General features: G+C 48.3%; 1 long non-coding RNA gene across 1 annotated transcript; it reads right to left on the bottom strand.

The window, feature by feature from the left end:
- Window positions 1–40435: 40435 nt before the first annotated feature.
- On the bottom strand, window positions 40436–41673 carry LOC149912336 (uncharacterized). The gene is made up of 3 exons (XR_016461751.1): window positions 41621–41673; window positions 41200–41277; window positions 40436–40554 (listed from the first exon to the last, which is right to left on the bottom strand). It is a non-coding gene; the product is annotated as an uncharacterized LOC149912336 (long non-coding RNA).
- Between the last annotated feature and the right edge of the window lie 20768 nt (window positions 41674–62441).

Here is a 62441-nt window from a genome sequence, read left to right as displayed (position 1 = left end):
TCCACACTAGAGTGGGTTTTGTTACATTCAAGGGCATGTTGCAGCACCCATCTATTTCACCTGGAAGGAAATAAAGAGGAGATGGGAGAAACACAGAACTACTGCCAGACTGCTTTATCCCTTTCTCAGCCCAACTTCCCTTGCCTCATCCCCTATCCCAACTCCTGGATGATGCCCACGGGCTGATAGTTGGATCTCAAGTCCATAGGACCCCTTTCACAGGGCTCCATCAAAAAGGCTGTCACACTTGTTCCGTACACTCACACTGACCCAGCAGTGGTATCACAGTCACTTAACACACACACAACAACCAAACCCCGAGCATGCACATCCCTTCCTGCATGACTGCAGCCCACAGCTCCCCTTCACACCTCCGTGGATCTCTGGTGTTTTACACTGATGCAGCCTCGCTGCAGCTCCGTGGCTGTCACACAAGGCCTGCAGGACCTCTTTCTCTGCAAACCCCGTCTGCAGGCATTGGTTCATGAGGTTCACCTCCTGCCCTCCTGAGCAAAAACAAGCACTAAGAACAAGAGCAAAGCACACTGGACTCGACCTGGCTGGATCCCCAACCCTCAGTCCTGTCAGACGGACCCTGGTGTGGAGACTCATCCCCAAAGCCTGGCTGGACATCAGCACAGGCATCATTCTTCAAACGCCCCATCCAAGCAGCAAGGGATCAAAGCGTTGGCACAGCTGAAACAGAAATGCTGTGTGAGTTTCCTGTTAGCACTGAGCAGGAACAAATCTACCGCTGAGCAGCAGGATGTGAGACAAGCAGCAGAAGACACCCAACCTGCAGAACCAGCTCGTTTGGGGTCGGTCCAGATGTTTGTCTGCTCCCTTCCCTGGCCCAGGCCAAGCTTGTGAGCTGCTCCTCCTTTGTGCAGGGGGAAATGGTGCAGATGCCATGTGGTGGCTATGCACAGCATGCCTTGCACTTGCTTTTCCTCTCTCCATCTGCCATTAGCAAACAGCATCTCCAGCCTCCAGAGATCACTGAGTCCAACCCCTGCACAACAGTGAAAAAAAAGATATAAGGGGTACTTAAAGCACAGCATCTGTAATCAGATCAGACTCCTGCACTGTGAAGACTTCCATGAGTATTCCTGCAGAGTGCATCACTTAGTCTCTCTTTAGCCTTGTGTTCATGGTTTTCCTGTAAGAGCTTGTCTAAACACTGCCTGTAATCGTGGTTATGCTAGAAGCATTTGGATTTCTTGATCCTTAGTGTGATTTCAATAACAAATGCAGATGTTTTTTCTTAGGGAAAGCTTTCAATTTCTCAACTGAAATTTCAATATTGCATTAGGTGTTGACAACCACGGGGCTGCAGTACAGAGAATTACAGGAAGATTAATTTCTCCATCTCCATGCTCCTAGACATTTATGATTACAGTGATGTAGTTATATGCAAAGTTGCAAGATACCAAAGCTAGAATAACCTCTGGGTGCAGCAGGATGTCTGGAGCCCAAGTGCAGAGTCTCAGTGTTGCAAAGCCTTGAAGAGGTGCACCGTATGTGCTGGGGCTGATGACACAGACACTGGAGCAAGGCCAGTGTGATGTTAGAAACTTGACCAGCAGCTGATCTGTTGTCAGCCATTTCTGGACACAAACGGGATCTGGTCGACTTAGGACATGACCTTTGGGCTGGAGAGCAACTCCCCGAGGAATCACACAGCCACTGCAGACCGTTGGCAAGAACCCCATACCAAAACAGCTCATCTGCAATCAGTTTTTAATCTGTGCAGCAGTGATTGGAACAGGCGCACGCTCTCTGGAATTGCAGGAATGTTCACAAGTGGAATGTACATCACCTGTGTGCTCCAGCTCTTCTGTGTGCATGCTAGGAGCAGTGATCCCCCTGCACCCAGGGCTGCAATAAAGTCATGCTGGGTTTCTAACCTGCCAACCAGCAGCCCAGGCTGCCCAGAGCCACATCCAGCCTGGCCTTGCATGCCTGCAGGGATGGGGCATCCACAGCCTCCCTGGGCAACCTGTTCCAGTGCCTCACCACCCTCTGGCTGAAAAACTTCCTCCTCACATCCAACCTAAACCTCAACACCCCTCGTCTCAGTTTAAAGCCATTCCCCACGTGTCCCATCACCATCCACCCTCCAAAACAAAACACCTCGGCTGTTCAACACTGAAAGAGCAAAATAACCCACAGCTCTTACTTCCACTGTATGCAGTTAATTCCAAACTTAAGGTCACAGGTTAATTACTCATGTGATCCTTCCTGACAGAAGAACTACTCGTAGTGATGTGTAGGAGTAAGGAACAGTTTGAAAAGGTCATGGACATATTAGAACTTGCAGCATTTATCTTAATAGATGCCTACATTGCAAAGCATTTTGTAAAACACATGTTACAAGTACTGTGCATTGGATTACACTATATCAAACTCTAAGTAACAATACAGGTTGCTTTTAAATCTACACTTACATGCTAACTCCTTGATAAAATTCCTGACTGCCTTCAGTTTTATAGCCAAAGCAGTGTTTGAGCTGGTAATGTACTCTTGAACAGCACTGCTGCCTTTAGCATTTGTATGTTTAGATCTGAAAAGAGAACTTGGTCATTATTTCACGATGAGAGAATCCTATATGACAAAACAGAATTACAAAAATCTGACAATACTGTAAAATGCCAGCGTAAGAATGTGGCTTTGATTTTTTTTTTTTCTTTTTTTTTTTTTAAATGGTGAGTGTACCATTAATTCAAGACAAGAATTTTGTTTGTAAGTCGATCTCTATAACTGTTCTTGGCATCATTCTGTAGGATGAACTAGATACATGGAATTTGGCACTGGCTCCCCAGGGCAGTGGTTTGGCACTGAGCTGACAAAGGCCAAAGAGCATTTGCACAATGCTCTCAGACACAGGGCTTGACCCATAGGAGGTCCGGTGTGGAACCAGGAGGTGGAATACATGATCCTCGAGGTCCCTTCCAAATACAGATATTCCATGATCCTCTAATACTTATATTCCCAAGTCCTGTACACAGTGCTCAGGTGCTTAATTGAAAGGTTCCATGAAACAGTGAGGTATCTATGTCCCTTTACCACTCAGTTATTCAATTTGCCACATGGATCTTTTATCCAGTCACATTAAAAAACCCCTCAAAGTATTTCCTTCAGTCTTCCATTCTGATAGAGCTTTCTGGAGCAAATAAAGAGTTGCAACTCAGAATGTCCACACCTCCCTTCCTGCACCCTGCATACTTTTTTCATTGCACTGTGATTACGTACCATTCTATTGTCACCCTCATTCTGTCATTATCTAGGCAGTTTACTGACATTAAATTTTCCAGCAACAGATGCCCACAAGTACAGCCAGCCTGGACTTATTTCCAATACTTACCTTTGTCCTGATGTCCTTGTAGGAGGTGGGACGTTTCTCCATCTCAGCAGCAGAGGGAAGGAGGGGTCCAAGGTGAGGGCACGCTCTCCTCTATTTTTCTGGCACTCAAAGACAAAGGGAACAAGAAAACCAGATGTGTTTCCCTGCCCATGGCAAACACCAGCCTTTCCATCCTTACAGTCCTTCCTGCCATCAGCAGAGATATTTTGCTTTCTTGTGCCACTTCATCCCTTTAGCATCTGGCATTCTAACAAAAAAGTACTTACAAGGAGTTTTAATATTTTCATATTAAATGTCAGAATTAGAACCATTATGTTTACCAAATATTTAAAACGTTCAACCCAGTGAGAAGTGAATTGATGTTGTATTTAGCATTCAGATAAGAACTTGTAAAGTAAGTAAACACAGCTGCTTTAATAAACTATAGTCTCATTGTCAAGCCTTGCACTGTCTCAGCAGATTATTACAGAATGTTCATTCAAGCAGGAATTAAGAGATGCGTCTGAATTGATAACAACAACGAATACTTAAGAAAGCTTGACTGCAGTCTGCTTGAGGATTCCAGTCTGAAGTGTGTTCCACCTGATGACAACTGGGAATGTCTTTCTCTCACCATTAGAACCATTGCACCTCTGACTAAACACATAGCTAATCACCACTGAAAACTAACTACATGTTGATTAACATTCAGAGAGATTGTGCAGGTGTCCTTTTAGGAACTGGCCTACAGTATGCTAAGAGGGATGGATGTGGGGACATTAGGATAACGTGCCCTCTGCCTTTTAAGACAGCCCCAGCAGACCAGGTCAGCAGGCTGAAGAGCTGAGTGGGTCACCAGGGCTCAGAGACTTCACTCGGCCATCTGAAAGTTGAGGGACTTCAGCCCAAGCTGCCCTTTTCCATGCAGGCAAGGAGGCCAAGAGAAGGTGGATCGGCACGGTTCTGGTGCAGACAGGGGCTGCAGTGTGAGCAGGCCTACACAGACAAGGCTGTGCCCACACAGAGTGACAGCAGCTTTCGCTGTGAGCAGATTCCCAGGGGGCCTGAGCCATGGCAGTTCTTGATGGCAGCATGTTCCAATCAGCCCTGGAAGTCTTCTCTGGACGTCTGTCGCATTCTGGAATCCACACTGAGGACGCAGTCGCTGTGTCAGAGCAGCTGGCAGAGTCACGGGGAACCGTGACGTAGTTGGCCCAGGGAGCAACAACAAGGCCTGCACTGCTCAGCCAGCCCAGGCCAAAGGGGAGCACGAGAGAGAGCAGAGGAGAGAGGGGGGGAAAGAGGGCCAGGAAGGAAAGGCCTGTGCCTGAATGGACGTGTAGCAGCAGCTGCTGACAGCAAACTCGGTGATGGCAGGGGCACAGCAGAGCAGTGCAATGCTGGCAGCTTCCTGTGTCTTTCACACAGGCACTGCAGACATGGCCAGCACTGGGAGATCAGCAGAACTGCTGCACACCTCTGCCAGCCCAGGCCAGAGGAGTGCAGAACAGTGAGCTGCTGCTGAGGGGAGAGAGGATGGCCTGAGAGCTGACCTGAGAGGCAGGGCTGGCTGTGTTACAGCAGCCTCTGTGTCCTCCTCCTGTGTCTGTGAGGGCCAGAGGGCCAGAAGAGAACATGCCCAGACAACGAAGCCCTGCTGTCCTCTGCTGCTCAGCTGGAGAGATGTTCCGCCTTCCTGAAGGACGCTGATCCAAAGGGAAGGAATCAAAGGAAGTCCAGGCTGGCTGTCCTTGTGGGCATCAGCTGCTGGCAGCTGCCTCTGTGCTGCCATGGGCAGGGCACAGCACACACAGTGTTTGCAGTTCCCTGTGTGACACTGGCCCTGGTGACCTGACAGCCATAGGGAGACAAGAGAAAGAGCTGCCTCCCTCTGCCAGATGAGGCAAAGGTGAGAATCCCAGAATCACAGCATGGCCCGGGTTGGAAAGGAGCTCAAGGTTCATGAATCTCCAACCCTTGGCTCTCCAAGGGTGCACAGGGGGCTTTGTTCTCCCTGTGGTGCAGCTTCAGTGCCAACTCACAGCTGAGCTGGTTGGCACACTGTGACAGCCTGCCGCTCTGAAGCTCTTGGGGCAGTGCTCAGTTCTTTCTGAAGTACTCTGGAAAATGCTGCTTCTCCTTCAAGTCAATGTCTGTTTCCAGACAGACGTCTTTTTCTCCTCTGTACACACAAACAGTATCTTGTAACTCCCTGGCACAGTGCTCAGAAGTGATACTTCTGGAAGCACGTCAGAGAAAAGTGGCCTTGTCCCAGTGGACTTTCAGAGCAGATGAGAACAAGTCTTGGTTGCCGGCTTTCTTCTGCTTCTGGAACTGCACAGCCAGCTTGTGTGTTGTCATACTTTATGCCAAAGTGCCAAACTGAAGCAGTTTCTGCAACTTCTTTTTTTCATACTTGTCACTCTTTGCTATTTCTGAGACCTTAACTTAGTCATTTTTAATGCGCTCTCATCTAAACTACTGTGTCCTCCAGTGTCAGTGTTGTATGAATCAGGACTGTGGGATTTCATCAGTGAAAGGATTCTGCTCTAATGACTGTCATTCTAAAGCTGATATTGTTTCTACCGCATCAGGCTTGCATGAAGCATCTTTGATCAACAGAGAAATCAGAAAAATTGCTTTTCCTATTGCAGTTTCCTTTTAACTAGTGATGAAAGCTGTCAGTTTATTTTTGGCACCAGAAATCCTGGGATGCAACCAGGTTAGATAAGAAGTGAAACTGAGTGCACAGTAAAGGAACATAGATGAGATAGCATCACACAGCTCTGGAAAAGATGTTCCAGCTCTGTGTCTACCTACACCTTCAGGAGATGAAAAGTACTGGCTTACTGAGGTGTCCTGGGTTGCAGGTTCTGTTAATCTCCATTTTTGGAAGAGCTGCTTGCAATAAATACCTTGTAAGGTGAATGAGCTTGATAGAAGTAGGGTGTGAAAGAGATGGATTTGCTGTTTCCCTGAAGGTGCAGGAGTATTGCTGTGCCTACAGTCAGTAAACAAGGCAGAAATCACTGTGTTCCTCAGAATGAAAAGCAAAAGAATAAAAATCTTTTTGGGAGTGACAGCACGCCTGAATGAAGCACAAATCTAAACATTTAAAATAAGGGCTAGTGTCAAAGGGACTTGCAGTATTTCTCGTGAAGAAATATTTGATGCTTCTTTAGGAAAGTCATCATAACAAAAGTGTACTGATGTCTTTGCTGAGGATTTCCTTGGTTCCAGCCTGAAGGTGTGCGCAGGCATGAGCAGGCAGTGCTGAGCTGCAGGTGAGTGCCTGTGTCCCACAGCAGGAAACCCGTGGATGTCTTCAGGGGTTTGAAATGGGCAGAGCTGTAAAACCTGCAGGCTTTCACTGAAATTGTCCTCTGCTTTATTTTGTAATCTTAGTTTCACCAATGCTTTCCAATATGATTTTCATATGAATGCAGATACATGGGATAGGATTTAAAGTTTTTATGGTGCTGCTGTATAATTTTCTGTAGTCATCATAAGCCAATAAAAAAAATAAATGGTAATCAGGCAATCTATTAACAACCTGTGGCACGTGTCAAAACAATGAAATTCCTTGCAGGAAGACAATATTGCTATACAATAATGTGGCTATCCAAAACTGTTAATTATACTTGATGAGCTGGAGATAATCCTGAAATGCGGGACTTTGATCTTAGCCAAGAAAAATAAACCGTATTATCATTCTTAAATTGGCAGCTGCTATCAAAAGCCTGTGTCTTATTTCCCTTTTAGTAACACTGGCTAAATCAGAGAAAGTGATAAAAGAATTTCATGATTGCAGCTTAGGGATTCTTTCCCACTTGACCAGAAGTAATCAATGTCCAAAAATGTCTGTAAATACTTTTTCTATCTTATTTGGCCAGATGTATTGATATTTGAGATGAATGGCAAAAACATTTTGCGTACATAGATAAGCAATGCAAATTTGCTGGATTGTTTTAGAGAAAAAAGCTCTGGTTATCAGATCGTTTCCATGCAGAAATAAGATTTACAGAAAAATTCTCATTATTATTATTCATGCATGAATAAGTTCAAAAAAGAGATGTGGGGGATGTTGTTTCAATTCCAGGTGATTGTAGGAAGGACTGTCAGGATGGAAAGGCTAGTGTCTGCATGGGCAAAGAAACACTTCTGGTTTTCATGTTCCCTTTGTCTTTGAGAGCAAGAGGCCATGAGGAGAGTGTGCCCTAAACTTGGACCCTTTTTGACCATTGCAGCAGAGATGGAGAAGTGTTCAACCTTCTAGAAGGACTTCAGGACAAAGATATGTAATGAAAATAAGTCCAGGTTGGCAGTCCTTGTGGGCATCAGCTGCTCGCATCTGCATAGTTGTTGCTATGGGAATGGCAGAACAGGTGGAATCTTGCATATCCTTGTGTGACACAAACACTGGTGAATTCAAAGCCAGAGGGGTATACTAGAAAGAGCATCACCTCCCTGCCAGATTAGGCAAAGGTGAGTGGGATGTTGTTTCAATTAGTGCTGCTGATGTCAGGAAGGACTGTAAGGATGGAAAGGCTGGTGTTTGCCATGGGCAGGGAAACACATCTGGTTTTCATTTTCTCTTTCTCTTTGAGTGCCGGATAAACAGGGGAGAGTGTGCCCTCACCTTGCAACTCTCCTGCCCTCTGCTGCTGAGAGGGAGAAATGTCCCAGCTTCTGGAAGGACATCAGGACAAAGGTATGTAATGAAAATAAGTCCAGGCTGGCTGTCCTTGTGGGCATCAGCTGCTGGCATCTGCATTGCTGCTGACATGAGCATGGCACAGCAGGTATCAGATTGCTTTTCCTTGTGTGACACAGGAGCTCTTGAGTTGAAAGCTCTAGGGATGCAATAGACAGAGCTGCAACCTCTGCCAGACATGGCAAAGGTGAGTGGGATGTTGTTTCAATTAGTGCTGATGGCACGAAGGACTGTAAGGATGGAAAGGCTGGTGTTTGCCATGGGCAGGGAAACACATCTGGTTTTCATTTTCTCTTTCTCTTTGAGTGCCAGATAAACAGGGGAGAGTGTGCCCTCACCTTGCAACTCCCCTGCCCCCTTCTGCTGAGATGGTGAAATGTCCCAGCTTCTAGAAGGACATCAGGACAAAGATATGTAATGAAAATAAGTCCAGGCTGGCTGTCCTTGTGGGCATCAGCTGCTGGCATCTGCATTACTGCTGACATGAGCATGGCACAGCAGGTATCAGATTGCTTTTCCTTGTGTGACACAGGAGCTCTTGAGTTGAAAGCTCTAGGGATGCAATAGACAGAGCTGCAACCTCTGCCAGACATGGCAAAGGTGAGTGGGATGTTGTTTCAATTAGTGCTGATGTCAGGAAGGACTGTAAGGATGGAAAGGCTGGTGTTTGCCATGGGCAGGGAAACACATCTGGTTTTCATTTTCTCTTTCTCTTTGAGTGCCAGATAAACAGGGGAGAGTGTGCCCTCACCTTGTAACTCCCCTGCCCTCTTCTGCTGAGATGGTGAAATGTCCCAGCATCTAGAAGGACATCAGGACAAAGGTATGTAATGAAAATAAGTCCAGGCTGGCAGTCCTTGTGGGCATCTGCTGCTGGCATCTGCATTGCTGCTGCCATGAGCATGGCACAGCAGGTAAAAGATTGCTTTTCCTTGTGTGATACAGGAGCTCTTGACTTGACAGCTAGAGGGATGCAATAGACAGAGCTGCAACCTCTGCCAGACATGGCAAAGGTGAGTGGGATGTTGTTTCAATTAGTGCTGATGTCAGGAAGGACTGTAAGGATGGAAAGGCTGGTGTTTGCCATGGGCAGGGTAAGACATCTGGTTTTCATTTTCTCTTTCTCTTTGAGTGCCAGATAAACAGGGGAGAGTGTGCCCTCACCTTGCAACTCTCCTGCCCTCTGCTGCTGAGAGGGAGAAATGTCCCAGCTTCTGGAAGGACATGAGGACAAAGGTATGTAATGAAAATAAGTCCAGGCTGGCAGTCCTTGTGGGCATCAGCTGCTGGCATCTGCATTACTGCTGACATGAGCATGGCACAGCAGGTATCAGATTGCTTTTCCTTGTGTGACACAGGAGCTCTTGAGTTGAAAGCTCTAGGGATGCAATAGACAGAGCTGCAACCTCTGCCAGACATGGCAAAGGTGAGTGGGATGTTGTTTCAATTAGTGCTGATGTCAGGAAGGACTGTAAGGATGGAAAGGCTGGTGTTTGCCATGGGCAGGGAAACACATCTGGTTTTCATTTTCTCTTTCTCTTTGAGTGCCAGATAAACAGGGGAGAGTGTGCCCTCACCTTTTAACTCACCTGCCCTCTTCTGCTGAGATGGTGAAATGTCCCAGCTTCTAGAAGGACATCAGGACAAAGATATGTAATGAAAATAAGTCCAGGCTGGCTGTCCTTGTGGGCATCAGCTGCTGGCATCTGCATTGCTGCTGCCATGAGCATGGCAAAGCAGGTAACAGATTTCTTTTCCTTGTGTGACACAGGAGCTCTTGACTTGACAGCTAGAGGGATGCAATAGACAGAGCTGCAACCTCTGCCAGACATGGCAAAGGTGAGTGGGATGTTGTTTCAATTAGTGCTGATGTCAGGAAGGACTGTAAGGATGGAAAGGCTGGTGTTTGCCATGGGCAGGGAAACACATCTGGTTTTCATTTTCTCTTTCTCTTTGAGTGCCAGATAAACAGGGGAGAGTGTGCCCTCACCTTGCAACTCTCCTGCCCTCTGCTGCTGAGAGGGAGAAATATCCCAGCTTCTAGAAGGACATCAGGACAAAGGTATGTAATGAAAATAAGTCCAGGCTGGCTGTCCTTGTGGGCATCAGCTGCTGGCATCTGCATTGCTGCTGCCATGAGCATGGCAAAGCAGGTAAAAGGTTGCTTTTCCTTGTGTGACACAGGAGCTCTTGACTTGACAGCTAGAGGGATGCAATAGCAAGAGCTGCAACCTCTGCCAGACATGGCAAAGGTGAGTGGGATGTTGTTTCAATTAGTGCTGATGTCAGGAAGGACTGTAAGGATGGAAAGGCTGGTGTTTGCCATGGGCAGGGAAACACATCTGGTTTTCATTTTCTCTTTCTCTTTGAGTGCCAGATAAACAGGGGAGAGTGTGCCCTCACCTTGTAACTCCCCTGCCCTCTTCTGCTGAGATGGTGAAATGGCCAAGCTTGTAGAAGGACATCAGGACAAAGATATGTAATGAAAATAAGTCCAGGCTGGCAGTCCTTGTGGGCATCAGCTGCTGGCATCTGCATTGCTGCTGCCATGAGCATGGCAAAGCAGGTAACAGATTTCTTTTCCTTGTGTGACACAGGAGCTCTTGACTTGACAGCTAGAGGGATGCAATAGACAGAGCTGCAACCTCTGCCAGACATGGCAAAGGTGAGTGGGATGTTGTTTCAATTAGTGCTGATGTCAGGAAGGACTGTAAGGATGGAAAGGCTGGTGTTTGCCATGGGCAGGGAAACACATCTGGTTTTCATTTTCTCTTTCTCTTTGAGTGCCAGATAAACAGGGGAGAGTGTGCCCTCACCTTTTAACTCCCCTGCCCCCTTCTGCTGAGATGGTGAAATGTCCCAGCTTCTAGAAGGACATCAGGACAAAGATATGTAATGAAAATAAGTCCAGGCTGGCTGTCCTTGTGGGCATCAGCTGCTGGCATCTGCATTGCTGCTGCCATGAGCATGGCAAAGCAGGTAACAGATTGCTTTTCCTTGTGTGACACAGGAGCTCTTGACTTGACAGCTAGAGGGATGCAATAGACGGAGCTGCAACCTCTGCCAGACATAGCAAAGGTGAGTGGGATGTTGTTTCAATTAGTGCTGATGTCAGGAAGGACTGTAAGGATGGAAAGGCTGGTGTTTGCCATGGGCAGGGTAAGACATCTGGTTTTCATTTTCTCTTTCTCTTTGAGTGCCAGATAAACAGGGGAGAGTGTGCCCTCACCTTGCAACTCTCCTGCCCTCTGCTGCTGAGAGGGAGAAATGTCCCAGCTTCTGGAAGGACATCAGGACAAAGGTATGTAATGAAAATAAGTCCAGGCTGGCTGTCCTTGTGGGCATCAGCTGCTGGCATCTGCATTGCTGCTGACATGAGCATGGCACAGCAGGTATCAGATTGCTTTTCCTTGTGTGACACAGGAGCTCATGAGTTGAAAGCTCTAGGGATGCAATAGACAGAGCTGCAACCTCTGCCAGACATGGCAAAGGTGAGTGGGATGTTGTTTCAATTAGTGCTGATGTCAGGAAGGACTGTAAGGATGGAAAGGCTGGTGTTTGCCATGGGCAGGGAAACACATCTGGTTTTCATTTTCTCTTTCTCTTTGAGTGCCAGATAAACAGGGGAGAGTGTGCCCTCACCTTTTAACTCCCCTGCCCCCTTCTGCTGAGATGGTGAAATGTCCCAGCTTCTAGAAGGACATCAGGATAATGATATGTAATGAAAATAAGTCCAGGCTGGCTGTCCTTGTGGGCATCAGCTGCTGGCATCTGCATTGCTGCTGCCATGAGCATGGCAAAGCAGGTAACAGATTGCTTTTCCTTGTGTGACACAGGAGCTCTTGACTTGACAGCTAGAGGGATGCAATAGAAAGAGCTGCAACCTCTGCCAGACATAGCAAAGGTGAGTGGGATGTTGTTTCAATTAGTGCTGATGTCAGGAAGGACTGTAAGGATGGAAAGGCTGGTGTTTGCCATGGGCAGGGAAACACATCTGGTTTTCATTTTCTCTTTCTCTTTGAGTGCCAGATAAACAGGGGAGAGTGTGCCCTCACCTTGCAACTCTCCTGCCCTCTGCTGCTGAGAGGGAGAAATGTCCCAGCTTCTGGAAGGACATCAGGACAAAGGTATGTAATGAAAATAAGTCCAGGCTGGCAGTCCTTGTGGGCATCTGCTGCTGGCATCTGCATTGCTGCTGCCATTAGCATGGCAAAGCAGGTAAAAGGTTGTTTTTCCTTGTGTGACACAGGAGCTCTTGACTTGACAGCTAGAGGGATGCAATAGAGAGAGCTGCAACCTCTGCCAGACATGGCAAAGGTGAGTGGGATGTTGTTTCAATTAGTGCTGATGTCAGGAAGGACTGTAAGGATGGAAAGGCTGGTGTTTGCCATGGGCAGGGAAACACATCTGGTTTTCATTTTCTCTTTCTCTTTGAGTGCCAGATAAACAGGGGAGAGTGTGCCCTCAACTTGCAACTCTCCTGCCCTCTGCTGCTGAGAGGGAGAAATGTCCCAGCTTCTGGAAGGACATCAGGACAAAGGTATGTAATGAAAATAAGTCCAGGCTGGCTGTCCTTGTGGGCATCAGCTGCAGGCATCTGCATTGCTGCTGCCATGAGCAAGGCAAAGCAGGTAAATGATTGCTTTTCCTTGTTTGACACAGGTTCTGTTGACTTGAAAGCAAGAGGGATGCAATAGAAAGAGCTGCAAGCTGTGCCAGATATGGCAAAGGTGAGTGGGATGTTGTTTCAGTTGCTGATGATTGCAGGAAGGACTGTAAGGATGGAAAGGCTGGTGTTTGCCATGGGCTGGGAAACACATCAGGTTTTCATTTTCTCTTTCTCTTTGAGTGCCAGTTAAAGAGCAGAGTGTGCCCTCACCTTGGACCCCTCCTGCCCTCTTCTGCTGAGATGGAGAAATGTTATAGCTTCTAGAAGGACATCAGGACAAGGATATGTAATGAAAATAAGTCCAGGCTGGCTGTCCTTGTGGGCATCAGCTGCTGGCATCTGCATTGCTACTGCCATGAGCATGGCACAGCAGGTAAAAGATTGCTTTTCCTTGAGTGACACAGGAGCTCTTGACTTGACAGCTAGAGGGATGCAATAGAAAGAGCTGCAACCTCTGCCAGACATGGCAAAGGTGAGTGGGATGTTGTTTCCATTGCTGATGATTGCAGGAAGGACTGTAAGGATGGAAAGGCTGGTGTTTGCCATGGGCTGGGAAACACATCAGGTTTTCATTTTCTCTTTCTCTTTGAGTGCCAGATAAAGAGCAGAGTGTGCCCTCACCTTGGACCCATCCTGCCCTCTGCTGCTCAGAGGGAGAAATATCCAAGCTTCTAGAAGGAAATCAGGACAAAGATATGTAATGAAAATAAGTCCAGGCTGGCTGTCCTTGTGGGCATCAGCTACTGGCATCTGCATTGCTGCTGCCATGAGCATGGCACAGGAGGTAAAAGATTGCTTTTCCTTGTGTGACACAGGAACTCTTGACTTGACAGCTAGAGGGATGCAATAGAAAGAGCTGCAACCTCTGCCAGACATGGCAAAGGTGAGTGGGATGTTGTTTCAGTTGCTGATGATTGCAGGAAGGACTGTAAGGATGGAAAGGCTGGTGTTTGCCATGGGCAGGGAAACACATCTGGTTTTCATTTTCTCTTTGTGTTCCAGAAAAAGAGGAGAGTGTGCCCTCACCTTGGACCCATCCTGCCCTCTTCTGCTGAGATGGAAAAATGTTCCAGCTTCTAGAAAGACATCAGGACAAAGATATGTAATGAAAATAAGTCCAGGCTGGCTGTCCTTGTGGGCATCAGCTGCTGGCATCTGCATTGCTGCTGCCATGAGCATGGCACAGCAGGTAAAAGATTGCTTTTCCTTGTGTGACACAGGAGCTCTTGACTTGAAAGCTAGAGGGATGCAATAGAAAGAGCTGCAACCTCTGCCAGACATGGCAAAGGTGAGTGGGATGTTGTTTCCATTGCTGATGATTGCAGGAAGGACTGTAAGGATGGAAAGGCTGGTGTTTGCCATGGGCAGGGAAACACATCTGGTTTTCATTTTCTCTTTCTCTTTGAGTGCCAGATAAACAGGGGACAGTGTGCCCTCACCTTCGAACTCTCCTGCCCCCTGCTGCTCAGAGGGAGAATGGCCAAGCTTGTAGAAGGACATCAGGACAAAGATATGTAATGAAAATAAGTCCAGGCTGGCTGTCCTTGTGGGCATCAGCTGCTGGCATCTGCATTGCTGCTGCCATGAGCAAGGCAAAGCAGGTAAATGATTGCTTTTCCTTGTTTGACACAGGTTCTGTTGACTTGAAAGCAAGAGGGATGCAATAGAAAGAGCTGCAAGCTGTGCCAGATATGGCAAAGGTGAGTGGGATGTTGTTTCAGTTGCTGATGATTGCAGGAAGGACTGTAAGGATGGAAAGGCTGGTGTTTGCCATGGGCTGGGAAACACATCAGGTTTTCATTTTCTCTTTCTCTTTGAGTGCCAGTTAAAGAGCAGAGTGTGCCCTCACCTTGGACCCCTCCTGCCCTCTTCTGCTGAGATGGAGAAATGTTATAGCTTCTAGAAGGACATCAGGACAAGGATATGTAATGAAAATAAGTCCAGGCTGGCTGTCCTTGTGGGCATCAGCTGCTGGCATCTGCATTGCTACTGCCATGAGCATGGCACAGCAGGTAAAAGATTGCTTTTCCTTGAGTGACACAGGAGCTCTTGACTTGACAGCTAGAGGGATGCAATAGAAAGAGCTGCAACCTCTGCCAGACATGGCAAAGGTGAGTGGGATGTTGTTTCCATTGCTGATGATTGCAGGAAGGACTGTAAGGATGGAAAGGCTGGTGTTTGCCATGGGCTGGGAAACACATCAGGTTTTCATTTTCTCTTTCTCTTTGAGTGCCAGATAAAGAGCAGAGTGTGCCCTCACCTTGGACCCATCCTGCCCTCTTCTGCTGAGATGGAAAAATGTTCCAGCTTCTAGAAAGACATCAGGACAAAGATATGTAATGAAAATAAGTCCAGGCTGGCTGTCCCTGTGGGCATCAGCTACTGGCATCTGCATTGCTGCTGCCATGAGCATGGCAAAGCAGGTAAAAGATTGCTTTTCCTTGTGTGACACAGGAGCTCTTGACTTGAAAGCTAGAGGGATGCAATAGAAAGAGCTGCAACCTCTGCCAGACATGGCAAAGGTGAGTGGGATGTTGTTTCAATTAGTGCTGATGTCAGGAAGGACTGTAAGGATGGAAAGGCTGGTGTTTGCCATGGGCAGGGAAACACATCTTGTTTTCATTTTCTCTTTGTGTTCCAGAAAAAGAGGAGAGTGTGCCCTCACCTTGGACCCATCCTGCCCTCTTCTGCTGAGATGGAAAAATGTTCCAGCTTCTAGAAAGACATCAGGAAAAAGATATGTAATGAAAATAATTCCAGGCTGGCTGTCCTTGTGGGCATCAGCTACTGGCATCTGCATTGCTGCTGCCATGAGCATGGCACAGGAGGTAAAAGATTGCTTTTCCTTCTGTGACACAGGAGCTCTTGACTTGACAGCTAGAGGGATGCAATAGAAAGAGCTGCAACCTCTGCCAGACATGGCAAAGGTGAGTGGGATGTTGTTTCAGTTGCTGATGATTGCAGGAAGGACTGTAAGGATGGAAAGGCTGGTGTTTGCCATGGGCTGGGAAACACATCTTGTTTTCATTTTCTCTTTCTCTTTGAGTGCCAGATAAAGAGCAGAGTGTGCCCTCACCTTGGACCCATCCTGCCCTCTGCTGCTCAGAGGGAGAAATGTCCAAGCTTCTAGAAGGAAATCAGGACAAAGATATGTAATGAAAATAAGTCCAGGCTGGCTGTCCTTGTGGGCATCAGCTGCTGGCATCTGCATTGCTGCTGCCATGAGCAAGGCAAAGCAGGTAAATGATTGCTTTTCCTTGTTTGACACAGGTTCTGTTGACTTGAAAGCAAGAGGGATGCAATAGAAAGAGCTGCAAGCTGTGCCAGATATGGCAAAGGTGAGTGGGATGTTGTTTCAGTTGCTGATGATTGCAGGAAGGACTGTAAGGATGGAAAGGCTGGTGTTTGCCATGGGCTGGGAAACACATCAGGTTTTCATTTTCTCTTTCTCTTTGAGTGCCAGTTAAAGAGCAGAGTGTGCCCTCACCTTGGACCCCTCCTGCCCTCTTCTGCTGAGATGGAGAAATGTTATAGCTTCTAGAAGGACATCAGGACAAGGATATGTAATGAAAATAAGTCCAGGCTGGCTGTCCTTGTGGGCATCAGCTGCTGGCATCTGCATTGCTACTGCCATGAGCATGGCACAGCAGGTAAAAGATTGCTTTTCCTTGAGTGACACAGGAGCTCTTGACTTGACAGCTAGAGGGATGCAATAGAAAGAGCTGCAACCTCTGCCAGACATGGCAAAGGTGAGTGGGATGTTGTTTCCATTGCTGATGATTGCAGGAAGGACTGTAAGGATGGAAAGGCTGGTGTTTGCCATGGGCTGGGAAACACATCAGGTTTTCATTTTCTCTTTCTCTTTGAGTGCCAGATAAAGAGCAGAGTGTGCCCTCACCTTGGACCCATCCTGCCCTCTTCTGCTGAGATGGAAAAATGTTCCAGCTTCTAGAAAGACATCAGGACAAAGATATGTAATGAAAATAAGTCCAGGCTGGCTGTCCCTGTGGGCATCAGCTACTGGCATCTGCATTGCTGCTGCCATGAGCATGGCAAAGCAGGTAAAAGATTGCTTTTCCTTGTGTGACACAGGAGCTCTTGACTTGAAAGCTAGAGGGATGCAATAGAAAGAGCTGCAACCTCTGCCAGACATGGCAAAGGTGAGTGGGATGTTGTTTCAATTAGTGCTGATGTCAGGAAGGACTGTAAGGATGGAAAGGCTGGTGTTTGCCATGGGCAGGGAAACACATCTTGTTTTCATTTTCTCTTTGTGTTCCAGAAAAAGAGGAGAGTGTGCCCTCACCTTGGACCCATCCTGCCCTCTTCTGCTGAGATGGAAAAATGTTCCAGCTTCTAGAAAGACATCAGGAAAAAGATATGTAATGAAAATAATTCCAGGCTGGCTGTCCTTGTGGGCATCAGCTACTGGCATCTGCATTGCTGCTGCCATGAGCATGGCACAGGAGGTAAAAGATTGCTTTTCCTTCTGTGACACAGGAGCTCTTGACTTGACAGCTAGAGGGATGCAATAGAAAGAGCTGCAACCTCTGCCAGACATGGCAAAGGTGAGTGGGATGTTGTTTCAGTTGCTGATGATTGCAGGAAGGACTGTAAGGATGGAAAGGCTGGTGTTTGCCATGGGCTGGGAAACACATCTTGTTTTCATTTTCTCTTTCTCTTTGAGTGCCAGATAAAGAGCAGAGTGTGCCCTCACCTTGGACCCATCCTGCCCTCTGCTGCTCAGAGGGAGAAATGTCCAAGCTTCTAGAAGGAAATCAGGACAAAGATATGTAATGAAAATAAGTCCAGGCTGGCTGTCCTTGTGGGCATCAGCTGCTGGCATCTGCATTGCTGCTGCCATGAGCATGGCACAGCAGGTAAAAGATTGCTTTTCCTTGTGTGACACAGGAGCTCTTGACTTGAAAGCTAGAGGGATGCAATAGAAAGAGCTGCAACCTCTGCCAGACATGGCAAAGGTGAGTGGGATGTTGTTTCCATTGCTGATGATTGCAGGAAGGACTGTAAGGATGGAAAGGCTGGTGTTTGCCATGGGCAGGGAAACACATCTGGTTTTCATTTCCTCTTTCTCTTTGAGTGCCAGATAAAGAGCAGAGTGTGCCCTCACCTTGGACCCCTCCTGCCCTCTCCTGCTGAGATGGAGAAATGTTCCAGCTTGTAGAAGGACATCAGGACAAGAATATGTGATGGAAATAAGTCCAGGCTGGCTGTCCTTGTGGGCATCAGCTGCTGGCATCTGCATTGCTGCTGCCATGAGCATGGCAAAGCAGGTAAAAGATTGCTTTTCCTTGTGTGACACAGGAGCTCTTGACTTGACAGCTAGAGGGATGCAATAGAAAGAGCTGCAACCTCTGCCAGACATGGCAAAGGTGAGTGGGATGTTGTTTCAATTAGTGCTGATGTCAGGAAGGACTGTAAGGATGGAAAGGCTGGTGTTTGCCATCGCAGGGAAACACATCTGGTTTTCATTTTCTCTTTGTGTTCCAGAAAAAGAGGAGAGTGTGCCCTCACCTTGGACCCATCCTGCCCTCTTCTGCTGAGATGGAAAAATGTTCCAGCTTCTAGAAAGACATCAGGAAAAAGATATGTAATGAAAATAAGTCCAGGCTGGCTGTCCTTGTGGGCATCAGCTACTGGCATCTGCATTGCTGCTGCCATGAGCATGGCACAGGAGGTAAAAGATTGCTTTTCCTTGTGTGACACAGGAGCTCTTGACTTGAAAGCTAGAGGGATGCAATAGAAAGAGCTGCAACCTCTGCCAGACATGGCAAAGGTGAGTGGGATGTTGTTTCAGTTGCTGATGATTGCAGGAAGGACTGTAAGGATGGAAAGGCTGGTGTTTGCCATGGGCTGGGAAACACATCTTGTTTTCATTTTCTCTTTCTCTTTGAGTGCCAGATAAAGAGCAGAGTGTGCCCTCACCTTGGACCCATCCTGCCCTCTGCTGCTCAGAGGGAGAAATATCCAAGCTTCTAGAAGGAAATCAGGACAAAGATATGTAATGAAAATAAGTCCAGGCTGGCTGTCCTTGTGGGCATCAGCTACTGGCATCTGCATTGCTGCTGCCATGAGCATGGCACAGGAGGTAAAAGATTGCTTTTCCTTGTGTGACACAGGAGCTCTTGACTTGACAGCTAGAGGGATGCAATAGAAAGAGCTGCAACCTCTGCCAGACATGGCAAAGGTGAGTGGGATGTTGTTTCAGTTGCTGATGATTGCAGGAAGGACTGTAAGGATGGAAAGGCTGGTGTTTGCCATGGGCAGGGAAACACATCTTGTTTTCATTTTCTCTTTGTGTTCCAGAAAAAGAGGAGAGTGTGCCCTCACCTTGGACCCATCCTGCCCTCTTCTGCTGAGATGGAAAAATGTTCCAGCTTCTAGAAAGACATCAGGACATAGATATGTAATGAAAATAAGTCCAGGCTGGCTGTCCCTGTGGGCATCAGTTACTGGCATCTGCATTGCTGCTGCCATGAGCATGGCAAAGAAGGTAAAAGATTGCTTTTCCTTGTGTGACACAGGAGCTCTTGACTTGAAAGCTAGAGGGATGCAATAGAAAGAGCTGCAACCTCTGCCAGACATGGCAAAGGTGAGTGGGATGTTGTTTCAGTTGCTGATGATTGCAGGAAGGACTGTAAGGATGGAAAGGCTGGTGTTTGCCATGGGCTGGGAAACACATCTTGTTTTCATTTTCTCTTTCTCTTTGAGTGCCAGATAAAGAGCAGAGTGTGCCCTCACCTTGGACCCATCCTGCCCTCTGCTGCTCAGAGGGAGAAATGTCCAAGCGTCTAGAAGGAAATCAGGACAAAGATATGTAATGAAAATAAGTCCAGGCTGGCTGTCCTTGTGGGCATCAGCTGCTGGCATCTGCATTGCTGCTGCCATGAGCATGGCACAGCAGGTAAAAGATTGCTTTTCCTTGTGTGACACAGGAGCTCTTGACTTGAAAGCTAGAGGGATGCAATAGAAAGAGCTGCAACCTCTGCCAGACATGGCAAAGGTGAGTGGGATGTTGTTTCAGTTGCTGATGATTGCAGGAAGGACTGTAAGGATGGAAAGGCTGGTGTTTGCCATGGGCTGGGAAACACATCTTGTTTTCATTTTCTCTTTCTCTTTGAGTGCCAGATAAAGAGCAGAGTGTGCCCTCACCTTGGACCCATCCTGCCCTCTGCTGCTCAGAGGGAGAAATATCCAAGCTTCTAGAAGGAAATCAGGACAAAGATATGTAATGAAAATAAGTCCAGGCTGGCTGTCCTTGTGGGCATCAGCTACTGGCATCTGCATTGCTGCTGCCATGAGCATGGCACAGGAGGTAAAAGATTGCTTTTCCTTGTGTGACACAGGAGCTCTTGACTTGACAGCTAGAGGGATGCAATAGAAAGAGCTGCAACCTCTGCCAGACATGGCAAAGGTGAGTGGGATGTTGTTTCAGTTGCTGATGATTGCAGGAAGGACTGTAAGGATGGAAAGGCTGGTGTTTGCCATGGGCAGGGAAACACATCTTGTTTTCATTTTCTCTTTGTGTTCCAGAAAAAGAGGAGAGTGTGCCCTCACCTTGGACCCATCCTGCCCTCTTCTGCTGAGATGGAAAAATGTTCCAGCTTCTAGAAAGACATCAGGACAAAGATATGTAATGAAAATAAGTCCAGGCTGGCTGTCCCTGTGGGCATCAGCTACTGGCATCTGCATTGCTGCTGCCATGAGCATGGCAAAGCAGGTAAAAGATTGCTTTTCCTTGTGTGACACAGGAGCTCTTGACTTGACAGCTAGAGGGATGCAATAGAAAGAGCTGCAACCTCTGCCAGACATGGCAAAGGTGAGTGGGATGTTGTTTCAATTAGTGCTGATGTCAGGAAGGACTGTAAGGATGGAAAGGCTGGTGTTTGCCATGGGCAGGGAAACACATCTTGTTTTCATTTTCTCTTTGTGTTCCAGAAAAAGAGGAGAGTGTGCCCTCACCTTGGACCCATCCTGCCCTCTGCTGCTGAGATGGAGAAATGTTCCAGCTTGTAGAAGGACATCAGGACAAGAATATGTGATGGAAATAAGTCCAGGCTGGCTGTCCTTGTGGGCATCAGCTGCTGGCATCTGCATTGCTGCTGCCATGAGCATGGCAAAGCAGGTAAAAGATTGCTTTTCCTTGTGTGACACAGGAGCTCTTGACTTGACAGCTAGAGGGATGCAATAGAAAGAGCTGCAACCTCTGCCAGACATGGCAAAGGTGAGTGGGATGTTGTTTCCATTGCTGATGATTGCAGGAAGGACTGTAAGGATGGAAAGGCTGGTGTTTGCCATGGGCAGGGAAACACATCTGGTTTTCATTTCCTCTTTCTCTTTGAGTGCCAGATAAAGAGCAGAGTGTGCCCTCACCTTGGACCCATCCTGCCCTCTGCTGCTCAGAGGGAGAAATATCCAAGCTTCTAGAAGGACATCAGGACAAAGATATGTAATGAAAATAAGTCCAGGCTGGCTGTCCTTGTGGGCATCAGCTACTGGCATCTGCATTGCTGCTGCCATGAGCATGGCACAGGAGGTAAAAGATTGCTTTTCCTTGTGTGACACAGGAGCTCTTGACTTGACAGCTAGAGGGATGCAATAGAAAGAGCTGCAACCTCTGCCAGACATGGCAAAGGTGAGTGGGATGTTGTTTCAGTTGCTGATGATTGCAGGAAGGACTGTAAGGATGGTAAGGCTGGTGTTTGCCATGGGCAGGGAAACACATCTTGTTTTCATTTTCTCTTTGTGTTCCAGAAAAAGAGGAGAGTGTGCCCTCACCTTGGACCCATCCTGCCATCTTCTGCTGAGATGGAAAAATGTTCCAGCTTCTAGAAAGACATCAGGACATAGATATGTAATGAAAATAAGTCCAGGCTGGCTGTCCCTGTGGGCATCAGCTACTGGCATCTGCATTGCTGCTGCCATGAGCATGGCAAAGAAGGTAAAAGATTGCTTTTCCTTGTGTGACACAGGAGCTCTTGACTTGAAAGCTAGAGGGATGCAATAGACAGAGCTGCAACCTCTGCCAGACATGGCAAAGTTGAGTGGGATGTTGTTTCAATTAGTGCTGATGTCAGGAAGGACTGTAAGGATGGAAAGGCTGGTGTTTGCCATGGGCTGGGAAACACATCTTGTTTTCATTTTCTCTTTCTCTTTGAGTGCCAGATAAACAGGGGAGAGTGTGCCCTCACCTTGGACCCATCCTGCCCTCTGCTGCTCAGAGGGAGAAATGTCCCAGCTTCTAGAAAGGCATCAGGACAAAGATATGTAATGAAAATAAGTCCAGGCTGGCTGTCCCTGTGGGCATCAGCTACTGGCATCTGCATTGCTGCTGCCATGAGCATGGCACAGGAGGTAAAAGATTGCTTTTCCTTGTGTGACACAGGAGCTCTTGACTTGACAGCTAGAGGGATGCAATAGAAAGAGCTGCAACCTCTGCCAGACATGGCAAAGGTGAGTGGGATGTTGTTTCAGTTGCTGATGATTGCAGGAAGGACTGTAAGGATGGAAAGGCTGGTGTTTGCCATGGGCAGGGAAACACATCTTGTTTTCATTTTCTCTTTGTGTTCCAGAAAAAGAGGAGAGTGTGCCCTCACCTTGGACCCATCCTGCCCTCTTCTGCTGAGATGGAAAAATGTTCCAGCTTCTAGAAAGACATCAGGACAAAGATATGTAATGAAAATAAGTCCAGGCTGGCTGTCCCTGTGGGCATCAGCTACTGGCATCTGCATTGCTGCTGCCATGAGCATGGCAAAGCAGGTAAAAGATTGCTTTTCCTTGTGTGACACAGGAGCTCTTGACTTGACAGCTAGAGGGATGCAATAGAAAGAGCTGCAACCTCTGCCAGACATGGCAAAGGTGAGTGGGATGTTGTTTCAATTAGTGCTGATGTCAGGAAGGACTGTAAGGATGGAAAGGCTGGTGTTTGCCATGGGCAGGGAAACACATCTTGTTTTCATTTTCTCTTTGTGTTCCAGAAAAAGAGGAGAGTGTGCCCTCACCTTGGACCCATCCTGCCCTCTGCTGCTGAGATGGAGAAATGTTCCAGCTTGTAGAAGGACATCAGGACAAGAATATGTGATGGAAATAAGTCCAGGCTGGCTGTCCTTGTGGGCATCAGCTGCTGGCATCTGCATTGCTGCTGCCATGAGCATGGCAAAGCAGGTAAAAGATTGCTTTTCCTTGTGTGACACAGGAGCTCTTGACTTGACAGCTAGAGGGATGCAATAGAAAGAGCTGCAACCTCTGCCAGACATGGCAAAGGTGAGTGGGATGTTGTTTCCATTGCTGATGATTGCAGGAAGGACTGTAAGGATGGAAAGGCTGGTGTTTGCCATGGGCAGGGAAACACATCTGGTTTTCATTTCCTCTTTCTCTTTGAGTGCCAGATAAAGAGCAGAGTGTGCCCTCACCTTGGACCCATCCTGCCCTCTGCTGCTCAGAGGGAGAAATATCCAAGCTTCTAGAAGGACATCAGGACAAAGATATGTAATGAAAATAAGTCCAGGCTGGCTGTCCTTGTGGGCATCAGCTACTGGCATCTGCATTGCTGCTGCCATGAGCATGGCACAGGAGGTAAAAGATTGCTTTTCCTTGTGTGACACAGGAGCTCTTGACTTGACAGCTAGAGGGATGCAATAGAAAGAGCTGCAACCTCTGCCAGACATGGCAAAGGTGAGTGGGATGTTGTTTCAGTTGCTGATGATTGCAGGAAGGACTGTAAGGATGGTAAGGCTGGTGTTTGCCATGGGCAGGGAAACACATCTTGTTTTCATTTTCTCTTTGTGTTCCAGAAAAAGAGGAGAGTGTGCCCTCACCTTGGACCCATCCTGCCATCTTCTGCTGAGATGGAAAAATGTTCCAGCTTCTAGAAAGACATCAGGACATAGATATGTAATGAAAATAAGTCCAGGCTGGCTGTCCCTGTGGGCATCAGCTACTGGCATCTGCATTGCTGCTGCCATGAGCATGGCAAAGAAGGTAAAAGATTGCTTTTCCTTGTGTGACACAGGAGCTCTTGACTTGAAAGCTAGAGGGATGCAATAGACAGAGCTGCAACCTCTGCCAGACATGGCAAAGTTGAGTGGGATGTTGTTTCAATTAGTGCTGATGTCAGGAAGGACTGTAAGGATGGAAAGGCTGGTGTTTGCCATGGGCTGGGAAACACATCTTGTTTTCATTTTCTCTTTCTCTTTGAGTGCCAGATAAACAGGGGAGAGTGTGCCCTCACCTTGGACCCATCCTGCCCTCTGCTGCTCAGAGGGAGAAATGTCCCAGCTTCTAGAAAGGCATCAGGACAAAGATATGTAATGAAAATAAGTCCAGGCTGGCTGTCCCTGTGGGCATCAGCTACTGGCATCTGCATTGCTGCTGCCATGAGCATGGCAAAGCAGGTAAAAGATTGCTTTTCCTTGTGTGACACAGGAGCTCTTGACTTGACAGCTAGAGGGATGCAATAGAAAGAGCTGCAACCTCTGCCAGACATGGCAAAGGTGAGTGGGATGTTTTTTCAGTTGCTGATGATGTCAGGAAGGACTGTAAGGATGGAAAGGCTGGTGTTTGCCATGGGCAGGGAAACACATCAGGTTTTCATTTTCTCTTTCTCTTTGAGTGCCAGTTAAAGAGCAGAGTGTGCCCTCACCTTGGACCCCTCCTGCCCTCTGCTGCTGAGATGGAGAAATGTTCCAGCTTGTAGAAGGACATCAGGACAAGGATATGTAATGAAAATAAGTCCCGGCTGGCTGTCCTTGTGGGCATCAGCTACTGGCATCTGCATTGCTGCTGCCATGAGCATGGCAAAGAAGGTAAAAGATTGCTTTTCCTTGTGTGACACAGGAGCTCTTGACTTGACAGCTAGAGGGATGCAATAGAAAGAGCTGCAACCTCTGCCAGACATGGCAAAGGTGAGTGGGATGTTTTTTCAGTTGCTGATGATGTCAGGAAGGACTGTAAGGATGGAAAGGCTGGTGTTTGCCATGGGCTGGGAAACACATCAGGTTTTCATTTTCTCTTTCTCTTTGAGTGCCAGTTAAAGAGCAGAGTGTGCCCTCACCTTGGACCCCTCCTGCCCTCTGCTGCTGAGATGGAGAAATGTTCCAGCTTGTAGAAGGACATCAGGAGAAGGATATGTGATGAAAATAAGTCCAGGCTGGCTGTCCTTGTGGGCATCAGCTGCTGGCATCTGCATTGCTGCTGCCATGAGCATGGCAAAGCAGGTAAAAGATTGCTTTTCCTTGTGTGACACAGGAGCTCTTGACTTGACAGCTAGAGGGATGCAATAGAAAGAGCTGCAACCTCTGCCAGACATGGCAAAGGTGAGTGGGATGTTGTTTCCATTGCTGATGATTGCAGGAAGGACTGTAAGGATGGAAAGGCTGGTGTTTGCCATGGGCTGGGAAACACAGCTGGTTTTCATTTTCTCTTTCTCTTTGAGTGCCAGATAAAGAGCAGAGTGTGCCCTCACCTTGGACCCATCCTGCCCTCTGCTGCTCAGAGGGAGAAATGTTCCAGCTTCTAGAAGGAAATCCGGTCAAAGATATGTAATGAAAATAAGTCCAGGCTGGCTGTCCTTGTGGGCATCAGCTGCTGGCATCTGCATTGCTGCTGCCATGAGCATGGCAAAGCAGGTAAAAGATTGCTTTTCCTTGTGTGACACAGCAGCTCTTGACTTGAAAGCTAGAGGGATGCAATAGAAAGAGCTGCAACCTCTGCCAGACATGGCAAAGGTGAGTGGGATGTTGTTTCAGTTGCTGATGATTGCAGGAAGGACTGTAAGGATGGAAAGGCTGGTGTTTGCCATGGGCTGGGAAACACATCAGATTTTCATTTTCTCTTTCTCTTTGAGTGCCAGATAAAGAGCAGAGTGTGCCCTCACCTTGAACCCCTCCTGCCCTCTTCTGCTGAGATGGAGAAATGTTACAGCTTCTAGAAGGACATCAGGACAAGGATATGTAATGAAAATAATTCCAGGCTGGCTGTCCTTGTGGGCATCAGCTGCTGGCATCTGCATTGCTGCTGCCATGAGCATGGCACAGCAGGTAAAAGATTGCTTTTCCTTGTGTGACACAGGAGCTCTTGACTTGACAGCTAGAGGGATGCAATAGAAAGAGCTGCAACCTCTGCCAGACATGGCAAAGGTGAGTGGGATGTTGTTTCAGTTGCTGATGATTGCAGGAAGGACTGTAAGGATGGAAAGGCTGGTGTTTGCCATGGGCAGGGAAACACATCTGGTTTTCATTTTCTCTTTCTCTTTGAGTGCCAGATAAAGAGCAGAGTGTGCCCTCACCTTGGACCCCTCCTGCCCTCTCCTGCTGAGATGGAGAAATGTTCCAGCTTGTAGAAGGACATCAGGACAAGGACATGTAATTAAAATAAGTCCAGGCTGGCTGTCCTTGTGGGCATCAGCTGCTGGCATCTGCATTGCTGCTGCCATGAGCATGGCACAGGAGGTAAAAGATTGCTTTTCCTTGTGTGACACAGGAGCTCTTGACTTGAAAGCTAGAGGGATGCAATAGAAAGAGCTGCAACCTCTGCCAGACATGGCAAAGGTGAGTGGGATGTTGTTTCCATTGCTGATGATTGCAGGAAGGACTGTAAGGATGGAAAGTCTGGTGTTTGCCATGGGCAGGGAAACACATCAGGTTTTCATTTTCTCTTTCTCTTTGAGTGCCAGATAAAGAGCAGAGTGTGCCCTCACCTTGGACCCCTCCTGCCCTCTTCTGCTGAGATGGAGAAATGTTCCAGCTTGTAGAAGGACATCAGGACAAAGATATGTAATGAAAATAAGTCCAGGCTGGCTGTCCTTGTGGGCATCAGCTGCTGGCATCTGCATTGCTGTTGCCATGAGCATGGCACAGCAGGTAAAAGATTGCTTTTCCTTGTGTGACACAGGAGCTCTTGACTTGAAAGCTAGAGGGATGCAATAGAAAGAGCTGCAACCTCTGCCAGACATGGCAAAGGTGAGTGGGATGTTGTTTCAATTAGTGCTGATGTCAGGAAGGACTGTAAGGATGGAAAGGCTGGTGTTTGCCATGGGCAGGGAAACACATCTGGTTTTCATGTTCTGTTTGTGTGCCAGAAAAAGAGGAGAGTGTGCCCTCAACTTGGACCCCTCCTGCCCTCTTCTGCTGAGATGGTGAAATGTCCCAGCTTCTAGAAGGACATCAGGACAAAGATATGTAATGAAAATAAGTCCAGGCTGGTAGTCGTTGTGGGCATCAGCTGCTGGCATCTGCATTGCTGCTGACATGAGCATGGCACAGCAGGTAACAGATTGCTTTTCCTTGTGTGACACAGGAGCTCTTGACTTGAAAGTTAGAGGGATGCAATAGAAAGAGTTGCAACCTCTGCCAGACATGGGAAAGGTGAGGGGGATGTTGTTTCAATTAGTGCTGATGTCAGGAAGGACTGTAAGGATGGAAAGGCTGGTGTTTGCCATGGGCAGGGAAACACATCTGGTTTTCATGTTTTGTTTGTGTGCCAGAAAAAGAGTAGAGTGTGCCCTCACCTTGGACCCCTCCTGCCCTCTTCTGCTGAGATGGAGAAATGTTCCAGCTTCTAGAAGGACATCAGGACATTACAAGATATGTAATGAAAATAAGTCCAGGCTGGCTGTCCTTGTGGGCATCAGCTGCTGGCATCTGCATTGCTGCTGCCATGAGCATGGCACAGCAGGTAAAAGATTGCTTTTCCTTGTGTGACACAGGAGCTCTTGACTTGAAAGCTAGAGGGATGCAATAGAAAGAGCTGCAACCTCTGCCAGACATGGCAAAGGTGAGTGGGATGTTGTTTCAATTAGTGCTGATGTCAGGAAGGACTGTAAGGATGGAAAGGCTGGTGTTTGCCATGGGCAGGGAAACACATCTGGTTTTCATTTTCTCTTTCTCTTTGAGTGCCAGATAAACAGGGGAGAGTGTGCCCTCACCTTGTAACTCCCCTGCCCTCTTCTGCTGAGATGGTGAAACGTCCCAGCTTCTAGAAGGACATCAGGACAAAGATATGTAATGAAAATAAGTCCAGGCTGGTAGTCGTTGTGGGCATCAGCTGCTGGCATCTGCATTGCTGCTGCCATGAGCATGGCAAGGCAGGTAAAAGGTTGCTTTTCCTTGTGTGACACAGGAGCTCTTGAGTTGAAAGCTAGAGGGATGCAATAGACAGAGCTGCAACCTCTGCCAGACATGGCAAAGGTGAGTGGGATGTTGTTTCAATTAGTGCTGATGTCAGGAAGGACTGTAAGGATGGAAAGGCTGGTGTTTGCCATGGGCAGGGAAACACATCTGGTTTTCATTTTCTCTTTCTCTTTGAGTGCCAGATAAACAGGGGACAGTGTGCCCTCACCTTGCAACTCTCCTGCCCTCTGCTGCTGAGAGGGAGAAATGTCCCAGCTTCTGGAAGGACATCAGGACAAAGGTATGTAATGAAAATAAGTCCAGGCTGGCAGTCCTTGTGGGCATCACCTGCTGGCATCTGAATTCCTGCTGACATGAGCATGGCACAGCAGGTAACAGATTGCTTTTCCTTGTGTGACACAGGAGCTCTGGAGTTGAAAGCTAGAGGGATGCAATAGACAGAGCTGCAACCTCTGCCAGACATGGCAAAGGTGAGTGGGATGTTGTTTCAATTAGTGCTGATGTCAGGAAGGACTGTAAGGATAAAGGCTGGTGTTTGCCATGGGCAGGGAAACACATCTGGTTTTCATTTTCTCTTTCTCTTTGAGTGCCAGATAAACAGGGGAGAGTTTGCCCTCACCTTGCAACTCTCCTGCCCTCTGCTGCTGAGAGGGAGAAATGTCCCAGCTTCTGGAAGGACATCAGGACAAAGGTATGTAATGAAAATAAGTCCAGGCTGGCAGTCCTTGTGGGCATCTGCTCCTGGCATCTGCATTGGTGTTGCCATGAGCATGGCAAAGGAGGTAACAGATTCCTTTTCCTAGTGTGACACAGGAGCTCTTGACTTGAAAGCTAGAGGGATGCAATAGACAGAGCTGCAACCTCTGCCAGACATGGCAAAGGTGAGTGGGATGTTGTTTCAATTAGTGCTGATGTCAGGAAGGACTGTAAGGATGGAAAGGCTGGTGTTTGCCATGGGCAGGGAAACACATCTGGTTTTCATTTTCTCTTTCTCTTTGAGTGCCAGATAAACAGGGGAGAGTGTGCCCTCACCTTGTAACTCCCCTGCCTTCTTCTGCTGAGATGGTGAAATTTCCCAGCTTCTGGAAGCACATCAGGACAAAGATATGTAATGAAAATAAGTCCAGGCTGGCTGTCCTTGTGGGCATCATCTGCTGGCATCTGCATTGCTGCTGCCATGAGCATGGCACAGCAGGTAACAGATTGCTTTTCCTGGTGTTACACAGGAGCTCTTGACTTGAAAGCTAGAGGGATGCAATAGACAGAGCTGCAACCTCTGCCAGACATGGCAAAGGTGAGTGGGATGTTGTTTCCATTGCTGCTGATGTCAGGAAGGACTGTAAGGATGGAAAGGCTGGTGTTTGCCATGGGCAGGGAAACACATCTGGTTTTCATTTTCTCTTTCTCTTTGAGTGCCAGATAAACAGGGGAGAGTGTGCCCTCACCTTGTAACTCCCCTGCCTTCTTCTGCTGAGATGGGGAAATGTCCCAGCTTCTAGAAGCAAATCAGGACAAAGATATGTAATGAAAATAAGTCCAGGCTGGCTGTCCTTGTGGGCATCAGCTGCTGGCATCTGCATTGGTGTTGACATGAGCATGGCACAGCAGGTAACAGATTGCTTTTCCTTCTGTGACACAGGAGCTCTTGACTTGACAGCTAGAGGGATGCAATAGACAGAGCTGCAACCTCTGCCAGACATGGCAAAGGTGAGTGGGATGTTGTTTCCATTTCTGCTGATGTCAGGAAGGACTGTAAGGATGGAAAGGCTGGTGTTTGCCATGGGCAGGGAAACACATCTGGTTTTCATTTTCTCTTTCTCTTTGAGTGCCAGATAAACAGGGGAGAGTCTGCCCACACCTTGCAACTCTCCTGCCCACTGCTGCTGAGAGGGAGAAATGTCCCAGCTTCTGGAAGGACATCAGGACAAAGGTATGTAATGAAAATAAGTCCAGGCTGGCAGTCCTTGTGGGCATCTGCTGCTGGCATCTGCATTGCTGCTGCCATGAGCATGGCACAGCAGGTAACAGATTGCTTTTCCTTGTGTGACACAGGAGCTCTTGACTTGACAGCTAGAGGGATGCAATAGACAGAGCTGCAACCTCTGCCAGACATGGCAAAGGTGAGTGGGATGTTGTTTCAATTAGTGCTGATGTCAGGAAGGACTGTAAGGATGGAATGGCTGGTGTTTGCCATGGGCAGGGAAACACATCTGGTTTTCATTTTCTCTTTCTCTTTGAGTGCCAGATAAACAGGGGAGAGTGTGCCCTCACCTTGTAACTCCCCTGCCCTCTGCTGCTGAGATGGTGAAATGTCCCAGCTTCTAGAAGGACATCAGGACAAAGATATGTAATGAAAATAAGTCCAGGCTGGCTGTCCTTGTGGGCATCAGCTGCTGGCATCTGCATTGCTGCTGCCATGAGCATGGCACAGCAGGTAACAGATTGCTTTTCCTTGTGTGACACAGGAGCTCTTGACTTGACAGCTAGAGGGATGCAATAGAAAGAGCTGCAACCTCTGCCAGACATGGCAAAGGTGAGTGGGATGTTGTTTCAATTAGTGCTGATGTCAGGAAGGACTGTAAGGATGGAAAGGCTGGTGTTTGCCATGGGCAGGGAAACACATCTGGTTTTCATTTTCTCTTTCACTTTGAGTGCCAGATAAACAGGGGAGAGTGTGCCCTCACCTTGTAACTCCCCTGCCTTCTTCTGCTGAGATGGGGAAATGTCCCAGATTCTAGAAGCAAATCAGGACAAAGATATGTAATGAAAATAAGTCCAGGCTGGCTGTCCTTGTGGGCATCAGCTGCTGGCATCTGCATTGGTGTTGACATGAGCATGGCACAGCAGGTAACAGATTGCTTTTCCTGGTGTTACACAGGAGCACTTGACTTGAAAGCTAGAGGGATGCAATAGACAGAGCTGCAACCTCTGCCAGACATGGCAAAGGTGAGTGGGATGTTGTTTCAATTAGTGCTGATCATGTCAGGAAGACTGTAAGGATGGAAAGGCTGGTGTTTGCCATGGGCAGGGAAACACATCTGGTTTTCATCTTCTCTTTCTCTTTGAGTGCCAGAAAAATAGAGGAGAGTGTGCATGCTTTCTACCCCTCTTGCCCTCTTCTGCTGCGATGGAGAGATGTCCCAGCTTCTAGAAGGACATCAGGACAAAGATATGTAATGAAAATAAGTCCAGGCTGGCTGTCCTTGTGGGCATCAGCTGCTAGCTTCTGCATTGGTGTTGCCATGAGCATGGCACAGCAGGTAAGGGATTGCTTTTCCTTGTGGGACAGCTGTTAAGCCATTCTGATTCACCCTTTGCATCCACAGCATACAGTTTTTTCCCACACTGCTGTTTCTATCCAGCAATGTGCATATGTGCAGTGCTACAGAGGTTGGTGGCCCTGCCTGTGGCAGGGAGTTGGAGATTCCAGATCCTTGAGGTCCCTTCCAACCAGTGCCATTCTATGTGTGTGTGTGTGACTGGCTAAACACCAATTGTTGCTAGCTCAGCAGGTATACTGCTAATTATTGAACGCCTGACAGCTGCTTATCAACACTTGGCCACTATTTCTGGACACCTGCTCATCCCTGAAGAGAGAGAAGTTTGGAAGGAGGACAGAGGGGAGTCTCTTGATGCCTGCCTGTTGCATCCCAACCTGCCCACAGAGTGAGTCACTTCGGCCTTGTGTGGAGGCCCTGGCTTCTTTGGAGTCTGTTTTTCTTTTGCTGAGCTTCTCCTATCCAAACAGAATGGCCTTACAACATGCTTTCTGGTCCTTAATGCTATACCCATGCAATTTGTAACTATTACAGTTCTGTAAGTGAGAATTGATCACATGATTGAACAACTGTATTTCTAAAATATGTTATGAAATAACTTCTTTTTACTAATACTAATACTAATAAAGTCTTTCTACTTTTTCAAACTGTTTCTAAGGGCAAATTACAAAACACATGGTGCTGTACTGCTTCAGAGCAATCCCACATTTGATAGCCAGTGCAGAAACAACATTCCATCCTACAGCATTAGCTACTTCAGAGGTACCAGGCATTTATCTGGATGTGGCTGTTGTGCATAACTGGGGCTGAGGGATCAGAAATGACAGCTCCACTCTTGGAGACCACAGAACTAAAATGGAAAGATAAAATAGTTGCAGGGCAATTGTTCTCTGTGCCTGAAGCAGGGACCGATTTATGGGGGAGAGATTTTACAGTTAAATGAGGATTACAGCTGCAAGTCTGTTAAACAGATATCAGGGGTCAATGAATGTGTTAACAGCTGGTGATGAGAAGAAATGAATCCAAAGGTGTGGGCAGGGGAAGGAAATCGGGGTGGACTCACAATTTTCCCTTACAAAGAACTGCCCAAGGAGGGAGTGGAGCTGTGAAACAGCAACAATATCCCATAGCCTTAGAAGGGAGAGTGGGTCTAAAAGCTGTAACACAGACACTGGTTAAGGATGGTCTTCTGGAACCTTGTCTGTGGCCTTATAACACCCCAATCCTGTCGGCACGGAAGGCAGACGGCACGTATCGGCTGGTGCAAGATGTAAGGAAATGACTGAACCCGTTCTCAAAAGACAGCCTGTGGTTCCTAACCCCTATACCCTAATGAGTCAGATCCCACACGGACAGCAGTGGTTTGGTGTGAGAGACCTCAAAGATGCTTTCCGGACAGCCTTTGGACTCAGAGAGAAATGGCTGCGTTTGTATGAGGACACATTGTAATCCTATCGTGATTCGTGATGATACTGTAGATACTGGAACTCGTGCTAATCCTTGTCTTTGCAACATTTGAAGCAAGCAGCTGGTGCTGCTGTCATGCAGAAAGCTCCCTTCCAACCACTCAGCAAGCATTTGGATGAGACAGCTTCCTGCTGGGAGCCCTCCGACATCACTGCTGCCTCCTCCAGAACCATACCTGCAGATGCTTCAGAGCTCTTCAGCATGGACTTCCTTCCTCCCATCAGCAGCTGCTCCTGCACTGACCTTCATTCACACTGGGATACCATCTGCTTCCAGCAGGAGCTGACCTGCGAGACAGAGAAAGGAAACGTGGGATGAGCACCAATGCAGAAGCACAAGGCTGTGTCACCACCACGTCTTGCAGCCTTGGGAAGTCAGCTGCAACTGCAGCCTTGGTCAGAATTACAACGGGCACCGTAAAGTAAGTGTGACCTCTGAAGTTGTTGCCATGATCAGAAATAGACGCTGAAATCGCTCACATAACTGTCGGTGGTTCCCTCCAAATTCTTTTGCTTTGGGGAACAGATGGACTCGGAATGGAAGGACACGAGAAAAATGACATCTGTTTGAGCTCAGCAGACTTGAGAGGTGGGCCTGGGTGAACCTCATGAGGTTCAGCACAGCCAAGTGCAAGGTTTGGCATTTGGGCCGGAGGAATCCCAGGCATTCTTTTGTCATCGTGGTGGTTCCCAATAGACCCCAACAATGAGACATCAGGTCGCCGTGTGGGCTCCTGGGTGACACTGCCATTTCCCAGCCATTGCAGCCTAGGGGCAAATAAAGTAAAATACTTCAGGAAGATCTCACACTGATTGCATATTTTACTGTTCTTTTACACAAAACAGAAGGAGAGGGCAGCAGATGCATACAGCTGCATCAACACCCAGGCTGCTAAAGGAATGGAAAGACAGAAACATCAAATATCAATGCCTTATTCTAATGCAAGGAGGGAAGCTTCTATCAATGTTACTTTTTATCATTTAAAATAAGCAGTTGGCACTCTTAAAGGAAAATCCTAGGCCCCAGGTTCTGGCAGCGTGGCAATCTGGCATGGACTCAGCTGTGAATGATCCAAACAGTCTGTTCCAGATTTTAACATCCCTTCTATGCATTCACAAGTTTTCTCTCTTGACTTCCCCTTACAGCCGTTAGATGCCAGCAAAACATCCCACAAACACTCCTTACCTCTGTGCACACAGGCACCCATCCAACCAGAGCCATCAGTCATTCCCAGCCATGCGCTCTTCCTCCAATCATGGTCAGCATCACACGGCCGTCACGCAGCTCACTTGACTCAGTTTTTCTCTTCTTTCTGGAGGTGGCCTTGCTTCTCAGCCTTACCTTCTCGTGATGTTTATCTCGCTCTGCAGCTCCTGCTCTGAATAGGCTTTCTTGGATTCCCGCATGACAGGCACAAAATGCAGCCACAGCCCCTGCCACCAAGGTCAGCTCTTCAGCACACATTACCTGAGGAGCACTTGGCAACTCCTGCAACCTGAGCAGTGCCAGGAAGACTGTTTCACTTCTGCTTCTCCTGGCTCAGAAATTCATTTTCCTACCTAGAAAATGGGAAAAGAAAAGAAAGACAAAAAATCCTGACATAAAGCAGACACAGTTGATACTATGGAATTCTGGAAGGCAAGGGATTTGCCCTCTATGATGAGAAGTTGAGTGCAAAGAAATAAGAAGAGCCATGACCAGGTTGTGAACTTGTGGGTAAAATTAGGAACTGCAGCAGTGCAGGGCTTCTGGAGGTGAGGGTCTGCTACAGCCGCCTGGAAAGAGAGCCTGTTGGTGGGAGCTGCTTACTGCAGCCAGCAGAAGCATCGCACTCACTGACTCTCATCCTGATGGGGGATTCCAGTCAGTCTGGGAAGTCAGCATGGCTGGCTGCAAGCAATCTGACAGACTCCTGGAGTGCAGTGAGAATCACTCTGTGGTGCAGGCATTGGGCACAGCAAGCAGAAGGGAAGCATTGCTGGACATGGTGCACACCAGGGGTTACGACAGGAGGCGGTCAGGGCTGCAGTGACCATGCCCTCCTTGAGCTTGTGATCTCAAGGAATGCGGGCCTGGCAGGAAGCAAAGGCAGGAGCCTGAACTTCAGGAGAGCCAGCTGCAGGCTGTTCCAGGAATCCTTGGATGAGATCCTCTGGACAACTGTTTGTAGGGGCAAAGGGATGGAAAAGAGCTGGTCACTTTCTCAGAAAAAAACTTGCTCAGGTTGCACGCTGAGCTGCAGGAGAGGAAGGGGAGGAGGTGCCAGCACGGCTCTGCACGATGCTCTGCCACACTGGGCAGCTTGATCATGGCTCAGCAGTGGGATCAGACGAGGAGAAGGGGAGAAGGAAATCAAGGATGGGAGGGAAACATCAGACACAGTCGGTGAGTGTCTGTGAAGTCTTGCAGACCCAGAGATTCCCAGGTTGTTTCTGCTTTTGTAGCATTTGTGTGCTGCAGGGTGAGCAAAAGGTTCTGCTGCTTGGTTCTTCTGCAGGAGCCACCTAAAAGGGAAATGGCCACTGAGCTGCAGACCAAGCAGTACTGCCTGACGTTGGCCAGGGGGAGCTTCTACTGCCGCAGTGTGCTGATGACAGGTCTGGAGATGATCTGCAGGGCCAGTTCGTAGATGGGAGCCAGGAAAGGACATGATGGGAGGAGGGAGGTGTTAAGCAACAGCCAAGGCATGAAAATGCATCAGAAAGCCCTGAAAAGCATCACAAAGCCACAGCCAGGAAGCTTGGGAGTATCATGAGCAGCATCCAGGATGCGAGAGATTATTTGCTACCATGCCAAATGGAAGCAGAGCTCCCCCTGCAGACATCCCAAAGCCAGACAAAACAGGAACAAACCCGGAGCTGTGCTGCACGCACCCCACGGCCACAGCATTGCAAGCTGAGGTGCCTTGCTGTGTGCTGCATTCATCCCAATCTGTTTGAATGAAGGCACTGGAGGCAGTCAAGGCGTTGATTGAGCACAAGTGTGCTTTTATTACTGTATAAAGGACAGGAGGATGTGAGAGGTCCATGGTGAAGATGGGACTCATCCTGTCTTGTCATGGAGAGAGTGGCTCAGAGCTCTCAGTGCTGCTGTCCGGTGCCTGGGACTGGAGGCCTGATTGAAAGTCCTCCTGCAAGAGGCTCTGCTCCTCCTCCCTGACACTGACCTGCTCCTGCATGGAGGTGCTGCTGTCGGGGCACTCACACTGTGCTTGGGATGGGCTGCACTGCAGAGACTCTGGGTGACAGACCACACTTGTGACTGTGGTGTCTGGGAGGCTCACGTCACCAACTTCAGCAGAGCCAGGTGTGATGAGAGCATGGACTTCGATGAGCTCCTTCTCTCCATTAATGTTGTTAGATGGAAGGCTGCTGTTGGAACTGCAGCAGTTTGTGCTTCCTAAGAGCCCTCCACTGATCGAAGCACAGAGAGCATCCTCGCTGCTTGCCCTGGATCTTATGGGTTGGCAAGGGCTCGATTCACCTAGAAAGGATACACAGGGGTTAGTGTCAAACTTTCAGAAGCTGAATTACGACAGTGGTTCTTGATCAGGGGTGAAGATGCTAGGCAGGGGCTGGAATGCCAGAAGGAGATACAAGTGCACTGCAAGCTTGAATTCTATGTTCCTGAAAAGCAGGGATTTGGAAGCTGCATTTGCACCCTTACCTGCCAGGACTACCACTGCTGTTTCTGAGGGCTGCCTGGCATTGCGCTGCAGTTGGCGTTTGCTGCCAGAGGATGGCTTTCTGAGGCTGAAGCAGCAACACCAACTGCTAGCTGGTGATTCCTCAGTCTTGCTGGGTGGATTTTGCCTGGAGAGAGAAAACAGCCAATGCTGTGAGTCGTGCGTGGTGGAGGGTGAGGGAAGAGCAGCACTGAGCTCTTGGCAGCAGTTGCTTGTTCCTAGCACTGCCTGGTTTCTGCAGGAAAACACAAAAACCCACCCAAACAATGATGCTAGGTGCTGGAAAAGAAAGTCCTCTTTACCTGTCAGATGGAAAGTCGATGACTGTGTGGAATTTGCCCTGCCCAGCTGCAGGGCTTTCTTCCACTTCAATGTCCCTGCTGCTCTCTGTTACCACAGAAGAGGTGCTGTGGCCTCGCCTCTGTGCCTGTGCCTCCTCCAGGCTGAGCAGCTTTCTGGCAGCAGAAGAGACTCCCACAGACTTGGGCCCTGGGAGAGAATTCTGGCCTGTAAGGGAAAACCACAGGTAAGAGCGAGGATCAGCAGCAGAAAAGCAGCAGCACAGCCACCAGAGTTCTGGGGGAGGTGCTGTATTTTTCTCAGGCTTGCTTATCCGAGCAACTGGAAGAAGAGGAGCTCAAAATAACCATAACGTCAGATGTGTGTTTATGGCAAAGGACACGGTCATCATTAAGAGCAGCTTACTGTATCAAAATAGGCAAGGAAAAATCCAAGGAAATGGGGGCAGGGAACTGAGAAAGCTTCTGCCACACTTGCCACACTTGCCACACTTGCATCAAGCTTTTCCTGCATGCAAACCATAATAATGACAGTTTCTTCCTTGTAAAGTTTGGGCTTGGACATTCTCAGCATCCAGCAACAGGATGCCACACCCTAATGGAAGCCCAGAGGTCTGCTGTCCCCTTGATGGTAAAAGAGTATCTCAAAGTTCCTGGAGAAGGCCTGCATTTGGTCAAGGTGTCAGGTCAAGATAAAGCTAATGGAGGAAGACACTCACCTGCTGCATCTGCAATGTCTGCTCTGGATTTGGAGCAGAAGAGGACGTCGGTGTGGTTGATGAGAAATTCCACCACATCTGACTGCGTCTGCAGCTCCATGCAGGCAGCTCTTCCGCTGGCGCAGGCAGACTCGTTCTGCTGTGATCTGTAGAAAAGGCAGATTTTAGAAGTCATTTCTCCAAGACCGTTTCCCCGAGTCTGAATTGTTGCAGCCAAAAGCTGTCAGCTGAGGCTCTGGAGACTTCCGCAGTGGGCAATCAGTGATGCCACTGCAGAAATTCCCCTGGATGATCAAGGACACGTCAGTCCCATCTCAACAAGACTGCAGAAATTGTCACCTAGACATTGTGCCCGTGGGGATGGAGAACAGCCCAGGCTCCTGCGCTTCTGTCAGCCACAGATTTTACAGGAGAAGAGCACATTTGATGGAGAAAAAGGGAGGACTGTTTTTTTTTTCTACTGGAGAACAGATGTAAGCATTGTGTTGAAACAGAACCAGCAGTTTACCTTAAGAGGTTTGGAGCCCACACAATGGCTAGGTTCTTGGCATGCATGTTTGTTACCGTGGAGCTCCCAGCCAGACATGCCAAGTGTCTCATCAGGTACTCCAGTGTCCTGGAAAACAAGAGAAGCAAACGTTCAGCACCAACGAGCATGCCGTGCTGCAATTCAGAAAGCAAACCTCCATTCATGCTACTTCTTGTGATTGCTACTGTCACCGAAGATGAAGTAGATCCAACCTGACTGAGTGCCACGCTGCAGCACCAAGCCCCAGCACAGCACAGCCGCAGCCATCAGCTGCACCAAGCGTGCCCCCGTGCCCAGGAACTGACCCCATAAAGTAAGCCCATGGAGCCTTCAACCCTTCAGCATACACAGGCATCGTGTTGCCGGCGTGAGACAGAGCCTGGAACCGCATCGTTGCCCTCTGCGATGCAGTAGGGCTGAGCTCAGCAGGCTGAGGGCAGCACTGACCTGTAGTGAGGAGCGGGCAGCTGCTGGATGACGTCCTGCATTCTGAGCAGCCGCTCCTCCTCTGTAGCGGCACCAACAGCATCCTGGAGTAGTGCAGAAAGGGAGCGAGACACCAATCAGGCTAGTACACCACTGCGAGTAAACCTCGTGGGGCTGACAGCAAAAGGGCCTCCGAGCTGGGGCACTGCTGCAGCCATCTGCCAAGAGGCCCAGGAAGAGGGAAATGAAAGACGTGGCCTTGTGCTTACCGAGAACTTGCCGTACAGCTGGTGGGTGAGCAGAGGGTTCGGGAGCTCCCTGAAGTACATCTTGCAGAGGGAGCTCACGCTGTGAATGTCACGGACGGTGAGCTCAGGAATCTGCTCCGACTCAAATTCCTGCCTGGAGAGAGGGACGCAAACCCGGTTGAGCGAGAGGAAGGCAAGCCCAAAGCCACACCAGATGCACTCAGGCTGTGTCAGTCGCAGCACTCTTACCGCAGTCTCTGGATGTTGGACGCGACGCCGGACAGGCGGTATATCCCCTGCACCACGCCGTGCTGCTCAATGAACTCAGCGCAGCTCTGGAGGACCTGGGGGACTGAAGAACACGTGCCAGCCGTCAGTGGAGCTCCTGATTCAAGTCCTGCTGCAGGCTGTGCTTCACATCCCATCCACTAAGCCCAGCCAGGCTTGGCTGAAGCAAATACAGATGTGCTTGTCTCTTAGGAGCATCCGCCTCACTTTATCCTTCAGCCATCAACTCCTATTAAACGTGTCTCCACGGCTATCAGCCTGCCCCCTGCTAGATATGAGCTCCCTTTCATCTTCTTTAGATGCCCAGCAGAGGAAGATCTCAGGAATGGGCAGCTCCTTACCATCACGACCGGAGTGGAGAAGATGCTCTCCCAGGTCACCGCCAAACACCCTTTCCTTCTCCACCTCCCGCTCGGTCGGTTCCTTTGGGCGGGCCTTCACCAAGGAACGAAGGAAGGTGAGGATCTTGCTGCGTTTCTTGGGCACTGCACAACAAAAGGAAGAAACCAGGTCATTTCAGGTCTGGCTCCGTTGGAAGAGGCTGAGCGCAGCACATTCTACAGAGCACGTCAGAACGGGAAGAACATTACCAACCAGTACATACAAAAAGGGATTTTCCCCATCTCTGGAGGAGCCCAAGGCCAGGCTGGATGGGGCCCTGGGCAGCCTGGTCTAGTCTCACATTAAATGTGGGGGCTGGGAGACCATCCTGAGGCGGGAGGGTTGGAGCATGATGATCCCTGAGGTCCCTTCTAAACCAAGCCATTCTATGAAGATTCTATAGTTTTGCCAAGTCCAATCATAAACATAGGAGGATTGGGCCAAATCTCTGCCCCATGGTGTGCATGAAGAATCATCAACCCAGAGGACAATGTGGGATGGATAAAGGAGGTACTAAACATGGAACGCACCCCAAAAAAGACTTCATTTTGCTTCCCCACACCATCAAATGTAACATCCATACCTGGCTTTGGCACAGAGTTGATGAGTGCCTCAGGAATGTTCTTATTAATGAGTTCCACACACTCCCCTGGGAAAAATCCAACCTGTAACAAGAAGAAAAGAGAGGCCAACTATTGCATGCAGCACTTCTCAGATCTGAACTGTTAAACCAAAAGCCACGTAACATTTCCCTCGGAACGTGCTTGCCTGACGTTCCATAAGTCTATCCAGCAGAAAATGGCCATAGTTCACAGCATAAAGGTAATAATTTTTCAACATTTGCAGCCAAAGGCAAGGTCCTCTGACACCGACACAGGGAAACTGTTTATGTCCACTAGGCATCCTGTGCAGGCAGAGCAGCTCTAAGCTGAGATTCCTGCCTTTACTGAAGTTGCACTCTCCAGTCTGAAGCTTGTGCCTACCTGGAAGCCGAGCTTGCCTCTCCACCAGGGGCTCAGCTCCTTTGGTGGCATGTCGATGACACAGATGATGTCTCCCACCTGCAAGAGATTGCAACGTCAATCCCAGCTTCAGCACGGCTGGGAGGAAAGCACAGCTCAAATGACTGCATTCTTCTGCACTGCCAAACATCGCCGAGCATGAGAGCACTTGAACCAGTGCAGCTCTGAAGGCATTTGCCATTGTAAAATTGAGCAACAAGGAACGCCTTGAACTGCTTACCTCAAAGGAGAGTTCATCCGCTGCCTGGGCAACGTGTCTCTTAATAGCATGGGCAGCAGCAATAGCTGGAACATTCACAGGTGCCACCTCATGGTCCAGCAGGGGCTTCCCCTTGTTCTCAGTCTGAAACAGAGAGCACAGGCCACGGTGAGGAGCTGGGAACCAACAAGGAGGACTTCAAGGTGAGGAGCACATCTGCAGAGAAAGCTGCAGGAAATGCACTCGGTCCTTATCATGGGCACTTCAGAAGGAACTGCAAGTCTAATAACGGCTGTTTCTCTTCCTGGTGTGCAGCAGGCACACGCCAGCAAAGATGCATCTCTCCCCACCCAGACTAATCAGCAATGGCACTGATGCAGACAGGTGGCCTTGTCCATTTTGCCCCCACCTTTCCTGCGCTCTTTGTGCAGGAAGGCTGACTGTTTCAGATGCTAGGAGACCGTGAAGAGGGAAACCAAAGCTACGGCTGCAGTTACAAGGTGCAAACAGTGCCATTGCAAGCACCAAGCAGCTCTCTTGAGCAGTCCAACCAACAGCGAGGCCAAACAGAGCAGAGAATGATTGTTGTTCCTGCAGCCATTTCAAGGGAAAAGTCAGTAGAGGACAAACACAACAGCCGAGATGGCTCTGGTACTTTTAAAAACTTGCCACACTTGCACTACTGTCTTGCCACAGAGGAGCTCTCTTGGAAAGCAGGAGAGCACATCTGCGGCTCACTCTGCTGGCTGCAGTCAGGGAACAAAGACCAATCAGAGCTTCATACTCTACCTCTGTCCATGCCAGGTCAGGCCCACAGCTGATCTCGCTGCACGCCACAGCCATCAGCGTAGGTGTGACAAGCTGGAACTGAAAAGAAACACACTTTTATGTTCTCTGTTCACATCTCTGCTGTGCTCCCTACAGCTGTCGGGCACACTCACACAGCCCAAGCACGCCTGCTGGTGTCCCTGGTGATGCTGTGCAGCTCTGCACAAGCTGGGGCTGGGACTCTTTGCCTAAGGGATTGGTTTCCTTAAGACCAGCTGGTCACAGGACCACAGACAGCATCCTTCTGAGGGCTGAGCTGCAGAGCACGTGGAGAAAACCCACACGTGACCAGCGTCCCATCAAAGCTGGATGAGGCTGTGTTACTAAACACGGGGCGTCACGGGCTGCTAAAGCATGTGGGGGGACAAACCATGGCAGGTACCTGGCAAGAGATCAGAACGAGGGAGACAAATCTCACGAATCCGCAGCCGTTCCTTGTCACTACGCTCTGATCTTCCACGAGCAAAAGCTGCAGCAGGGAAGCAGGCAGAGGGTGGAGAGAGGAGAGAGAAAGAGCAGGTCAGTTTGCTTCCACGGTTTAGCAAAGACTACGAGGGAAAAACCAAAATCTGCCCTCCCTCAACTTAAAAACTTAAGTTTTCAACTTAAAACCATTTCCCCTTGTCCTGCTGTTATCTACCCTTTCAAAGAGTTGATTCCCCTCCTCTTTTTAGGCTCCCTTTAGGTACTGAAGGCTGCCATGAGGTCACCCCACAGCCTTCATTTCTCCAGGCTGAACAAGCCCAGCTCCCTCAGCCTGTCTTTGCAGGGGAGGTGCTCCTGTCCCCTGATCATCTCTGTGGCTCGCCTCTGGACCCTCTCCAGCAGCTCCCTGTCTTTCTGGACACTGTACTGCAGCTGGGGCCTCACAAGAGCAGAGCAGGGGGGGACGATCACCTCCCTGTCCCTCATGGCCACCCCTCTGCTGATGGAGATAATGTGATCCTATGAGCTCCGCCAGCCAGCAGTTCTCAGCACTCACTGTCCCCCCGTCTCTCCCACACTGTCTCAGCTTACCTACAAGTGCTGCACAGGACGGTGTGAAGACAAAGGGACGCAGTCGGTGCACAAGTGCAACAAGCGAGCTGCTCAGTCAGAGCTCCAGCGCTCCAATGAAGGGACGCAGCACGCACTGCTCCTCCCCTCATTCTAGCCCTTATGACATCACTGAGGGCCACCAGGCTGCTCCACCACGACGGACAGGGTGGGGAGGCAAGACCAGTCACAAGGGCAGAAGATTCCAACAGCCCAGCCCAACGTTCTGGAATCAGGGGCTGCTTGGAATTCTACCCCAGCCAAATCCTGGAGAAGCTGGCACGGGGTCGTCATGACCAAAGCGCAGGACCTGGCGCTTGCTCTTGTTGAGCCTCGCACAACTGGCCTCAGTGCATCCCTCTGGAGGGCCTTCCTGCCCTCAGCCAGATGGACGCTTCCTCCCAGCAGCGTACCTTGCAGTGCTGGGCCCATGTCAAATCCACACTAGAGTGGGTTTTGTTACATTCAAGGGCATGTTGCAGCACCCATCTATTTCACCTGGAAGGAAATAAAGCAGGAGATGGGAGAAACACAGAACTGCTGCCAGACTGCTTTATCACCTTCTTACACCACCTTCCCTTGCCTCATCCCCTACCCCAACTCCTGGATGATGCCCACAGGCTGATAGTTGGATCTCAAGTCCATAGGACTCCTTTCACAGGGCTCCATCAAAAAGGCTGTCACACTTGTTCCGTACACTCACACTGACCCAGCAGTGGTATCACAGTCACTTAACACACACACAACAACCAAACCCCGAGCATGCACATCCCTTCCTGCGTGACTGCAGCCCACAGCTCCCCTTCACACCTCCATGGATCTCTGGTGTTTTACACTGATGCAGCCTCGCTGCAGCTCCGTGGCTGTCACACAAGGCCTGCAGGACCTCTTTCTCTGCAAACCCCATCTGCAGGCATTGGTTCACGAGGTTCACCTCCTGCCCTCCTGAGCAAAAACAAGCACTAAGAACAAGAGCAAAGCACGCTGGACTCGACCTGGCCCGATCCCCAGCCCTCAGTCCTGTCAGACGGACCCTGGTGTGGAGACTCATCCCCAAAGCCTGGCTGGACATCAGCACAGGCATCATTCTTCAAACGCCCCATCCAAGCAGCAAGGGATCAAAGCGTTGGCACAGCTGAAACAGAAATGCTGTGTGAGTTTCCTGTTAGCACTGAGCAGGAACAAATCTACCGCTGAGCAGCAGGATGTGAGACAAGCAGCAGAAGACACCCAACCTGCAGAACCAGCTCGTTTGGGGTCGGTCCAGATGTTTGTCTGCTCCCTTCCCTGGCCCAGGCCAAGCTTGTGAGCTGCTCCTCCTTGGTGCAGGGGGAAATGGTGCAGATGCCATGTGGTGGCTATGCACAGCATGCCTTGCACTTGCTTTTCCTCTCTCCATCTGCCATTAGCAAACAGCATCTCCAGCCTGCAGAGATCACTGAGTCCAACCCCTGCACAACAGTGAAAAAAAAGATATGATAAGGGGTACTTAAAGCACAGCATCTGTAATCAGATCAGACTCCTGCACTGTGAAGACTTCCATGAGTATTCCTGCAGAGTGCATCACTTAGTCTCTCCTAAGCCTTGTGTTCATGGTTTTCCTGTAAGAGCTTGTCTAAACACTGCCTATAATCGTGGTTATGCTAGAAGCATTTGGATTTCTTGATCCTCAGTGTGATTTCAATAACAAATGCAGATGTTTTTTTGTTAGGGACAGCTTTCAATTTCTCAACTGAAATTTCAATATTGCATTAGGTGTTGACAACCATGGGGCTTCAGTACAGAGAATTACAGGAAGATTAATTTCTCCATCTCCATGCTCCTAGACATTTATGATTACAGTGATGTAGTTATATACAAAGTTGCAAGATACCAAAGCTAGAATAACCTCTTGGTGCAGCAGGATGTCTGGAGCCCAAGTGCAGAGTCTCAGTGTTGCAAAGCCTTGAAGAGGTGCACCGTATGTGCTGGGGCTGATGACACAGACACTGGAGCAAGGCCAGTGTGCTGTTAGAAACTTGACCAGCAGCTGATCTGTTGTCAGCCATTTCTGGACACAAACGGGATCTGGTCGACTTAGGACATGACCTTTGGGCTGGAGAGCAACTCCCCGAGGAATCACACAGCCACTGCAGACCGTTGGCAAGAACCCCACACCAAAACAGCTCATCTGCAATGAGTTTTTAATCTGTGCAGCAGTGATTGGAACAGGCGCACGCTCTCTGCAATTGCAGGAATGTTCACAAGTGGAATGTACATCACCTGTGTGCTCCAGCTCTTCTGTGTGCATGCGAGGAGCAGTGATCCCCCTGCACCCAGGGCTGCAATAAAGTCATGTTGGGTTTCTAACCTGCCAGCCAGCAGCCCAGGCTGCCCAGAGCCACATCCAGCCTGGCCTTGGATGCCTGCAGGGATGGGGCATCCACAGCCTCCCTGGGCAACCTGTTCCAGTGCCTCACCACCCTCTGGCTGAAAAACTTCCTCCTCACATCCAACCTCAACCTCAACACCCCCCGTCTCAGTTTAAAGCCACTCCCCACTTGTCCCATCACTGTCCACCCTCCAAAACAAAACACCTCGGCTGTTCAACACTGAAAGAGCAAAATAACCCACAGCTCTTACTTCCACTGTATGCATTTAATTCCAAACTTAAGGTCACAGGTTAATTACTCATGTGATCCTTCCTGACAGAAGAACTACTCGTAGTGATGTGTAGGAGTAAGGAACTGTTTGAAAAGGTCATGGACATATGAGAACTTGCAGCATTTATCTTAATAGATGCCTACATTGCACAGCATTTTGTAAAACACACGTTACAAGTACTGTGCATTGGATTACACTATATCAAACTCTAAGTAACAATACAGGTTGCTTTTAAATCTACACTTACATGTTTTCTTCTAACTCCTTGACAAAATTCCTTCCTACCTTCAGTTTTATAGCCAAAGCAGTGTTTGAGGTGGTAATGTACTCTTGAACAGCACTGTTGCCTTTAACATTTGTATGTTTAGATCTGAAAGGAGAATTTGGTCATTATTTCATGATGAGAGAACCTTGATCTGACACATCAGAATTACAAAAATCTGACAATACTGTAAAATGCCAGCGTAAGAATGTGGCTTTGATTTTTTTTTTCTTTTTCTTCTTCTTCTTTTTTTTTTTTTTTTTTTTAAATGGTGAGTGTACCATTAATTCAAGACAAGAATTTTGTTTGTAAGTCGATCTCTATAACTGTTCTTGGCATCATTCTGTAGGATGAACTAGATACATGGAATTTGGCACTGGCTCCCCAGGGCAGTGGTTTGGCACTGAGCTGACAAAGGCCAAAGAGCATTTGCACAATGCTCTCAGACACAGGGCTTGACCCATAGGAGGTCTGGTGTGGAACCAGGAGGTGGAATACATGATCCTCGAGGTCCCTTCCAAATAAAGATATTCCATGATCCTCTAATACTTATATTCCCAAGTCCTGTACACAGTGCTCAGGTGCTTAATTGAAAGGTTCCATGAAACAGTGAGGTATCTATGTCCCTTTACCACTCAGTTATTCAATTTGCCACATGGATCTTTTATCCAGTCACATTAAAAAAACACTCAAAGTATTTCCTTCAGTCTTCCATTCTGATAGAGCTTTCTGGAGCAAATACAGAGTTGCAACTCAGAATGTCCACACCTCCCTTCCTGCACCCTGCATACTTTTTTCATTGCACTGTGATTACGTACCATTCTATTGTCACCCTCATTCTGTCATTATCTAGGCAGTTTACTGACATTAAATTTTCCAGCAACAGATGCCCACAAGTACAATTCCAGTCTGAAGTGTGTTCCACCAGATGACAACTGGGAATTTCTTTCTCTCACAATTAGAATCATTGCACCTCTGACTAAACACATAGCGAATCACCAGTGAAAACTAACTACCTGTTGATTAACATTCAGAGAGATTGTGCAGGTGTCCTTTTAGGAACTGGACTACAGTATGCTAAGAGGGATGTATGTGGGGACATTAGGATAACGTGCCCTCTGCCCTTTAAGACAGCCCAAGCAGACCAGGTCAGCAGGCTGAAGAGCTGAGTGGGTCACAGAATCACAGAATCACAGAATTGCAAGGGTTGGAAGGGACCTCAAGGATCATGAATCTCCAACCCCCCTGCCACACGCAGGGCCACCAACCATTCCACCTAAAGCTAGACCAGGCTGCCCAGGGCCCCATCCAATCTGGCCTTGAACACCTCCAGGGAAGGGGCATCCACAACCTCCCTGGGCATCCTGTTCCAGTACCTCACCACTCTCTCCGTAAAGAATTTCCCCTGACGTCCAACCTAAATCTCCCTTCCCTCAGCTTAAAACCATTTCCCCTTGTCCTGCTTCACCCTTTCAAAGAGTTGATTTCCCTCCTGTTTGTAGGTTCCCTTTAGGTACTGAAAGGCTGCAATGAGGTCACCCCGCAGCCTTCTTTATCCAGGCTGAACAAGCCCAGCTCCCTCAGCCTGTCATCACAGGGGAGGTGCTCCTGTCCCCTGATCATCTTTGTGGCCCTCCTCTGGACCCTCTCCAGCAGCTCCCTGTCTTTCTTGTACTGGGGGCTCCAGACCTGGACGCAGTATTCCAGATGGGGCCTCACAAGAGCAGAGTAGAGGGGAACAATCACCTCCCTGTCCCTGCTGGGTCACCAGGGCTCAGAGACTTCACTCGGCCATCTGAAAGTTGAGGGACTTCAGCCCAAGCTGCCCTTTTCCATGCAGGCAAGGAGGCCAAGAGAAGGTGGATCGGCACGGTTCTGGTGCAGACAGGGGCTGCAGTGTGAGCAGGCCTACACAGACAAGGCTGTGCCCACACAGAGTGACAGCAGCTTTCGCTGTGAGCAGATTCCCAGGGGGCCTGAGCCATGGCAGTTCTTGATGGCAGCATGTTCCAATCAGCCCTGGAAGTCTTCTCTGGACGTCTGTCGCATTCTGGAATCCACACTGAGGACGCAGTCGCTGTGTCAGAGCAGCTGGCAGAGTCACGGGGAACCGTGACGTAGTTGGCCCAGGGAGCAACAACAAGGCCTGCACTGCTCAGCCAGCCCAGGCCAAAGGGGAGCACGAGAGAGAGCAGAGGAGAGAGGGGGGGAAAGAGGGCCAGGAAGGAAAGGCCTGTGCCTGAATGGACGTGTAGCAGCAGCTGCTGACAGCAAACTCGGTGATGGCAGGGGCACAGCAGAGCAGTGCAATGCTGGCAGCTTCCTGTGTCTTTCACACAGGCACTGCAGACATGGCCAGCACTGGGAGATCAGCAGAACTGCTGCACACCTCTGCCAGCCCAGGCCAGAGGAGTGCAGAACAGTGAGCTGCTGCTGAGGGGAGAGAGGATGGCCTGAGAGCTGACCTGAGAGGCAGGGCTGGCTGTGTTACAGCAGCCTCTGTGTCCTCCTCCTGTGTCTGTGAGGGCCAGAGGGCCAGAAGAGAACATGCCCAGACAACGAAGCCCTGCTGTCCTCTGCTGCTCAGCTGGAGAGATGTTCCGCCTTCCTGAAGGACGCTGATCCAAAGGGAAGGAATCAAAGGAAGTCCAGGCTGGCTGTCCTTGTGGGCATCAGCTGCTGGCAGCTGCCTCTGTGCTGCCATGGGCAGGGCACAGCACACACAGTGTTTGCAGTTCCCTGTGTGACACTGGCCCTGGTGACCTGACAGCCATAGGGAGACAAGAGAAAGAGCTGCCTCCCTCTGCCAGATGAGGCAAAGGTGAGAATCCCAGAATCACAGCATGGCCCGGGTTGGAAAGGAGCTCAAGGTTCATGAATCTCCAACCCTTGGCTCTCCAAGGGTGCACAGGGGGCTTTGTTCTCCCTGTGGTGCAGCTTCAGTGCCAACTCACAGCTGAGCTGGTTGGCACACTGTGACAGCCTGCCGCTCTGAAGCTCTTGGGGCAGTGCTCAGTTCTTTCTGAAGTACTCTGGAAAATGCTGCTTCTCCTTCAAGTCAATGTCTGTTTCCAGACAGACGTCTTTTTCTCCTTTGTACACATAAACAGTATCTTGGTAACTCCCTGGCACAGTGCTCAGAAGTGATACTTCTGGAAGCACGTCAGAGAAAAGTGGCCTTGTCCCAGTGGACTTTCAGAGCAGATGAGAACAAGTCCTGGTTGACGGCTTTCTTCTGCTTCTGGAACTGCACAGGCAGGTTGTGTGTTGTCATACTTTATGCCAGAGTGCCAAACTGAAGCAGTTTCTGCAACTTCTTTTTTTCATACTTGTCACTCTTTGCTGAGACCTTAACTTAGTCATTTTTAATGCGCTCTCATCTAAACTACTGTGTCCTCCAGTGTCAGTCTTGTATGAATCAGGACTGTGGGATTTCATCAGTGAAAGGATTCTGCTCTAATGACTGTCATTCTAAAGCTGATATTGTTTCTACCGCATCAGGCTTGCATGAAGCATCTCTGATCAACAGAGAAATCAGAAAAATTGCTTTTCCTATTGCAGTTTCCTTTTAACTAGTGATGAAAGCTGTCAGTTTATTTTTGGCACCAGAAATCCTGGGATGCAACCAGGTTAGATAAGAAGTGAAACTGAGTCAACAGTAAGGGAACACAGATGAGATAGCATCACACAGCTCTGGAAAAGATGTTCCAGCTCTGTGTCTACCTACACCTTCAGGAGATGAAAAGTACTGGCTTACTGAGGTGTCCTGGGTTGCAGGTTCTGCTAATCTCCATTTTTGGAAGAGCTGCTTGCAATAAATACCTTGTAAGGTGAGTGAGCTTGATAGAAGTAGGGTGTGAAAGAGATGGATTTGCCTTTTCCCTGAAGGTGCAGGAGTATTGCTGTGCCTACAGTCAGTAAACAAGGCAGAAATCACTCTGTTCCTCAGAATAAAAAACAAAAGAATAAAAATCTTTTTGTGAGTGACAGCACGCCTGAATGAAGCACAAATCTAAACATTTAAAATAAGGGCTAGTGTCAAAGGGACTTGCAGTATTTCTCGTGAAGAAATATTTGATGCTTCCTTATGAAAGTCATCCTAACAAAAGTGTACTGATGTCTTTGCTGAGGATTTCCTTGGTTCCAGCCTGAAGGTGTGCGCAGGCATGAGCAGGCAGTGCTGAGCTGCAGGTGAGTGCCTGTGTCCCACAGCAGGAAACCCGTGGATGTCTTCAGGGGTTTGAAATGGGCAGAGAAGTAAAACCTGCAGGCTTTCACTGAAATTGTCCTCTGCTTCATTTTGTAATCTTAGTTTCACCAATGCTTTCCAATATTATTTTCGTATGAATGCAGATACATGGGATAGGATTTAAAGTTTTTATGGTGTTGCTGTATAATTTTCTGTGGTCATCATAAGCCAATAAAAAAAATAAATGGTAATCAGGCAGTATATTAACAACCTGTGGCACGTGTCAAAACAATGAAATTCCTTGCAGGAAGACAATATTGCTATACAATAATGTGGCTATCCAAAACTGTTAATTATACTTGATGAGCTGGAGATAATCCTGAAATGTGGGACTTTGATCTTAGCCAAGAATAATAAAACTTATTATTGTTCTTAAATTGGCAGCTGCTATCGAAAGCCTGTGTCTTATTTCCCTTTTAGTAACACTGGCTAAATCAGAGAAAGTGATAAAAGAATGTCATGATTGCAGCTAAGGGATTCTTTCCCACTTGACCAGAAGTGATCTATGTCCAAAAATGTCTGTAAATACTTTTTCTGTATTATATTGCCAGATGTATTGATATTTGAGATGAAAGGACAAAACATTTTGTGTACATAGATAAGCAATGCAAATTACCTGGATTGTTTTAGAGAAAAAAGCTCCGGTTATCTGATCGTTTCCATGCAGAAATAAGATTTACAGAAAAATTCTCATTATTATTATTCATGCATGAATAAGTTCAAAAAAGAGATGTGGGGGATGTTGTTTCAATTCCAGGTGATTGTAGGAAGGACTGTCAGGATGGAAAGGCTAGTGTCTGCCATGGGCAAAGAAACACTTCTGGTTTTCATGTTCCCTTTGTATTTGAGTGCAAGAGGCCATGAGGAGAGTGTGCCCTAAACTTGGACCCTTTTTGACCATTGCAGCAGAGATGGAGAAGTGTTCAACCTTCTAGAAGGACTTCAGGACAAAGATGTGTAATGAAAATAAGTCCAGGCTGGCTGTCCTTGTGGGCATCAGCTGCTGGCATGTGCATTGCTGCTGCCATGAGCATGGCAAAGCAGGTAAAAGATTGCTTTTCCTTGTGTGACACAGGAGCTCTTGACTTGAAAGCTAGAGGGATGCAATAGAAAGAGCTGCAACCTCTGCCAGACATGGCAAAGGTGAGTGGGATGTTGTTTCAATTAGTGCTGATGTCAGGAAGGACTGTAAGGATGGAAAGGCTGGTGTTTGCCATGGGCAGGGAAACACATCTGGTTTTCATTTTCTCTTTCTCTTTGAGTGCCAGATAAAGAGCAGAGTGTGCCCTCACCTTGGACCCCTCCCGCCCTCTTCTGCTGAGATGGAGAAATGTTCCAGCTTGTAGAAGGACATCAGGACAGAGGTACGTAATGAAAATAAGTCCAGGCTGGCTGTCCTTGTGGGCATCAGCTGCTGGCATCTGCATTCCTGCTGCCATGAGCATGGCAAAGCAGGTAAAAGATTGCTTTTCCTTGTGTGACACAGGAGCTCTTGACTTGACAGCTAGAGGGATGCAATAGAAAGAGCTGCAACCTCTGCCAGACATGGCAAAGGTGAGTGGGATGTTGTTTCAATTATTGCTGAAGTCAGGAAGATTGTAAGGATTGAAAGGCTGGTGTTTGCCATGGGCAGGGAAACACATCTGGTTTTCATTTTCTCTTTCTCTTTGAGTGCCAGATAAACATGGGATAGTTTGCCTTCAACTTGGAACTCACTTGCCCTCTGCTGCTGAGAGGGAGAAATGTCCAATCTTCTAGAAGGACATCAGGACAAAGATGTGTAATGAAAATAAGTCCAGGCTGGCTGTCCTTGCGGGCATCAGCTGCTGGCATCTGCATTGCTGCTGCCATGAGCATGGCACAGCAGGTACAAGATTGCTTTTCCTTGTGTGACACAGGAGCTCTTGACTTGAAAGCTAGAGGGATGCAATAGAAAGAGCTGCAACCTCTGCCAGACATGGCAAAGGTGAGTGGGATGTTGTTTCAATTATTGCTGATGTCAGGAAGGACTGTAAGGATGGAAAGGCTGGTGTTTGCCATGGGCAGGGAAACACATCTGGTTTTCATTTTCTCTTTCTCTTTGAGTGCCAGATAAAGAGCAGAGTGTGCCCCCACCTTGGACCCCTCCTGCCCACTTCTGCTGAGATGGAGAAATGTTCCAGCTTGTAGAAGGACATCAGGACAAAGATGTGTAATGAAAATAAGTCCAGGCTGGCTGTCCTTGTGGGCATCAGCTGCTGGCATCTGCATTGCTGCTGCCATGAGCATGGCAAAGCAGGTAAAAGATTGCTTTTCCTTGTGTGACACAGGAGCTCTTGACTTGAAAGCTAGAGGGATGCAATAGAAAGAGCTGCAACCTCTGCCAGACATGGCAAAGGTGAGTGGTATGTTGTTTCAATTAGTGCTGATGTCAGGAAGGACTGTAAGGATGGAAAGGCTGGTGTTTGCCATGGGCAGGGAAACACATCTGGTTTTCATTTTCTCTTTCTCTTTGAGTGCCAGATAAAGAGCAGAGTGTGCCCTCACCTTGGACCCCTCCTGCCCTCTTCTGCTGAGATGGAGAAATGTCCAAGCTTTTAGAAGGACATCAGGACAAAGATATGTAATGAAAATAAGTCCAGGCTGGCTGTCCTTGCGGACATCAGCTGCTGGCATCTGCATTGCTGCTGCCATGAGCATGGCAAAGCAGGTAAAAGATTGCTTTTCCTTGTGTGACACAGGAGCTCTTGACTTGAAAGCTAGAGGGATGCAATAGAAAGAGCTGCAACCTCTGCCAGACATGGCAAAGGTGAGTGGGATGTTGTTTCAATTATTGCTGATGTCAGGAAGGACTGTAAGGATGGAAAGGCTGGTGTTTGCCATGGGCAGGGAAACACATCTGGTTTTCATTTTCTCTTTCTCTTTGAGTGCCAGATAAAGAGCAGAGTGTGCCCTCACCTTGGACCCCTCCTGCCCAATTCTGCTGAGATGGAGAAATGTTCCAGCTTGTAGAAGGACATCAGGACAGAGATATGTAATGAAAATAAGTCCAGGCTGGCTGTCCTTGTGGGCATCAGCTGCTGGCATCTGCATTGCTGCTGCCATGAGCATGGCAAAGTGGTAAAAGATTGCTTTTCCTTGTGTGACACAGGAGCTCTTGACTTGAAAGCTAGAGGGATGCAATAGAAAGAGCTGCAACCTCTGCCAGACATGGCAAAGGTGAGTGGGATGTTGTTTCAATTAGTGCTGATGTCAGGAAGGACTGTAAGGATGGAAAGGCTGGTGTTTGCCATGGGCAGGGAAACACATCTGGTTTTCATTTTCTCTTTCTCTTTGAGTGCCAGATAAAGAGCAGAGTGTGCCCTCACCTTGGACCCCTCCTGCCCACTTCTGCTGAGATGGAGAAATGTTCCAGCTTGTAGAAGGACATCAGGACAAAGATGTGTAATGAAAATAAGTCCAGGCTGGCTGTCCTTGTGGGCATCAGCTGCTGGCATCTGCATTGCTGCTGCCATGAGCATGGCAAAGCAGGTAAAAGATTGCTTTTCCTTGTGTGACACAGGAGCTCTTGACTTGAAAGCTAGAGGGATGCAATAGAAAGAGCTGCAACCTCTGCCAGACATGGCAAAGGTGAGTGGGATGTTGTTTCAATTATTGCTGAAGTCAGGAAGATTGTAAGGATTGAAAGGCTGGTGTTTGCCATGGGCAGGGAAACACATCTGGTTTTCATTTTCTCTTTCTCTTTGAGTGCCAGATAAACATGGGATAGTTTGCCCTCAACTTGGAACTCACTTGCCCTCTGCTGCTGAGAGGGAGAAATGTCCAATCTTCTAGAAGGACATCAGGACAAAGATGTGTAATGAAAATAAGTCCAGGCTAGCTGTCCTTGTGGGCATCAGCTGCTGGCATCTGCATTGCTGCTGCCATGAGCATGGCAAAGCAGGTAAAAGATTGCTTTTCCTTGTGTGACACAGGAGCTCTTGACTTGAAAGCTAGAGGGATGCAATAGAAAGAGCTGCAACCTCTGCCAGACATGGCAAAGGTGAGTGGGATGTTGTTTCAGTTGCTGCTGATTTCAGGAGGACTGTAAGGATGGAAAGGCTGGTGTTTGCCATGGGCAGGGAAACACATCTGGTTTTCATTTTCTCTTTCTCTTTGAGTGCCAGATAAAGAGCAGAGTGTGCCCTCACCTTGGACCCCTCCTGCCCTCTTCTGCTGAGATGGAGAAATGTTCCAGCTTTTAGACGGACATCAGGACAGAGATATGTAATGAAAATAAGTCCAGGCTGGCTGTCCTTGTGGGCATCAGCTGCTGGCAACTGCATTGCTGCTGCCATGAGCATGGCACAGCAGGTAAAATATTGCTTTTCCTTGTGTGACACAGGAGCTCTTGACTTGACAGCTAGAGGGATGCAATAGAAAGTGCTGCAGCCTCTGCCAGACATGGGAAAGGTGAGTGGGATGTTGTTTCAATTATTGCTGATGTCAGGAAGGACTGTAAGGATGGAAAGGCTGGTGTTTGCCATGGGCAGGGAAACACATCTGGTTTTCATTTTCTCTTTCTCTTTGAGTGCCAGATAAAGAGCAGAGTGTGCCCTCACCTTGGACCCCTCCTGCCCACTTCTGCTGAGATGGAGAAATGTCCAAGCTTCTAGAAGGACATCAGGACAAAGATATGTAATGAAAATAAGTCCAGGCTGGCTGTCCTTGTGGGCATCAGCTGCTGGCATCTGCATTGCTGCTGCCATGAGCATGGCAAAGCAGGTAAAAGATTGCTTTTCCTTGTGTGACACAGGAGCTCTTGACTTGAAAGCTAGAGGGATGCAATAGAAAGAGCTGCAACCTCTGCCAGACATGGCAAAGGTGAGTGGTATGTTGTTTCAATTAGTGCTGATGTCAGGAAGGACTGTAAGGATGGAAAGGCTGGTGTTTGCCATGGGCAGGGAAACACATCTGGTTTTCATTTTCTCTTTCTCTTTGAGTGCCAGATAAAGAGCAGAGTGTGCCCTCACCTTGGACCCCTCCTGCCCTCTTCTGCTGAGATGGAGAAATTTTCCAGCTTGTAGAAGGACATCAGGACAAAGATATGTAATGAAAATAAGTCCAGGCTGGCTGTCCTTGTGGGCATCAGCTGCTGGCATCTGCATTGCTGCTGCCATGAGCATGGCACAGCAGGTAAAAGATTGCTTTTCCTTGTGTGACACAGGAGCACTTGACTTGAAAGCTAGAGGGATGCAATAGAAAGAGCTGCAACGTCTGCCAGACATGGGAAAGGTGAGTGGGATGTTGTTTCAATTAGTGCTGATGTCAGGAAGGACTGTAAGGATGGAAAGGCTGGTGTTTGCCATGGGCAGGGAAACACATCTGGATTTCATTTTCTCTTTCTCTTTGAGTGCCAGATAAAGAGCAGAGTGTGCCCTCACCTTGGACCCCTCCTGCCCACTTCTGCTGAGATGGAGAAATGTTCCAGCTTGTAGAAGGACATCAGGACAGAGGTATGTAATGAAAATAAGTCCAGGCTGGCTGTCCTTGTGGGCATCAGCTGCTGGCATCTGCATTGCTGCTGCCATGAGCATGGCAAAGCAGGTAAAAGATTGCTTTTCCTTGTGTGACACAGGAGCTCTTGACTTGAAAGCTAGAGGGATGCAATAGAAAGAGCTGCAACCTCTGCCAGACATGGCAAAGGTGAGTGGGATGTTGTTTCAATTATTGCTGAAGTCAGGAAGATTGTAAGGATTGAAAGGCTGGTGTTTGCCATGGGCAGGGAAACACATCTGGTTTTCATTTTCTCTTTCTCTTTGAGTGCCAGATAAACATGGGATAGTTTGCCCTCAACTTGGAACTCACTTGCCCTCTGCTGCTGAGAGGGAGAAATGTCCAATCTTCTAGAAGGACATCAGGACAAAGATGTGTAATGAAAATAAGTCCAGGCTGGCTGTCCTTGTGGGCATCAGCTGCTGGCATCTGCATTGCTGCTGCCATGAGCATGGCAAAGCTTGTAAAAGATTGCTTTTCCTTGTGTGACACAGGAGCTCTTGACTTGAAAGCTAGAGGGATGCAATAGAAAGAGCTGCAACCTCTGCCAGACATGGGAAAGGTGAGTGGGATGTTGTTTCAATTAGTGCTGATGTCAGGAAGGACTGTAAGGATGGAATGGCTGGTGTTTGCCATGGGCAGGGAAACACATCTGGTTTTCATTTTCTCTTTCTCTTTGAGTGCCAGATAAAGAGCAGAGTGTGCCCTCACCTTGGACCCCTCCTGCCCTCTTCTGCTGAGATGAAGAAATTTCCAAGGTTTTAGAAGGACATCAGGACAAAGATATGTAATGAAAATAAGTCCAGGCTGGCTGTCCTTGTGGGCATCAGCTGCTGGCATCTCCATTGCTGCTGCCAGGAGCATGGCACAGCAGGTAAAAGATTGCTTTTCCTTTTGTGACACAGGAGCTCTTGACTTGAAAGCTAGAGGGATGCAATAGAAAGAGCTGCAACCTCTGCCAGACATGGCAAAGGTGAGTGGGATGTTGTTTCAATTAGTGCTGATGTCAGGAAGGACTGTAAGGATGGAAAGGCTGGTGTTTGCCGTGGGCAGGGAAACACATCTGGTTTTCATTTTCTCTTTCTCTTTGAGTGCCAGATAAAGAGCAGAGTGTGCCCTCACCTTGGACCCCTCCTGCCCACTTCTGCTGAGATGGAGAAATGTTCCAGCTTGTAGAAGGACATCAGGACAGAGATATGTAATGAAAATAAGTCCAGGCTGGCTGTCCTTGTGGGCATCAGCTGCTGGCATCTGCATTGCTGCTGCCATGAGCATGGCAAAGCAGGTAAAAGATTGCTTTTCCTTGTGTGACACAGGAGATCTTGACTTGACAGGTAGAGGGATGCAATAGAAAGAGCTGCAACCTCTGCCAGACATGGGAAAGGTGAGTGGGATGTTGTTTCAATTATTGCTGAAGTCAGGAAGATTGTAAGGATTGAAAGGCTGGTGTTTGCCATGGGCAGGGAAACACATCTGGTTTTCATTTTCTCTTTCTCTTTGAGTGCCAGATAAACATGGGATAGTTTGCCCTCAACTTGGAACTCACTTGCCCTCTGCTGCTGAGAGGGAGAAATGTCCAATCTTCTAGAAGGACATCAGGACAAAGATGTGTAATGAAAATAAGTCCAGGCTAGCTGTCCTTGTGGGCATCAGCTGCTGGCATCTGCATTGCTGCTGCCATGAGCATGGCAAAGCAGGTAAAAGATTGCTTTTCCTTGTGTGACACAGGAGCTCTTGACTTGAAAGCTAGAGGGATGCAATAGAAAGAGCTGCAACCTCTGCCAGACATGGCAAAGGTGAGTGGGATGTTGTTTCAGTTATTGCTGATTTCAGGAGGACTGTAAGGATGGAAAGGCTGGTGTTTGCCATGGGCAGGGAAACACATCTGGTTTTCATCTTCTATTTGTCTTCGTGTGCCAGAAAAAGAGGAGAGTGTGCCCTCACCTTGGACCCCTCCTGCCCTCTTCTGCTGAGATGAAGAAATGTCCAAGCTTTTAGAAGGACATCAGGACAAAGATATGTAATGAAAATAAGTCCAGGCTGGCTGTCCTTGTGGGCATCAGCTGCTGGCATCTGCATTGCTGCTGCCATGAGCATGGCACAGGAGGTAAAAGATTGCTTTTCCTTGTGTGACACAGGAGCTCTTGACTTGACAGCTAGAGGGATGCAATAGAAAGAGCTGCAACCTCTGCCAGACATGGCAAAGGTGAGTGGGATGTTGTTTCAATTATTGCTGAAGTCAGGAAGATTGTAAGGATTGAAAGGCTGGTGTTTGCCATGGGCAGGGAAACACATCTGGTTTTCATTTTCTCTTTCTCTTTGAGTGCCAGATAAACATGGGATAGTTTGCCCTCAACTTGGAACTCACTTGCCCTCTGCTGCTGAGAGGGAGAAATGTTCCAGCTTTTAGACGGACATCAGGACAGAGGTATGTAATGAAAATAAGTCCAGGCTGGCTGTCCTTGTGGGCATCAGCTGCTGGCATCTGCATTGCTGCTGCCATGAGCATGGCAAAGCGGGTAAAAGATTGCTTTTCCTTGTGTGACACAGGAGCTCTTGACTTGAAAGCTAGAGGGATGCAATAGAAAGAGCTGCAACCTCTGCCAGACATGGCAAAGGTGAGTGGTATGTTGTTTCAATTAGTGCTGATGTCAGGCATGACTGTAAGGATGGAAAGGCTGGTGTTTGCCATGGGCAGGGAAACACATCTGGTTTTCATTTTCTCTTTCTCTTTGAGTGCCAGATAAAGAGCAGAGTGTGCCCTCACCTTGGACTCCTCCTGCCCACTTCTGCTGAGATGGAGAAATGATCCAGCTTGTAGAAGGACATCAGGACAAAGATATGTAATGAAAATAAGTCCAGGCTGGCTGTCCTTGCGGGCATCAGCTGCTGGCATCTGCATTGCTGCTGCCATGAGCATGGCAAAGCAGGTAAAAGATTGCTTTTCCTTGTGTGACACAGGAGATCTTGACTTGACAGGTAGAGGGATGCAATAGAAAGAGCTGCAACCTCTGCCAGACATGGCAAAGGTGAGTGGGATGTTGTTTCAGTTATTGCTGATTTCAGGAGGACTGTAAGGATGGAAAGGCTGGTGTTTGCCATGGGCAGGGAAACACATCTGGTTTTCATCTTCTATTTGTCTTCGTGTGCCAGAAAAAGAGGAGAGTGTGCCCTCACCTTGGACCCCTCCTGCCCTCTTCTGCTGAGATGGAGAAATGTTCCAGCTTGTAGAAGGACATCAGGACAGAGGTATGTAATGAAAATAAGTCCAGGCTGGCTGTCCTTGTGGGCATCAGCTGCTGGCATCTGCATTGCTGCTGCCATGAGCATGGCAAAGCAGGTAAAAGATTGCTTTTCCTTGAGTGACACAGGTCCTGTTGACTTGACAGCTAGAGGGATGCAATAGAAAGAGCTGCAACCTCTGCCAGACATGGCAAAGGTGAGTGGGATGTTGTTTCAGTTATTGCTGATGTCAGGAGGACTGTAAGGATGGAAAGGCTGGTGTTTGCCATGGGCAGGGAAACACATCTGGTTTTCATTTTCTCTTTCTCTTTGAGTGCCAGATAAAGAGCAGAGTGTGCCCTCACCTTGGACCCCTCCTGCCCACTTCTGCTGAGATGGAGAAATGTCCAAGCTTCTAGAAGGACATCAGGACAAAGATATGTAATGAAAATAAGTCCAGGCTGGCTGTCCTTGTGGGCATCAGCTGCTGGCATCTGCATTGCTGCTGCCATGAGCATGGCAAAGCAGGTAAAAGATTGCTTTTCCTTGTGTGACACAGGAGCTCTTGACTTGAAAGCTAGAGGGATGCAATAGAAAGAGCTGCAACCTCTGCCAGACATGGCAAAGGTGAGTGGGATGTTGTTTCAATTATTGCTGAAGTCAGGAAGATTGTAAGGATTGAAAGGCTGGTGTTTGCCATGGGCAGGGAAACACATCTGGTTTTCATTTTCCCTTTCTCTTTGAGTGCCAGATAAACATGGGATAGTTTGCCCTCAACTTCGAACTCACTTGCCCTCTGCTGCTGAGAGGGAGAAATGTCCAATCTTCTAGAAGGACATCAGGACAAAGATGTGTAATGAAAATAAGTCCAGGCTGGCTGTCCTTGTGGGCATCAGCTGCTGGCATCTGCATTGCTGCTGCCATGAGCATGGCAAAGCAGGTAAAAGATTGCTTTTCCTTGTGTGACACAGGAGCTCTTGACTTGAAAGCTAGAGGGATGCAATAGAAAGAGCTGCAACCTCTGCCAGACATGGCAATGGTGAGTGGGATGGTGTTTCAATTAGTGCTGATGTCAGGAAGGACTGTAAGGATGGAAAGGCTGGTGTTTGCCATGGGCAGGGAAACACATCTGGTTTTCATTTTCTCTTTCTCTTTGAGTGCCAGATAAAGAGCAGAGTGTGCCCTCACCTTGGACCCCTCCTGCCCTCTTCTGCTGAGATGGAGAAATGTTCCAGCTTGTAGAAGGTCAATCAGGACAAAGATATGTAATGAAAATAAGTCCAGGCTGGCTGTCCTTGTGGGCATCAGCTGCTGGCATCTGCATTGCTGCTGCCATGAGCATGGCAAAGCAGGTAAAAGATTGCTTTTCCTTGTGTGACACAGAAGCTCTTGACTTGACAGCTAGAGGGATGCAATAGAAAGAGCTGCAACCTCTGCCAGACATGGCAAAGGTGAGTGGGATGTTGTTTCAATTATTGCTGAAGTCAGGAAGATTGTAAGGATGGAAAGGCTGGTGTTTGCCATGGGCAGGGAACCACATCTGGTTTTCATGTTCTCTTTGTCTTCGTGTGCCAGAAAAAGAGGAGAGTGTGCCCTCACCTTGGACCCCTCCTGCCCTCTTCTGCTGAGATGGAGAAATGTTCCAGCTTCTAGAAGGACATCAGGACAAAGATATGTAATGAAAAGAAGTCCAGGCTGGCTGTCCTTGTGGGCATCAGCTGCTGGCATCTGCATTGCTGCTGCCATGAGCATGGCAAAGCAGGTAAAAGATTGCTTTTCCTTGAGTGACACAGGTCCTGTTGACTTGACAGCTAGAGGGATGCAATAGAAAGAGCTGCAACCTCTGCCAGACATGGCAAAGGTGAGTGGGATGTTGTTTCAATTAGTGCTGATGTCAGGCATGACTGTAAGGATGGAAAGGCTGGTGTTTGCCATGGGCAGGGAACCACATCTGGTTTTCATGTTCTCTTTGTCTTCGTGTGCCAGAAAAAGAGGAGAGTGTGCCCTCACCTTGGACCCCTCCTGCCCTCTTCTGCTGAGATGGAGAAATGTTCCAGCTTCTAGAAGGACATCAGGACAAAGATATGTAATGAAAAGAAGTCCAGGCTGGCTGTCCTTGTGGGCATCAGCTGCTGGCATCTGCATTGCTGCTGCCATGAGCATGGCAAAGCAGGTAAAAGATTGCTTTTCCTTGAGTGACACTGGTTCTGTTGACTTGACAGCTAGAGGGATGCAATAGAAAGAGCTGCAACCTCTGCCAGACATGGCAAAGGTGAGTGGGATGTTGTTTCAATTATTGCTGAAGTCAGGAAGATTGTAAGGATGGAAAGGCTGGTGTTTGCCATGGGCAGGGAAACACATCTGGTTTTCATTTTCTCTTTCTCTTTGAGTGCCAGATAAACATGGGATAGTTTGCCCTCAACTTGGAACTCACTTGCCCTCTGCTGCTGAGAGGGAGAAATGTCCAATCTTCTAGAAGGACATCAGGACAAAGATGTGTAATGAAAATAAGTCCAGGCTGGCTGTCCTTGTGGGCATCAGCTGCTGGCATCTGCATTGCTGCTGCCATGAGCATGGCAAAGCAGGTAAAAGATTGCTTTTCCTTGTGTGACACAGGAGCTCTTGACTTGAAAGCTAGAGGGATGCAATAGAAAGAGCTGCAACCTCTGCCAGACATGGCAAAGGTGAGTGGGATGTTGTTTCAGTTATTGCTGATGTCAGGAGGACTGTAAGGATGGAAAGGCTGGTGTTTGCCATGGGCAGGGAAACACATCTGGTTTTCATTTTCTCTTTCTCTTTGAGTGCCAGATAAAGAGCAGAGTGTGCCCTCACCTTGGACCCCTCCTGCCCACTTCTGCTGAGATGGAGAAATGTCCAAGCTTCTAGAAGGACATCAGGACAAAGATATGTAATGAAAATAAGTCCAGGCTGGCTGTCCTTGTGGGCATCAGCTGCTGGCATCTGCATTGCTGCTGCCATGAGCATGGCAAAGCAGGTAAAAGATTGCTTTTCCTTGTGTGACACAGGAGCTCTTGACTTGAAAGCTAGAGGGATGCAATAGAAAGAGCTGCAACCTCTGCCAGACATGGCAAAGGTGAGTGGGATGTTGTTTCAATTATTGCTGAAGTCAGGAAGATTGTAAGGATTGAAAGGCTGGTGTTTGCCATGGGCAGGGAAACACATCTGGTTTTCATTTTCCCTTTCTCTTTGAGTGCCAGATAAACATGGGATAGTTTGCCCTCAACTTCGAACTCACTTGCCCTCTGCTGCTGAGAGGGAGAAATGTCCAATCTTCTAGAAGGACATCAGGACAAAGATGTGTAATGAAAATAAGTCCAGGCTGGCTGTCCTTGTGGGCATCAGCTGCTGGCATCTGCATTGCTGCTGCCATGAGCATGGCAAAGCAGGTAAAAGATTGCTTTTCCTTGTGTGACACAGGAGCTCTTGACTTGAAAGCTAGAGGGATGCAATAGAAAGAGCTGCAACCTCTGCCAGACATGGCAAAGGTGAGTGGGATGTTGTTTCAATTAGTGCTGATGTCAGGCATGACTGTAAGGATGGAAAGGCTGGTGTTTGCCATGGGCAGGGAAACACAGCTTGTTTTCATCTTCTCTTTGTGTGCCAGAAAAAGAGGAGAGTGTGCCCTCACCTTGGAACTCTCCTGCCCTCTGCTACTCAGAGGGAGAAATGTCCAAGCTTCTAGAAGGACATCAGGACAAAGATATGTAATGAAAATAAGTGCGGGCTGGCTGTCCTTGTGGGCATCAGCTGCTGGCATCTGCATTGCTGCTGCCATGAGCATGGCAAAGCATGTAAAAGATTGCTTTTCCTTGTGTGACATAGGAGCTTTTGACTTGACAGCTAGAGGGATGCAATAGAAAGAGCTGCAACCTCTGCCAGACATGGCAAAGGTGAGTGGTATGTTGTTTCAATTAGTGCTGATGTCAGGAAGGACTGTAAGGATGGAAAGGCTGGTGTTTGCCATGGGCAGGGAACCACATCTGGTTTTCATTTTCTGTTTCTCTTTGAGTGCCAGATAAACAGGGGAGAGTGTGCCTGCAACTTGGAACTCTCCTGCCCTCTTCTGCTGAGATGGAGAAATGTTCCTGCTTCTAGAAGGACATCAGGACAAAGATATGTAATGAAAATAAGTCCAGGCTGGCTGTCCTTGTGGGCATCAGCTGCTGGCATCTGCATTGCTGCTGCCATGAGCATGGCACAGCAGGTAAAAGATTGCTTTTCCTTGAGTGACACAGGTTCTGTTGACTTGAAAGCAAG

The sequence above is a fragment of the Phasianus colchicus genome, chromosome Z, assembly GCF_987193195.1.
Source record: "Phasianus colchicus chromosome Z, bPhaCol1.hap1.1, whole genome shotgun sequence".
In the NCBI taxonomy this organism is placed as follows: domain Eukaryota; kingdom Metazoa; phylum Chordata; class Aves; order Galliformes; family Phasianidae; genus Phasianus; species Phasianus colchicus.
The sequence above is the reverse complement of the archived record's forward strand: the minus strand, read 5'-3'. Positions and strand labels throughout refer to the sequence as shown.